General features: G+C 48.9%; 1 protein-coding gene across 4 annotated transcripts; it reads right to left on the bottom strand.

The window, feature by feature from the left end:
- Positions 1–33330: 33330 nt before the first annotated feature.
- PFKFB3 (6-phosphofructo-2-kinase/fructose-2,6-biphosphatase 3) lies at positions 33331–70554 on the bottom strand. 4 transcript variants are annotated; one of them, XM_032203621.1, is made up of 17 exons: positions 70345–70553; positions 51706–51820; positions 46626–46751; positions 46409–46505; positions 45895–45961; positions 45120–45194; positions 44777–44833; positions 43158–43282; positions 42243–42450; positions 41289–41435; positions 40814–40918; positions 39890–40019; positions 39609–39671; positions 39402–39466; positions 37825–37995; positions 36651–36673; positions 33331–33769 (listed from the first exon to the last, which is right to left on the bottom strand). In XM_032203621.1, exons 1-17 carry the CDS (start codon positions 70486–70488, stop codon positions 33763–33765), a joined length of 1725 nt encoding a protein of 574 aa, XP_032059512.1. In that variant the 5' UTR covers positions 70489–70553; the 3' UTR covers positions 33331–33762. The 4 variants fall into 4 exon arrangements, with proteins under 4 accessions (XP_032059512.1, XP_032059522.1, XP_032059533.1 ...); XM_032203631.1 differs by lacking the exon at positions 36651–36673 and having other exon boundaries at positions 70345–70554; XM_032203642.1 differs by lacking the exon at positions 37825–37995 and having other exon boundaries at positions 70345–70554.
- Between the last annotated feature and the right edge of the window lie 412 nt (positions 70555–70966).

The following is a 70966-nucleotide window of genomic DNA, read 5'->3' as shown; positions in this document are numbered from 1 at the left end:
CCCCAAGTGGGAACATCTCAAGGAACATCTTGGGGCATCTGAAACATCTGGGCATTATAAACCTAGAACCTTCATGAGAGCTTCATGGAACCTGTTCACTTCTGGAGTGGCAGCTGGAGGCTGGGGGCTGCTGTGGAGACTCAAATATGAGAGTGGGCACTTTTGTTGGGAAACTGAATCTGAACTAAATCCCAACTATCTGGTGTACCCTTCCCTGGAGGGTCTTAAAAATACCTCATGTTCTTTCGTATACTGAGTTTTGAGTTATAGTAATAACATTAATGTTAATGTTAATGTTTAATAATAATAATAATAATAATAATAATAATAATAATAATAATAATAATAACAACAACAACAATAATAATAATTTGGTTCTTCTGCTCTTGTGACTGCTTTTCAGAAGTATCCCAATTCAAAGGAAAATGAGATATTTCTCCTATGATGAAAGCGTGGCAAAGAGAGATGAGATGAGATGCCTGTGGTCATCCAGAAGGCATAGCTGGAAACTAATCCCAGTTCCCGTGACAATCAATTCAGGCTTCTAACCACAAGGTGAAGCCATACATCCCAGCCACTAATCCTCAGATCCAGGACAGTGTCTAGCAGAGTTGCCAGCCAAAATCTGCCCTACTTCCCAACACCATAGGTTGAAAGGCAGTGAAGTTTCCAACATCCAATTTAACTAAGCCCAGCTTCACTCCTGAACATATTAGAGGGCAAAGATCCATCTCATTATTTGTGCCCCTTAAAGAAGGTTCTATCATACTGATGGCTGTGTCACACTGCTTTGATGCACAAGGAAGTCCCAGTTTCATTTGTTGCAATGCTCTGAAAACTTGAAACTTCTCCCTTCCCACTCCCCCTCCTGGCTTCGTGCATTGATATTCTCCACCATCACGCTGCACTGATGTGACACTGTGAGCTGAATCTTAATTAGTGGGTAGGGGGTACGGTCCTCCAACAAAAATCCAATAGAAGCTGCCTGCCATTGAAGGGCAGTGAGCAGATAAATGTGTTTGTCTATGAGTGTGAAAACAAATGGAATGGGCTGTGGTTTTACTGGAAGCAAGGTGCCGATAGTGGGAAAAGGTCAATAAAAAAATGACTCTTAGTTGCTCTATGGAAATGTCTGGGAAAACTGAGATAAATAGGGAAGGCAATTTAGCAACGTGGGGAAATAAAAAGGAAGGGAAAAAAAAAAAAAAAAAAAAGATAAAAAAAAGAAAGAAAACCTGTATTTTACTAAATTCCAGCTATAGCTTTCTTTCTTTTTTGAAAATCCATGAAATGCTTGAGAAAGGTCTGGATCATCAGTCTTCAAAGCTGATGTTCAAGCCTCATGCACAGCATCTGCCTTTTCACACCATGTTTCCAATCTGCTAGGCCATCCCTGGGGCTTTCAGGGCACATCTGTAATGATTTTTCTGACACAATCTCTAAGTTCAGTTGGAGCAGCCACTTGTCAAAGGTGTGCAGACTGGGTGAAGGTGAGTCAGAATATATCCATAAAGGCCTGGGGGTGGCTGAGTCTGAATGGGGGTCCCACACCTTGGTTTCTGTATGGATCCAGTCCTTAGATCTCACTCTACTGCCCTGATGGTATGGAAATCCCTTAGAGTTGGAGTATCCAGTGCCAGCTGATATGACCTATCTGGCCTCCAGCTGCCAATCCCAAAGGTAGCTTTGTTGTCTACAAGATCCTGGGTCACATCTGCCAGTTCTGAGAAGATCTTTCAGGCCTGGAGAAAGTTTCATAAAGTGAATCAAGGCCCTGAACTGGGGCAAGATGACGGCCACCTCCAACCCTAAATGTCTGAAACTAGAAGGTGCCAAAGGGAAGCAGAATGTGTTGCCAGCAAGCCCCAGAAGCTGTGCAGGCATCTTCACCTGCATGTCCTCAAAGACGTATACTATTCATTTAGTTCTGTACTCTGCACAATGGCTGCCAGAGATAAGAAAGCCCACTTCTCAGTCAGGGCAGGATGTTTTGCAAGCTGCATAACTCCCCGGGCTCATCTCTGATTCACATTTCTGTATCCTCCAACACTGAGATTTCAGCTTTTCTGCCCAGCAGGTCCTGCTTCACAGCTTTCAAACTATAGCATTTACGTAACGTATCTGTCTCTATCACTTTTATCACTTACACTTTAGTGCAACCCTTCAGAATTTTACAGAACCATTACATACCAAGGATGATGACTCTTTGGTAAGTAAGGAAGGTGTCAAACATGGGCAGTGTTCTTTGTGCTATGTTCTCTTTTGGTTTTTTATTAGACTGGCAAGAAGGAAGTTTGTAATTGCAATGCCCAAACCACCCATTTTTCTGCGTGGTCTACAACAACAGTGTTTGAAACAGAAAACAAGCCAAGTGAGAAAGGAAACACAGGACAAGTGTAGAGACTTCCTTGTTTTTCTGCCAGACCACTTCCTTCCTGCCCTTCCCTTCTGCTCTCACTAATAACCACAGCTGCTTTAAGTCTCTCTTCCTTGACTCATCCAGAAACCAGCTCTTCCAAGCAGACATCAAAATCCCACTTCTGGTTCTCTCTGCCTGGTGGAGCTGGCTGGGGACAAATTCAGGAGCTTGATTTGGTTGCTTATTTTAGTAACATAAAGACATTTATTGCCATTTGAGACACCCTTGAATGCCTGAAACATCTGGAAAGGACTTCCAGATGTTGCACAGCACCTCTGGAAGACCAAGTACTTGGAGAAGCACCTGGAACCCACACAGGATATCACTCAAGTGGTCCTAGATACTTCTGTGTGGAATTAGCTTTCTAGATCCCAATATCTAGATATGAAGTAGGGGCAGGATACAGGTGCTTAAACATCTGGAAACATTTGCAGTGCCCAAAGGTATCCAAGACACTTGCTCAAGACTGACAGGTATTTTACAGGAACGCAGGGGACATCTGCTCTTCTAGCACAGTGGCTGAAGACCAGGCAGGATAGATCATAGTGACTAAGGTGACAGCAGACATTGGCATCCAGGCAACTGAAAGCAACCCTGGATGTCCAATGAGTACTTAGGAACTCAGACACCAGGCCCACACAAGGACACCAACACTATAAGTATCCAAAGGAGGAGAAGACAGCTTCCAACAATTTTAGGAGTGCTGATTTTAGCCTAAAAATCACATGGCGAGAGAGATGCATGTCCTCTGGGCTAAATAAAAACCCTGCAAAGCCCCTTGAGGGTGAGTGATCCTTTTAGATGGACAGGTGACCATCTGTGTTCGGTCAAGTCCTGGTTTAACCTTTCCACCGTGTCGTAATACTCAGTGTGCCATGTGGTTCGTCTCTCTCCTAGAGAGAGCAATCAGAAATGTTGGTATTATCTCTCATGGCTTTTTTTTTTTTTTTTTTTCTTTCCAGTTGGGCTACGGGAATGAAAGATATGGTTGGAATTTCAGGGCCACCAAGATACTGGAGCAATCTGAAATCATGCGGCACTAATGAACCAGAGAACTCAATGCTAAAGTTGTCATTTAATCATTAACCATCTCGTGAACAGCATTAATTTGGACCTCAGAGTTATTACCTTGCAGAAGCCTTTGATCTCAGTTTAGGGTGATTTCAAAATCACTTTCAACATATCAGATATGATGAAGCATCCCAGACAACTGGTGCTTCCCCTTGTTTTCACTGTGCTCCAAAATGGGCCAGAGATTTCTTTAGAGTCAGCCAAAAAAAAGGAAATTGCAAACACCTGGATTCTTTTTTTAAACAAAGTTTATATTTCCACTTGTGTTTACAAGACATTATGACAACCTTTCCTGACTTATCCAGCATCAGCCTTGAGAGAAACAGCCTGTCAGAACCCACCAGAAGTTGGCATGAGGCAGAGATAAGCCTCATAAGAGGTCAGAGAGGGTTCAAAAGAGCAAAATGAGGACAAAAAGGAAGAAGGACCTGAAACAACAATGCAAAATCATGGGACTGAACAGGGAGACATGTGAGATGCAGCTGGATCCACTCACTTCAGACCTTGTGGGAAGATTATGTTGTCGAGGCCATGCAGATGTGGGAGTCAGTGGGAGAAGGAGCCACATGTGGTAGGGGGACGGGCAGCAGAAGGGATAGCATGGTCTGATAGCAGTAACTGCAGTTCCTGGCTGCCAAAACCATTTACATCTGGGCTTCTTGGGTCCCTCTACATCTCTGGGCACAGTTTCTCCTCTTTCCCTTGGGACTGTGCATGCTTGGGGATGAAGGTTTGCTCTTAATCTGTCCATAGAAATGTCAAACAGCAAAGAGATCCCCATGCCACAGGGCCCCAAGTCCCGTGGCTACCACAGGACACAGAAAACATCATAATTTGAGTAGACCAAAAGCACTGTATCTATATTCCCCCTTTCTTCCCATTAATTCATTGCCAAACTTTCCCTGCCTTCAGCCCAGGTGTGGTGCAATGTAGACAGAACCACGTGAAGTGGAGATGAGTCAGCTCCTGGCCATGGTTCTCTTTTCACAAACACATTAGGGACAAAAGACATCCTCAGAAGCAAAAAAGCTAGTTATTTCAGACCAAATTATGAGGAAAGAGAGAAGGAAGAAAGGAAGGAAGGAAGGAAGGAAGGAAGGAAGGAAGGAAGGAAGGAAGGAAGGAAGGAAGGAAGGAAGGAAGGAAGGGAGGGAGGGAGGGAGGGAGGGCGGGGGGGGGGGAGGGAGGGGGGGAGGGGGGGAGGAGGGAAAGAAAGAGAGAAAGAGAGAGAGAAAGAGAGAAAGAGAGAAAGAGAGAAAGAGAGAAAGAGAGAGAGAAAGAGAGGAAGAGAGAAAGAGAAAGAGAGAAAGAGAGAAAGAGAGAAAGAGAGAGAGAGAGAGAGAGAAAGAAAGAAAGAAAGAAAGAAAGAAAGAAAGAAAGAAAGAAAGAAAGAAAGAAAGAAAGAAAGAAAGAGAAAGAAAGAAAGAAAGAAAGAAAGAAAGAAAGAAAGAAAGAAAGAAAGAAAGAAAGAAAGAAAGAAAGAAAGAAAGAAAGAGAAAGAAAGAAAGAAAGAAAGAAAGAAAGAAAGAAAGAAAGAAAGAAAGAAAGAAAGAAAGAAAGAAAGAAAGAAAGAAAGAAAAGCAGTCATGTGTCAATGATAAACACAAAGTGAGTCACGCTGCAAGAGGCTGCACCTGAAAGGAAATCTAAAACAGCAACTTCCTCCTCTCTGCGGGCCGCAGTGTGCTGCTGTATACGAGGAGTGGAGATAAAAAAGTGAAAACGTCTGCTTTCTGCTTCACGGTCAGACACAACCAGTGTTATAACCAGAGCCGTGCAAAGGCTCCATCCTTCATTTCCCCAGCCAGGGCTGCAGTTGTAGAATAAAAAAAAATAATAAATTTCTCCATGCTTCAGCACAAGCGAGTAAAAGCTTTGCATCAAAACTATGTGATGTAGCTAGTGACGGCAAGCTCGACCACAGGCAAAGTTCCCACAGTGAAGTGAAACTCGAGTGTCTTCAGCAGCTCTGGCAAAAACATGCCAGCTCTGCCTGAAGCCCTCAGAGACATTTCCCCTCCACTGGTGCAGGAGAGAGGTCTAATTCTCTGCTAACCTGTTTCTCTGCTTGTTTATACAAAGTTGTGCATTGAAATAATTAAGATCTTGTGGGAAACCTCACTATTAAAATAGGAGAATATATATATATATTAAAAAAAAAAAAAACTGTTTATTTTTTCAAAAGTCATGTGCAGTCCTGGCATCTTTTTGTTTCAGACATCCCATCCCAGCACCTGGAGCTCAGCCTGCAGGTACAGGGACAGCCGATGCTGAGCAGCAGGACCTCCTGGGTTCTTGATTCTTCTTTGCATCTCCTCCCAAATGTTCCCTTTCTGTTACTTGCCTAGAGATAAATACCTCCCATCCCAAGAAAAGAATGGAAGAAAACTGCATGAACTTTAGGAGGCAGGGACCACCAGAAGATGCCTGAATCCTACCTTTAAATATTTATATATATGTTTATAGATATATATAATATATATTTTTTTTTCATCTGCAATCTGCACTTTTTTTCTTTTCATCTGCAATCGTTAGCTGAACTTGGGCAGAATTTGCAGTGATTTTTGCCCATCCGAAGCTGTGCTTCACACCAAAAGCCCCCTCTCAGCCCAATCCCGAGCTGAAACCAGCTACCTTCAGAGCCACTGGGAGCCCAAAGCCACTGGCATCACCCAGCCTTAGTCCATAAATCACAAGATTGGACCCGCTATGAGATCTAACAGAGACCGAAACAGGTCCCGCTCCCCCCGCAGAGGCACTGGCTGCTTTTGCAATTAGCAGAAGGACTCCAGTTTACATTCCAGGGCTGTGGGTCACATTTGAGTGCTCCTCTTTTACATCGTGAGGCAAGATGTGCCTTCGTTTGCCAACCAAGCTCCACGCTGACATTTAACCCAAGACTATGGTCTGCTCCTAGCCCCAGCCAGCCCGGGCTGGCTCTCAGTGCTTGCGGCTTCTTCCAGGAAGCTGCCACCAGCTTCCAATTTCTCTTGCCTTAATATTTACTTCTTTATTTGCTTCTTTATCTTTCACTGACATTTCCTGGCTCTGCCTCTCCATGTGACTCAGAGATTTTCCCGGACCCTGACTCGGCGGTGTTGTCAGCTCCAGGGGATGAGATTAATAAATACCACTCGCTCGCCTGCTCATGATGTCAAACTGTAATTAGGAGGGAAGCGGGGGGGTGGTTGTTTTGGTTATTTTGGTATTTTTTTACTGCCAGCACACTGAGTTTCCTCCTAACCCTTATTTGGACCTGAGCTGCAGCATGCATGTTATAAAGCATCTATACTATTTTAATGACCAACGGAGAGAAAATGAAACAGCCTACTTTATTTTTTTTTTTTGGTTCCTGGTGTCTCAAGAGACAAGTATGCATAAAGCAAACTGTGTCATGAAACACCTGGTATAGACATGAGGCAAAAGTCCAGGGCTGCTTTGAGGTGATTCGCGTGTCCCCATGTCACCTCTGCGACTGACTTCATTTCCATAAGACTCAGTGCCTTAAAAAAAAAAAAAAAATACAGTAAAGGTATTTGAGACATGCCTAGCTTCTGCTGGCTCATGCGGACATTAGTAACCATACAAATACATCTGCTTTCCCTGCTCGATGTTGGACCTCAGTGCTTTATGAAGCAGCCTTTATTGCATCCCGCCGCAGCAAGCTGAAGCCAGCACCGGCACAGCGTGCTGATATCAAGGCTGTTTGCAGTGGGTCCCAACACAGCAAACTTTGCACAAGTACCCCCAAATCCTCCATCCTTTTGCAGAGAGCAGTTCCCACTGAGGTTGACTTGAAGAGAAATCACAGCTTATCTACTGTTTTTTAATATTTTTTTTTCTAACCCCACTCCCTTACTATTTTCAGGTTATTGCACTGAAATATCAGCTTGGGGCTGCAGGCAGCTGCTTCACTTTTCTTTTCTGAGCAAGGTTAGCACCTGCCTATTGCTGGACACGGGGCCCTGACCTTCCCCTTTCCTCTCAACATCCTTCCCCACATGCTTACACCCATACCAAGGATGAATTATGAGCTGTGAAGACACAAACATGTAAAAATAAAATAAAATAAAATAATAAAATAAAAATAAGCAAGGCAATGCCTCTCCTTTCATTAGAGGAACCAATATGTTTGCAACCTGCAGGACTACACAAGGCTACAGTAAGAGACTTTTAATCTGGTTTATCAACAGGTCATATGAATCTCAGGCAAGTGCTCCAGTCTACCTCATCCTCTCTTTTTTTTTTTTTTTCTTTAAATAAATAAATCAGACTTCATAACATAAGCAAGATGTTATGAGAAACGCCCCTGAGTTCTGGTAAGGATATTTGTTTTTTCAGCTTGTTTTTTTTTTTTTTTTTTTTTTTTTTTTTATTTCTTTCTTCTTTTTATTTCTTTTTTCCCTTTGGGGGTGTGTTTTTTAATCTTTTAATAACTCTGTCCGGAGTTGTTCCTGCATGAAAATTGCCACTCTGCTCTCATAAAAAGTAGAAATAATAATCTGACACCAATGCAAAGGGCACCTTTTTGTTATTTTAATTTACTTTTAATAAAAGGGAATTGGGGATTGAAACAGGTGAGTCAAGGAGGGAAGTTTTGCCCAGAAGCACCTTTTTAGTGTATACAGCTGTAAACCTGCCCTCTGCCCTGAGCTTTCTGGGCTCTCCTGGTTTATCCTCCCCAGTGCCTAGCAAGGATTCAGCCCCCTCGACACCAATCCCTCATCATTCCACAAGTCTCCACAAATTTCTGCATTGCTTCCTTGCAGATATCTAACTGAGATGTTTTATGCTGAACAGCTGGGACCCAGTGTACAAGAAACAGGTTTCAAAACATCCGACAGCTACATCCAGAGCCGTCCAACCCTATTTTCCAAGCAGCTCAGACCAAGTGGAAGACACAGAGCAGAAATAACCCACTTTCCCAGCAACCTTCCTATGTGTGTTTGTGTGCTTGTCTTGGTCTCACAGCCTGGATCTTCACTGCAAGGAGGACAGGAGGCTGCAGCTGGGGTTGGTGCATCTGGATGCAAGTGGCATGGCTGCTGCAACAGACCTCAGAGTTAGCAAACCCCAGGAGCCAGGACGGGTTTGTCTTTGGAAATGCTTGTCCATGACTCCCAAGCACTAGAAGAGCACCAAGGGAGAAGGTTTCCATATCCCAGACATCGCTTCTGGCCACAGTGTAGGCAGACCATTGGGCTGATCCCATATGGCTGCTCTCACGCTCGTCGTGTTCTTGCAACATTTGCCTCCCCTCATTTCAGGGCTGACTCCCATCCCACTCATGTGCTCGTCTCAGGCACTTCGGGCTGGAACCAAGCAAACACAAGAGTTGTATTTATTTGTACGAAACAACAGAAAAATGACCGCACTATGGCCTTCTAGCCCGGTATTATGGTTGACAGAAGTGACCTAAGGGAAAATATGACAAGATAAACATACAGTGACTTTTTCCTGAACGCTCTCCCAGTGAATTTGTCCAAATAATTTTCAGATCCCTGAAAGCAGCAGGGCTGTGTCCATGGCATATTTGGTGATGGAAAGTATGTCCCTGGCAATAGAGACCGTCTGTGGACACGTACAGCCCAGCTTTTCATCCCTCTTTATTTTAAGAGGCTGAGACAAAGAGGCTGAGTGTGGAGCAGCCCCAGGGGCAGTACCCTCCAGGGGTAGGCATGAAAGTCCTGGGGAAGCAGGACAGCATCCTGCAAGGTTAAAACTATCATTTTTGTGGTTAGATTTGAGTTATTTGGGAATAATGGTACCTGTCAAATTAAATAAAATTTTGCCTGAACCGTGTTATCTGGAGCAACTCTATTAAAGCTAGTCCTGCTGCACTAAAGCATGAGCAGTGTGAGTTGAATCCAGCTGTCTGATGTGCTGGATAAGGATCTCTTTGTGTCCCCCAAAACAGCCACGTCTGTGTTAGATTTCTTCATGGGCAGGTGTTAGATTTTGCTGGTAGGTGTACCAGCTATTTCAGAGTTTGGCTGCAAATATCCCAGGCTACAAAATGCCTGTGTCCCCTGAAAAGCCCAAGCCTTTAAAGACAAGCAAATCATTTTGGAATTTAGAGGAGGTGAAAAATCATGAGGAAGTGTGAAAAAGGAATGTGCATAATATGACACGATCAAGTCACCTTTCTTTAAGCATTAGAAACTGCAGGGGGGGGAATGACTTAAAAGAACTGAAACTGTCTAGGCTCTGCCTTAACAGCAGTACCAAGGTTTGTTTCAGAACCAGTTGCAAGAGAATGGTTGTAAGAAATATCTCATTCTCAGCCAAGCTGCTACTCAGACATATTCTGCCACAACAAAATAGGCCCCCTCACCAGAATAATCCTGCAGATGAACAGTTTTTGCCTGCCTTGTAGCAGAGCATCCATGGATATCAGAAAAGAGTCACGTGGAGGCACGCAGGTGCCTTGATGTGCATCCTCCACTGGAGTGAACCAGAAGCAATTGCAACCCATTTCTGCTCCCTGTTCCTTTGTATCCAGCCGCCTGGAAAGGTAGGACTGATGAAAGCACATCTCAGCTGATCTGACATTAGCATATAATAGGATGCCTTCAACAAGTCCGACCCATTAACCCTAATCTCATAAATACTCTGTGATTGATCAGGAAGTGTGTACTAATTAGCAGGGCATTAACAGAAACACACCAAACCCATGAATCATGAGCTGAATTATCAGCTCCTCTCTTGTCTTCATTAGGGTTGGAACTACAGCTGGCAATATTATAATCACCCTCTTTTTGGATGGAAATGGCATGCAATTACATGAGAAAATGAGCCTCATCTTTTGTCTCACACCATGTGGCTTTTGTCAGCATCTCAGTGGCAACACAGTCCCAGAAGAATTCACATCACACAATGGTCTAAATGTCAGCCAAGTCTAGCCTTGCTCTTTGGATGACACTAACTGAAAATGAAAGGCTCACAGATGATTCACATTTATGCTGCCTCCTGTTCTTACTCAAAATGACCTGGGAAAACCAGAGGCTGCCAGGTAGAAACAACTTGGGACCACCGGGCTGCAGGACCCACACTGGATGTGCAACTCACTTGCGTTTTCCAGTCTTTCCCTCTATCTGGGTTGGAAGTCCTGGTGACCAATGTAGGCAGTTGGTCCTTGCAGAGGTCTCCTCCTGGAACTGCTCAAGTTTGCTCCTCCTGGGGAGGAACACAGACTTCATCTCAGAACATGCCCACCTGGTGGGGCTCCTACAGTGGTGTCAGGTATGGTGGAGCTGAATGGTTTTGCAAGGCTGGAACCTGCTGGGATTTATTGAGAGACTGGGATTTTAAGGGAGATATTGTGCAGGGAAAGCCTCCTTCCCAAGCTCTGCAGGGCCCAAGGGGAGGGCAGGCCCATGGGAAGGGCATCCTGCTATCGATATACAGTCACACCAGGGTTCCCATAAGGTTTCTCGTCGTAGATACAAGGTGCACAAGGTTCAGGGAAAGGTGTCACATTTAGATGCGTTGGCTATCTCCACGGGACAAGTTGCACCTCTGCCTGCCATCTCGAACTTTAGCCCCAGGTTTCACAAAGGGCAGGGAGCTGGGCCAGCTCCAGAGCACCCGCTGGGGACAATGCGGAAGAGGAAAGAGCTTCGGGCTTTGCAGCTTCTCACTTTTCAGCTCAGGCTGACAGCACTTTTGCCAAAAAAGGAGCTGGGACTGAACAACGTGATTTCTACCTGCAGGGTCTTGTGCAATGCTCAAGAGGAAAAGCCAGGGGCAAAGGGCTGTTTGGTTTCACATCACCATTCCCGCTGAAGATTAGGCATTTCTGGTCTTATGAGTCCTGTGACTGAGGGTTCAAGGAGAACCAACTGCACACAGGGGCTGCCTTTCTCCTTCCCTTTCTGCTTCTGTCTCCTGGGGGCATTGCACTCACCATTTTACCATGAAGCACAGCATTTTGCAATCACCTCTTATACTGCTATCAGCTTCCCCACAAAACACCCAGCCCTCCCAGTGCTCTCCACAGTGCCCAGTGTGCAGAACTGGGACAGCAGCTGGCACATGGGTGCCCCTGGTCTCACACAAATAAATGCATTTTGCAGAAATGCTGCACTGGTGAATTTTGTGATGCTTCTGCACCTGATGGGAAGGACGTTGTGGTGCTCCTCATCAGAAAATTTTAGCTTTTTTTTTCTTTTTTATTAATTAAAGTTGATATTATTGATATATTGCAGTGTGATATCAGTGCATTTAATGACTAAGAACATCCCTGGATTAGCACTCTGATAGTCCCCAAGCAAAGAGCTCCCTCCCACACAGCCCGGGTTGAACCTGTGCTCCATGACTGTGAGTCAGGACTGAGTACATTCAGCTCCTCACTTGTCACATTAAAAGCCAGTTTTAATTTCCATCTTATTTCTTATTTCCAGTGTAGAAGGAATAAAATAATAATAAAAAAAAAATAAAGAAAAATAAAAAGGCCATTGTTTTCCTACTAATGTCTGAAAGGTGAGAATACAATTTTCAAATATTCCCTAAATATTTAGGTCCCTAAATACTGGCCAGCTCCCATACCAAGAGATTAATCTTCTAAGAGTGTTATTCTGCTTCATGTCTTTGAGAACTTCTGCAATTAAACCTCAGGCTTTTCGTCCCAGACTGATAAATTACCTGCTAGCTTCAAAACTCCGTTTTCAATTCTTGTGAGCAACTTGTGACTGGAAACATTGACAGAGGCGGTACAAAGTCCCCCCTCTAATTAGCAGCCCGCCCTGCAGCAAGGATCAAATTCCACCGCTGCATGTGGTGCGTTTTGCCCTGACCTTGGGATCTTTCTGCTTCACGTGCCTGGAAGGCAGAGTCTATACTAATAATAATGATATTCCTGCCTTTACAGTCTGTCTTTCATCCAAGGACCTTAATGTGCTTTAGAAATACGGAAAAGCTCCGGCCAAGTTAAACATCACAACTCTCCCTGAATTGTTTTTATTCACTATTGTTTCAAGCACCACGTTTGCATTCCCTAAACATCGCTGATTGCTTAGAAAACTGGAAATGTTCCACACTGGTTGACTTTGCATCCTGCGTGTGACTCATCGTGCTTCCCCATGATTTTGGTGTGATTCCTTGCAGAGCTGCAGGAGGGCACAGGTTGGATGCTCGTGTAGGCAGGACTGAAAAGACAATTTTTCCCCGACTCAGCTTTCAACTTGGGGTGAAGGACTCTTGGAAATGTGAGTCGAAGTCACATCCTTCAGAATCTCTTCTTACTCTTATGGTTCTTCCACACATCAACTCAGAAGTGATGGGGACCTGGGGAAAATAAATAAATAGATAGATAAATAAATAAGAGAGAATGAGAAAAAGAGGGGAAAAAATGGAAATTGCTAAAGCACAAATAACAGCACAGAATGAAAAACAGGTGTAAGAGGTGAACCTGTGGTGGATGAGAATGGATTGCATGTGCCCCTTTGCCCCTTTTCTCCCACAAAGGGTATTTTATCTATTTTTAAATCATTGTTTGAAAATACTTATCTCCATGGGTCTGATCATAGCCACATCTCCGAGAAGGCAGTCAGATGCTGCAGTCTGACTAATTAAAAGTCTGAGAGTAAAAGAGAAGCAACTTCGATGTGGAGAAACATCCTCAGGAAAGCACCCATGGGTAGAAACCACATGACAGGCACTCAGCTCAGACCTGCAGACCACATCAGCTGAACTTGATTTTTTGACTTTTCATGTAGAAAAACTCAGTTGTCAGTCAACTTTGAGTCTATGTGTAACTTTAAAAATCTCTTTTATTATGTGTTTAGAATAGGGCAGATTTGCCCCAGCATTTTCTACCAGAGGTGTGGATTCCTTTTGCTCATGTTGGTTGTTGCAAACCAAACAAAAACTTGCTGCCACAGGCCCCTCCAGAGCTCTGTGTGGATGCCAAGACCACAAACTGAAGCCACGGGGAGGAAAATGATAAGCACTTTTGCATTCCCTGGCACTCAGGGCTTATCTAGTGAGGAATTCATCCTCTCTCCAGGCAGCTCAGTAATGTTTGCACTGTTTTACATGTGGGTAATGTGAGCCACTGAGATGCTCAAGTGTCCTGGCCAAGGTCTTGGAGATGTCATGGTCATGGATTCAAGAGCAGAGCTCGGGTGTCTCGTCTCTAAATCCTGCTGACTGAGCCCTATAAAAGTTTCTTGTCCCATCACCTCAGGTAGATTCCTTTGTGTTAAATCACTGGTAGTAAAAAGGCTACAACAATTAGAATAATTAACTCCCACATAACCAAGTCATGGTGCAGTTTGCAGAGATCTCCAAGAATTCCTTAGCATTGTTTTCATTGTTTTTTAATCTGGGTCCGCTGAAGCACTAGAAAGTGAAATCAGTCAACCCCAGACCTGTCCTTTTGAGGCACAGGTGTGTCTGAGGTCAGAGGACCCCCATTATGAACTCCCAAATCCCAGCTGTCTGCATCCTAGGGTGCAGGGCTGCCAAAAAGAGTTGCAATGTTTGGCAATCCCAGGAGACCAAAAAGGGGTGAGAAGATGTGTTAACCTTACTACATGCCTGCAAGCCATGCCAGGAGGGTTGGCTGCAACACATCTTCCCTCGAGTATGCAGCAGATTATCAAGGTCCTATTCTGCATGTTAAATTTTCCAGCTGGAGACCTGGGCGATCCCACTAGGAATTTGGGTGCGTTTGCATGAATGTACTTTTCTCTTTGCATTCAGCAGAGACAACACAATAATAATAGCTAGAGAGGATGCTGAATGTGGCAAAATTCATGTGTGTTTCTTTTATTGTTGTTGTTTGTTTGTTTGTTTTTGTTTTTCAGGAGGCTTTCTTCGGGTGGAAGAAGTCCCCATTACTCATTACCCCTTTGCAGGAGTGGTCATTGGGACTGTTATTCAGCAGAGAAGGCCAGTGTTTCAACTGGAGTTTTGTTTCTGCAGAAACCACTCTGCATTTTTTTGTTGTTTATTTTTTTTGGAAGGGGAAAGCCTTCAGGTTGCTATACAGAGGACTCCAGATTAATCCAATCATGTGCAGCAAAAATCTGGTGACTAATCAGCACCAGTTAGAGCCTAGCAGAAGCATTTAGGTTGCAATTATGCTAGGCTATGTTCTGAACCTTCGTTAATAGAAACCTCTTAATTCTTTCTAAAATCTGCTGCTTTCCTTACAGTGCTGAATCATGCTGACCATATCCTCACCAGAAGACCATGCAAGAAGTCCTGAGGTGGTATTTAACTCATAGCCTAGATGTGGTCCTAGAAGCCTGATGGTAGCACAATGCAAACTTTTTAATGAGCTCAGTCTCCAGTTTTCAATTTCTCTTCCAAAATCTCATTGCTTTGGGGTTACAAATTCCTCAAAAACTCATTTATTTTCCAGGTCATAGAGTGTCTGACAAAGTATCAGACCTTGGGGGAGGTAAAGTGGTATGGGAATGTGCTGAGATCTCTTCCCAAATCTCTCAATCAAGAAGTCCAGGCCACCTGTAGGATTCCCTGAACTGTTCAAGGATCACAGGAGAGGTAATTAAAGTTGAATGTACAAAATATATGAAAATTGTGACTTGGAGCCATCCCACAGCCCTCTCATTAGCTCAAAATGATCTCAGTTCCTAACAATGATTTCACTAACCAGTAAAATTAAATGCAAACAAATGTATCTTAGCTTCTTGGCCATCAGCTAACACGAGCAAAAAATGTGCTCCCTAAACAGAAGCATATTCTTCTAAAAGAAGGTTGAGGACAGGGATTTTTCTGGAGCCCCAGACACCTCCACTTGCATCAGTAGACCAGGAGATATCCAAGTCCTGCTCATTATGTTGAAAACCTTTCATTGCCCTGTGATAGATTTACAGATGGTGCAAAATGCTTCCACATCATGGTGCTCATTCCCCCTTGCCTACGGCATGGAGTACTGAGACTAGAAAATGCTGAAGCTTCTGCATGGCCCTTTGGGTTCATCTACAGAAGATGCAAAGCTGAACGGACTTGGTATTGGGTCTGTACTTTGGAAAGTTATTTACCAGGTTCTTGCAGGGAGAAAAGAGGAGCAAGTGCATCTCCTACCATTACTACCACTGGAGAATGAAGGGGAGGAGCTTGGCTCACAAAATGCTTTAACATGACACCAGCTCCCAAATGGCTAAAGAGATGGTTTCTGCACCTGGTCATCAAAGCTGTTATCATATCGATGAAATCCTGAGGCACATTACAGATGATTTACTATCCTGATCCACAGATTAGATCTTTCATAGTCCTGGCAGAGCTGTTGAACTTCTATGTTCTTCTCCCCAGAAAGAACGCGCTGAACCAAGTTCTGAGCTAATTACAAGTGCTGTAAATTCAACGTGACTTCACAGATTCCAGACAACTTGCTTCAAGGTGATTGAGATTAGAACATGACGTAGAGACGTATATTGCTTCAGCCACACCTATCCCATCACGTGTTCGTCTAACGCTACTTCACTGCTTAATGCAAGGAATGTTTCAGACCTGATGTCAGACGAGCCAATAAACCCAAAGCGATAACCACTCTGCTTCCCTCTGACCTCCACCGAAAGGTCTACTCAACCTTCACTTTATAAGCTTATGCTGACAGCAGAGAACACGATAGTGCAGAACATCCTAGAGCCAGAAACAGACCAGAGGGAACAGCACCGTAGCAGTTATTATCTTTTCCCAGCTTTTGCTCAATGCCAGACGAAACTCCTCAAGTATTTGCTTTTTCTTGCCTTTTATATGAACCACGTTTTGTTTCCGTACATGAATATATTTTAAAACTTGCACTCAGCCCATAGGATCTGCAGGGCAATGATCGTTACTATCCCATCTTGTGCGTCTAAAAGTCTCCCCTAAACCCGTTCCTGCAGGGATGACAAGGGAGCCAAGGCTTAGCGTGGCAGTAGATGGCGCTGAAGACCTTGGAGCAAACCAAGGACCCTCAGACAACCCACAGCCACCTTGCAGGGATTCCCGAGAAGCTTTCTCCCCCTCCGTTCATTTCCAACAGAGAAAGCACCACAGATTGACACGGGAAAATCCAGCCACTGCAACTTGGGTCACTTTGGGATCGTGCAGAGCAGGAGCTGGCTTATGCTGAGCTCAGAGAAACTCTTCTCAGAAGGGGGGTTGCACACTGCAGGTGACAGTTACTGGGTCTAGCATGGAGTGTAAAAACGGCAGCAAGCCACAGACCACAGAAGGACCCCATTTCTGGACATCAGCCATGTGCAATGCCTTCTCCATCACTTTGCCACCAGTCTATTCGGAGGGTTCTGCACAGTGGCGGAGCAGTGGATGTCTTTCTTTTCCCTGATGTCAGTAATCTCCTGAGATGCAATTAGGTTTATAGCTTCACAGGTGTGTCTCCAATTACCAAAGTGCTGCAAGTCAGCTCCAAGCCACTGTCTGCCACTGTTACCACGAGGCTGCTGGGAACTTGTGACAGCCTGTACCGTGAGATTTCAGGTCAGGAACCATCATACCTTCTCTTATCTGATAGAACATGTTGTATCTTCTATGGAACTCAATGTATCTGATTGAAATGAATAAAATAAAATAAAATAAAATTGACCTTGACCTCCCAGACTTCTCTGCCTGTTCTTCCTGGTTTCAGGGCAAAAGGAGAAGAAAGTACTCGCTTGGTGTGTTACACAGCAGGGGATGTACATGTGTTATGGCACAGTGCCATACCCTGTGTTGCCTTGGCTTTGGGATTACATGGGTTTCCTAGGTGGAAAGTGCAAATTTGTGTCATTCCAGTGCCAGCTAGGTGCATCTGTGGCAGAAAAGCACACTTAGAGGCGCCCACGGCTATGAGCGGTGGAGGGATGACTGCAGGTGCATCATGTGTCATAGTGAACCACTTTCTGGCATGACTAACACAGGTCTTGCCTTCTATCCATCCTAAAAACACAGAGGGCAGAGCAGATCTGATGCTCTCCAGAGCTGCCTGAGCTCCCCATCCAGTCAGTGGTATCGATGGTACAAGGACTTTTTTATTGCCTGTGCCTAAAGAGAGCATCACACCCACTGCTTGCACGGTGAGCCAGGCATCGCCCACTTTTGTCTCGAACTTAAACTGCAATGTGGGTGCTGAAACATGTTGCAGGTGCTGCAGCGGGGCATCTCCATGCAGGTTTGTGTCCTTTTAGAAAATTGCTGCCATAAAGACTATAAAAGCAGATTGTCACTGATAAGGATAAAACACCTCCTTAATTACCTGTGGGTTTAAGGGGCAGACAGAGCTGGGTCAGAACAAAATCTCCAAGCTGTCCTTAACACGTCTCTGAGTTCAAATTCACTCCCTGAGACTCACCAGGGCAACAGAGAATCACCCTAAGGATCACTTCTGAAAAAAAAAAAAAAAATCCTGGCTCAATAAAACACTCAGGTTGGATGAGGGCTCCCCTCCCTTTAATATCCTCGAAGACATTCCAAAAAAACCTTTCCCTGGGGCCCATTCCCTGACCTCTTGCAGCCCATCAGCTATTCATCACATCGCAGGTCATCATGACCATTTTAGGCAGGAAATTAAGCTTCTCGCTAAACACCCTTATCTTATCACCACAGTCAACATTTCGAACTCACTTGCCCCACAGACATTTCCCTTAATATCCATAAAGCTGGGACAGATCAAAGGGTAGTTATCACATGTCATGTGTGCTCACCATTAAGGAAAGCTTTTCTCCCAGGTGCCACACCTTCACATTTTCCCCGTGGCTTAATTCAACCTACCAGTGGATGAAGTGCATTAGTGGCCATGGGAGTCAATCAGGAACTTTTCCTCTTGAGTCATACAAGGACATTTAATTCTTTTCTTGGTAGCTACATCAGAACGATCAGATCATTGAGGCACACTTAGATTCATATTGATTCAACCAAATAAAATTGGTATACAGTTTTAACTAAATGGTTCTACTGTTGTTTGCTCTGGTGGAGATATCAAGGATTTTATGTTTATTCAACCCCATTCTCATAAAAGAGCATACTGGTGTTAAGTGCATCTCTATATTGACATGTTTGTAACGAAGCAGACTGAGAAAAGATGTGCATGCAAAAATAAAAATGGCATCATGTGCCACGTATTCATTTCTGCAGACATCAGATGTATGCAATATTAATGCCAATGCATCCAGACTATCACTTCCAGCACTGGATTCATACCTGGGTGAATGTGGGTGGATATATTTATATATGTATATATGTATATATGTAAATGCATATGCACACATACACACAAATATATGTAAAAATTCGTGCATGCATGAGGATAAATGGATGGATGGATGAGTGATCCAGAAGAGCATTTGAGTGGCGGTCCAGCTATCCAAAAAAAAACATTCTTGTGCATGTGGACATCAAATTGCTAGATATTCTAGCATATTTATAAAAACCTTGCAGGCAGGATATCCTTCCTGCCCTGCCTCTGCAGACAGAAGTGAGCCCAGGTTCTTTGGGAAGGAAGGTGTCTGGCATGCAGCGTCGATGTGAGTATGTCCATGAGACAAAGAGAAACAAATATTTGTATGCTGAGTGGTGATGAACAAATACTTGCCAGTGTTTATCCCACACCCCAGGGTGGGGCTGGCACTCAGGCTGATCAAGTGAGCCTTTTTTGTATTTGTTCTGGCACTCTCTGGGGTTTTTCCCCAGACCTTTCCCAGCCCTCTGGAGGGGTTTGGTTTGGGAGGTAGGGGCGTGCTGGACAAAGCTGCTCTGTAACTATCAAGGGTGCAGGGATGGGATGGGGACTGGCTGACTGGGGAAGATTAATGAGCAGTGTGGGGAAAGGGGAGGCATCTCTCTAAATACAGAATGAGTCAAACTCACCTCTGGGGAAGGGAGAAGACAACCTGAAGCAGAGAAGAGGCGTTGACGAGGTACCATATGTGCACTCAGTCACATCCACTGCTGTTTACTCAAGCTGGAGGGATGTGAGCAGAAGCAGAACCTGATTTAGGTCACATAAGCCTTTCTCTTTGCTCAGTGCTGGAGTCAAAACATCCCTTGAGCAAGAGAAGGAGGAGACAACGAGCTGGTGCATTGTGTGGGTGATCAGATAGGACGTGATGCACAGTCCTGGATGATGCCATTTCTCCCAGCTGAGTGCTCCAAGCAGAAGGCGGTTTTGCAGATCTCTAAATCCCTTTTTTTTTTTTTTTTTTTTTTTTGGTGTGGACCTTATAACAGGCTATTTTGGTTTTATCTGACACTTTATTTTCATAACCATGCGGCTTTGCATAAGTAATGAACACTGCTCTCAACACGTTCTGTAAAGCAAACACTAGCTGGCAAGGAGCTCGCCGTATTTATGCACCTAAAGGATGGGCATGGTTTGGTTCCCCATCTCCCTTCCCTCCCACGCTGCCTTCTCAGTGCACAGCCTCTGGGCTCTGCATGAAACCTTCTGGATTGTTAATTCTGGGCTCTGTACAAAACCTTCTGGATTGTTAATTCAGCACAGCGAGGACCTATGTACAGCTCCATGTCCATGCACGGCTCCGTGCCACAACAGTTGCATCTTGGTCAGCCTCTAGGCACTGCCCTCAGGACTTAATTGGACTCACCTGCAATTTTCTGACTTGAGGACCTGAGTTTCCAAAGTCCTTAGAGGTTTTGGTGAAGTCATGGTGTTCAGCATCTCTGAAACAAAGACAGAAGGTGCCATGCCAGGAGCACCATGGCAGCTAACCCAAAGCACCTGGACCACTTCTCTCAATTTTTTTTCAAGTGTAACAGTGGTAGAGCTAAACGTAGGTCCAGGGGCAAGACATCAATTCTGCCAGGCTGGCAATTCAAGGGAATTAACTGGCAGAAACCCTTTCACCAGGAGATTACATGTAGAGAAGCATCATAAAATCAGCGTTGATGGATGGTTGTCTCTGCCAGGGCAACAACAACAACAAAAAGGAAAAAAAAAAAAAAAAAAAAAAAAAAAAAGAGACTTTAAGACCTGTGACCAAGCAATAGGAGAGCTACCCAAAATCTGCCTAGCCATAAATTAGACATGGGTTTTGCCTAAGCCATGCAGAGCACACCAATTACTGGAAATGAGTCTCTGCAACACATGGTCACGTCCTTCCCCTCCTCCCCTTCCTCCCCCCTGCTCGCGGCCGCAGCTCTGCCCTTTCGTTTTGAGCAGCTGTGCTGCTTCCACCAACCAGGCGAAGATGCAAATCTCAGTCACTTCTTCCACTCACCGCATGTGAGAGGACTGCATTTACTGGTGGAGAGCCATCACTACCCACGGCTTTAAGTGCTGCTGTATGCAAAGCCTCCAGACTTTCTTATTCAAGGGAGACGTCAACCCCACATGTTTTCTACAGGCTTCATTATAAATGGATAGGCAAATCCCATTTGAAGTCAACCAGCCTTGTTGCTTAGCAGGGCTGCTGCAAACTTTTCTCCATCCGGGTGGAGAATTAGGCAGTGCAATAATTAAACAATGGTTGCCAGCTGCAAGAGAAGCTGCAAATTTTTGCCAGGGGCAGCATGTGCCAGGCAAGGCACAGGTTGTAAATCAAAGCATCAGCACTACTAAACACAACGTCAAGAAGTTAAGGATGGAGTAAACATCCAATTTCCCTTGTGTTTTGTGGCTCCACTAGCCCACCATCTGCTAGATCTGTGACTCTTGCTAGAGGCTACACCAGGAATTTATATGCAAAGAAAGACCGATCCCTCCAGGGATCAGTGAAGCCTGCCTGGGAATCCTGGCAATAAGTAAGGTGACGATCTACCACTCCTTCTCCCAGATGTTTCCTGGACAAAAAGAAACCACAAAAAGGCTTTGGGCTCCTGGAGAGCTATTACTGAATCCACTGTGCCACCTGCATCTCTCTCTGACCTCCTGAGGTCGTGAGCATGTGACACTCCCAGGCATAGTAATAGTGATAGTAGTAGTGATAGTAATAGTGATAGTGGTAGTAAGTCATAGTAATAGTAATAGCAATAGCAATATTAATAGTAGTAACACAATAATAGCAACTATAATAATAACTACAATAGTATTAGTAATAATAGCAATAGTAAAAATAATCATAATTATACAACTTTTCCATCGATCAGGAGACCAACCCATTTTGGGATGATTTGCACACATAGAGCCCAGCACAATGGGGGACCTTCAGCAGCCCAACACCTCCTGCCATGCCTTGCAGCTGCAAGGAGGTGGTCACAGAGGTAGGGACAGAAGAGATGTTTATCTGCACCCCACTGCACCATTTTGGACCTCAAGCAAGAGCAAGCTGCTGCTCAAGATGTGCTTTCTGGGGCACAAGGAGCAGCAGCTGCACATCTCACCTGGCTGTCCCCATAGAGGAGGAAGGAGGGTACTGTGGGTGAGGAGCAGGGTGGAACCCAGGTGGTGACCACATTGAGCATCTCACTGAAATCCCTCCCAGGGCATGTCCCCGTCACTGCTTTGGGAGGAAACCTGAGCAGGATGCGACCATCTCCTTCCATATCTGCTCCATAGGGCGATGCCCTCCATCAGAGGGGTGCACCATGGAGATGTCCCAAAAGGCAAGTGAGGATCAGTGCCACTCACCTGTCCTCCTGGCAAACCAGAGACAATGTGCTCCAAAACCATCTTCTGCCCCTCAAAAGCCCACTCCTCCTGCCTTCCACATGCAAACATTTGGGACGCATTGGGACTGAGTTTTGCTCTGAGCTCTGGGATTTGCCCACTTGTGGCATGACCACAGTGTGCATCACGCCCTGGTCTGCTCCTTGCCCAGCAGTGCCCAGGCTTCTCCAGTGCAGCTGTCACAGAGTTTGAGCAGCCCTTGCCCTGACCCTGATTGTTTTGCCAATACAAACACGGCCTGGCATGTTCCTGCAGAAAGCTTCAATTTTTGACTAACCAGCCTTTTCTGATGGAAAGAAGCTCGCCCAGAAGAATCCTGTCTGGCTTTGCCTGCACTCCCAGCCCTGTTTAAAAGGAGCTGACTTCTCCCACAGCCTCTGCTCTGCTCCATTCCTGCTCGGGCGAGCTCCTGCAGACAGCGCAGCTATAAATAATCCTAGCCAGCATAAGAAACAGGCTCCTTGACAGTTTTATTTTCTGCAGGCATGACCAATCTCAATGATTTCATTTGCTCTTTGTGCATATTTGCTTTGGTTCCTTGCTTAATTACTTGAAAGCAGATGCTACTGGATTTCCACCCTGGAATATATCTGTTTTGCAACGAAAGCCTCAGTGCTGTGTATTGTCTCATCTGCCACAAGCAGAGGTGATGATAACCAAGAGCAGCTGGGGAGCAGTTAATGAGATGCAAAATGTATCCAATTCAATGGAGGAGACAAATCCTGATTCTGCAATATCTCTTAGGCCTATTTCTTTCGGCACATTTATTCCTAAGCCCTCGCAGCAAATGTTTATTCACACAGAGGTGTCTTGACCTCTGGCATTTGTGCACTATTTGCTTGAGACTTCCCACGCGGCCTGGCTTTGAGCACCCTCCCACAAAACTGGACTCAGAGCACTTGCAACAATGGGTCCCGCAGGTGTTTATCTCGAATCACCCATTCAAAACAATGGAGGGATGTAACAGCTGCTCGGTATTTCATCTGACGTTTGCACCAGGGGCAAACACAACCCCTTTTGAAGTAGGTGGCCAATTTGCTTGTGCTCATTAGCACTTTAAATATCGACTTCCAGGGCAGAATGTCATTATTAGATATTGCTTGTGCTTCTTTTTACACTGATGTTGATCCATAACCTGCAAGGGATACACAGACAAGAGAGCTCCTATTATCACGCAGTCAAGGAACGGCCTGGGCATTACAGCTGTGTGGGGTCCTGCCTGCTCCTAGCAAACATCACGCTTTGCAAAAACCCCTGCAGTGCCACGGAGGACAAGCCAGGAAGCCCAATCCTCCTTCCCAGAACAGCAGATAAACCCACTGGCACAACCAGATAGGGAAACATTGTGCAACGCACTGCTTGCACTGCCACTGGGAAATACCGGAGAGTTGTATTCCCTTGTTGCATCTATGCAGAAAACAAAAATAAAGCCTCCCAAAGAAGCTGAAAAACTCACTTTGTGGGCTCAAACACATGCCAGTGGCAGCCCACCAGCTAAATCCCAGCGGCCGAGCACGCGTGTGCTCTCGCCCCGTGGCAGGCGTGCGATCACCTGCCTTCTCCTAACCCTCAAGTCGCTGCTGAGTCAGCCTCCTCGTGGACAAATCAGCTTCGCAAAGAGCCTTCCCAGGCTGCCTGACATCCTCACAGCCCTTAATCACCCTGCCTTGTCCTTGCTGGTCCTCGGAGCAGTCATGCAGGCAGCGGCGGCTTTGCAAGGAGAAAGCGGCCGGCCACAGACATGCTCAGATCAGCTTAGCAGATAGGAATGTAATTAATACCTGCACTAAGCCCACCGCAGACACACGGGTGGGCTTTCTGTTTGAGCTCACTCCTCCCAACCCTTTCAGCCTGTCTGGTGGCCATCCGTCTCACGTGGTTTCCAAGAGCATTTCAAGGGGAGATAGCGAGACGCTGGAGACGCGGGGCTGAATCCTATCTGCATTCCTCAGCCTGGAGCTGCTTTCTGCTGGCTCTCCCAGGAGGGGCCTGCAGGTGACCTGTTGTGTGGGTAAGGCGTGTGACCAGCCCCACCTGAGATAAGAGCAATGAAACCCTCGTTTCCTCTTCCAGGAGCAACAAAGAGTGGTCCCCCACTCTATCACTATTGCTTCTTTATCCCCCAGCATTACCATAAATTTATTCAGCACAGTATTTCCCAACAAAGCAATGTTTTGACAAAAACAGGCCAATGGTTTGTTCCAAATATCTTCAGCTCAATGGATGGAGGACCACAAGAAGAGTTTTGCCCATTTTCCAGATCATCTCTGCAGAGCGAGGGTTGTTGGAGGCTGCTCCAATGCACAGGGATCCACTTGGGACCTCTCCCCTTGCCATTGCTGTCAGGGGACAAGGATATCTTTTTTTTCAGTAAGTGGAAAGGAGCTTTGGAAATGTTAAAACTATTGGTTTCCATCCCATTTGGACAGGCAGATGTTTTTATTTTTATTTACATTTTTAAGACAAAATCTCTGTTGAACTGAAAGCCTTGTTTTTCACCCAAATTTAACCAGGAGTCCTGCAGACCTTTTATTGCAATCCTCCTGATTTCATTCACCTTGTTTCCAGTCCCATCTCTCTCCAGTGCTTTCTGATTCTTACAAATGACTTTATGATGTATGCAGACCTACATTTCTCACCTTTGTGCAAGTCAGGGGAAAACATGCCAGAAGAAGAGGCTCAAAATTAGCTCCTGTACCATGTCTGAGCTCAGGAATACTCACTACAGGCCTGTGCTCTGGTTTAGCAAGGATGGAAAGGCATCCTAGTCATTCTTAAAAATTAATTATGGTGAATATTAGTGCATTATTACTTTATTATCCCTTATTTATACAGCAGCTTGTCCCTGCTGGGTAATTTATAGACAAATAAGAAAACAACTTCTATCCTCCAAGTAGCTTGTAAATGGAGGGATAGAGTCCGACCAGCTCATTCACGTGGATGGGGGCTGTGACAGTGCAAAAATTTCAATGAGAATGCACCCAAAGAGATGGTTCCCTCCCAGGAAAAGCTGTGAGAAAATATTAAAAACATAAATCCAGGTGCTGGCTGGAAATGGGTTGGGATTTTGTGGCAATGATTCTGATGGGTACATCAGCTGGGTGCATCTCAGATGGAAAAGGCAACCTCCTGCTCCTGGAACCTTCCCTGGGGACAGCCCCAAGGTTCCTTTTCTCTCCTTTTCTCCAGGAGGTTAAAGCCACCAGTGCAGCCACAAAAACCTGATGTCTCACCCTGGTACCCGCACAGCAGAAGCTGGGCAGGGGGAGCTGCTGCTGGTTGAGCAATTATGGGATGTGTTAATTAAAGAGATACCTGTAGTCTGTCAAAGGATAAAAGGGATGCTGTTCAAGGAAGACAAGCTCGGGGGATGCCTACGCTGCACCAAAAATACAGAGTGAGAAGGGGCAAATGCCTGGCACATGGAGGGAGCAGGGCAGTCAGAAGGAGCAAGGTGGATGCATGGCAGGAGAGCACGTCTGCCACTTGTCACAGATGAATCAAGGCTGGGCAGAAGGATGAGCGGGTGAGTCAGGGTGCCTGTGAGGGTGGCGGCACCCGTTGGAGTGAGTGACATTAATCCTGGCTGGAAGGTGAAGAAGCAGCCCTGGAACAGCCAGAGTAAGTCACAGTCCCTGCAGCATCACCAGTGGGAGAGACAGGAAGGAAATAAGCTATTAACACTTGTACCACCACCCCAAAAACTAGGTCAATGGTGTGATTTGCCTGTAGGGTCCCTCCAAGGATGGTGTGCTTGCAGTGCAGAGTGAACGGGGTGACCAGAGAGCTGTTTGAAACATTTTTCCCCTCCCTTCTTCCCCTCCTAAACTGATGCCTGGGGTAACGGGTGGCTAGAGATGGACCAAGATCCAGAGAAATGCACAGTGACACTTGCTTCTCCATGCTGCCATATCATGGGACTCCTGCTTTCCTGGGAGGACATCAGTATTTTTAGGTACCCTTTGCTTTCCCTAAACCAACACATCCTCTGCTATCCAAAAAGCCTTCTCCTGCCTTCAAGAAAAGGCAGCTCTGCGCACAGGTTGGCATCCAGCTTTGGTGAAAGCATCCAATGCAGTGCAATGCTCTCCAGTCTGGTTTGGATGACATTTATCAAAATGCTGGGTTTTCTTTTTGTTGATGCTGAGTCAGTTGTTTTGGTGGATAAAGGCAGCAGAAGGCAAGAGCCAGCTCTGGAAATACCTCCTCATAATGACCAAAATCACGGCTTAATTGTGGGGTTTGAGCTGCAGCTAGAAATATCTGGATTTGGGGCTGTGCTCCTTCTCGAGCCGCCCTCCGCAATGGTAATTAGTTGTTAGGTCTTAATTACTACTTCTCTTCATAGCTCCCATTCAGCCGTGCTTTTTGGTCACAGCCTCAGCTGCCATCCACTTCCACATCAGGCCACCCACCCGTTGGTACAAATCTTTGCCAGCGAGGATGTGAGTGCAAAGAGCACCGAGATACCTGTCGTGGCAATAAAAGCCGAGTAACGTCTGCCGTGTCTGACATGAGGTGTGGGTGCAATCCAAGAGCCTGCACCTTGTACTGGAGAGAAGCATTTCACAAAACCTGGGTGGTTTCAGACCTTGTCTCATCATTGTCCCTTCAGATCATGCTCACTCCGTAGCTGAGGAACATGTCCAAGTCTTCTTAGACCAGCAGGGAACGATTGTCCCTCTTTGCCAACTTGTTGGGTGACCAGATGCATCAGCTGGGTTTTTGTCAGCCTTGCCATGAGGCTCACCGGACTCAATCACCCTCTTGTCACGTTCTTATCATGCTGCTGATTAGTTTTTCCTTAGGATCATGGAAGATAACACTGGAGGAGACCTCTTGAGGCATTTAGCGCATCGTTGGTTGGTTTGGAGCTGCTGGCTCCTCAAGGGATTGTGTTGGATCATGAGGGGAGAGCCTGCCAGGAGATCTGAGGCTTGGCAGCCCTCAGTATGACAGAAACTGTTTTTCTTTTGTGTTATGAGTGTAGACACCACTGGTTCTGGGTAGGAATAGGTTCCCCGTGCACCACTTGGGACCACCTAGCACAGAAAAGCCCTAAGTCCAACCTCCAGTGTTGAGGAGCAACCAGATATCAGCAGAAGTTTGTGTTGTGTTGACTCTTTCTAACAGGGAGTTCATCCACATTTGTAGTTAGTGAAATTCAGATGTAGCCAAAAAATGCCTCCTTTAATCCATCAGATGGGGTTTTAGGTCCACACAGGGCACCGGTGTAGCCCCAAGACAAACCTATCCCCTTTTTGAATACAAAACACTCAAAACATTATTCCCTTTTTGGTGGGGGCAGTTTTGGTTCCTGTTTCTCAGGAAAAAATAAAATGGAGAGCTGGTTCTGACCCCATCACAGGGACATTTAATCAAAGGAGGTGCTCCTATGTCAGGAGAAGCCTGAGGTGCTGTTCTGCAGAGGGAGATGGGCCAAGCCCCAAAAAGTTTCTTCCATTAAGAGAGGATGCTCAGGGTAGCTGCTCTGTAACTACTCACCCATGAAAAAAAAAAAAAAAAAAAAGGTCAGTTTGGACAGAGACTCAGCAGGGCACTTAATGGGGGGACACGAAACAGAAGCCAAATTTGTTAACACAGGCACTGAGCAAGAATTTCAGGGCAATGCCAACCATTTCAGCATTGCTCTCACTGCTGTTTTGCTGTTTCCCCATCTACGCGATGCGATTTCTTCTAGCATTGCTGACAACTAGATTCGGTTTCAATTCTCTTTTTCTCCCCATCTCCTTCCCAGAAATACTCCCAGCAGCACCCAAGGGACCAAACCTTTAAGGTGTCCCCCGGGTCCTGCTGTGGCTGTGGAGAATGGAGGCTGGGTCATCCATGGCCAACAGGTCGGACCCCAAGAGGAAGAGTTTAGAAAGGAAAAGCACATGGCTAGGGAAATGACACAATCTGGTTTCTCCTTTTGACCCCATCACCTGAAACAAACAAACAAACAAACAAACAAACAACAACAACAACAACAACAAACTATGTATTTGTTCAGGAAGCTGCAAGGGGTTGTCACAAAGCATCTGTCACTGGAAGGCCAGAAAGGTTTCCGAGCACCTCTGATGGCTGCTCCCATGGGGTGAGACACGGGCCAGGAGGGCACCGTGCAATAGGAGGTTTTTTCTCTTCCGCTTTCATCCTTTTTTACTTGACCTTTAAATACAGAGATGTTTTCAAAAAACACTCGATGTCTGTAGGATTTGTGGATAGAGCAGGTAGGTTCTCCAATTTATTACCAGTAGGACAGTGGCTGGTGCAAAGCCAAGGCAAGGATAGTCTGGAGACCCCCTGATGGGCATGGGTGAGCATCACTACAAATAAACCCTTCTTCACTGCTGTGCCTCCATCCACCTGGCCTTCTCCTGCCCCAGCTGGGTTTACCACCAGACACTGCCAATCCCATTCCTGCAGATACAGGAGGGGTTGGTTTTCTTCCAGGTTTTTGGGCTTCCAATTTATTTTCATGTCTTGGAAGGGAGGAGGAGGTGGGAGGAAAAGAGCTTGGGGTCACCAGTGGGAGCCATGAGCAAAGGGTTTTATTGGGGTGCCAGGAATGAGCTCGCACTCCCTGGACCCACACTGAGCCCAGTTGCACATGGGATGGGCTGCATCACACCCAAAGATTGGGGAGATTGAGAAGACAAGCCCAGAGCTGCCCCCATCCCATTCCACCCCATTGTATCCCATTGTATCCCATCCCATCCCATCACAGAAAACATGCACACCTGCAGTTAGCTCCCTGGAACTGTTGCAAAGCTAAACAATCCCTATTAAAACCCTCAATCAGCAAACAGCTTCCTTGCAAAGCAAGGAAAAAAATCCTTTTTATTTTTTTTTCTCACAGTGGAAAATAAAAACGACCCCCCCCAGATCCCATGACGCGGCGGCAGGCACTCCCCAGCCGCAGGCAGGTGAGCGGGGTGCCGGCTGCGTTGCATACAGCATGCTGCATTGTGTAGGTTTGCCCACAGTTTATTTAATCCCTCGCACGTATCAGACGCATTCCTGAGCCATCAATCAGAGCTGAGTCAGCCAGCGTGACTGCTCTTCTTCTTCTTCTTTTTTTTTTTTTTTTTAATGGCAATCACAAGTTCTCCAGGCTTGCTTGCTGGCAGCGAGCTTGGGGTTTATTTATTTAATTTAATGAAAACAGAACCCGGCGAAATGACAAGGACGCGGCTGCGAGCAGGGCAATGTTCCCGCTGTCAGGAGTGACCTTTAAATCCGCCCTGCCTCAAGGAATGTCTGCCATGGTGCAAAATGTGTCGTGCAAAAAAATAAATAAATAAAACAAAAGGATGCTGCAGGGATGGCTCTGAACGGTGCCCCCTTGCCCCGGCACAGATGGTGTGACACAATCCCCATCCTGCCCCTGCATGTTGAATAAGGAGCAAAGGTTTTTTGTGGGGCGCGTTTTCTTGCAGGAGAGCCTTAGAAATGCTGCCCAGGAGGCAAAAGCTTTCTCTCCCTGCAAGGACAAGGTTATTGTGGCTTCCAAAAACCCCTGCCTGCCCAGGGATGTGGGGAGCAGCGCTGCTGTTGTGTCTACATGCAACCTCAGCCTGCTGCAGCCTTCCGTCTGTGCATATGGAGGGTGCAAGGCCACGCTCCCTGCCCTGAAATAATGCATGAACATTTTGTCCTTGCTTGGTTGGGGAGGCCAGCAGGTTGCTGGAGATGCAAAATAAAAAGGGCTGTGTGGTTTCTGGCTTTCCTGGCGAGCACGGGTACGCCCCGCCACTGGGCTGTTTGCAAGGATGAGCATCAGTACTTCCCCTATCTGCACATATACCTAGGAAAAAGTTTTGCAGCTGTGTTAATCAAGCTTAAAATCCTACAGAACAATGGGGACAAGGGCAGAAGGCAGACAGTCCCTGCATGTCACAGCAAGGCTTGGTCCAAAAAGGCTCCTCCTACTCCAAAACCCCAGGGAAGATGAGATCAGGGGTTGCAGTTGGTTACCTATCACTAGCCAGCTACCCCGTAGCCTGCACATACAGGTGGTTTTTCTGCTCTTTCATCCCCAGACAGGCCATCAGAAGCACAGCTGCTTGAGGGCATCGAGCTTTTGACCACACAGGAAAGATCAACCCAAATGCGCTCCAGAGCATCAGATCCAAATTACACCACTCCCTGAGACTCCTGTGCCACTTCTGCTTTGAAGCCAGGAAAAAAAATAAATAAAACATACACGCACACACAAAAATTCTCTTTACATGGAATTTGACAGGTTCACTGCCAGGTGACATCTAATGCTTTCCTGCCTTGGGGACAAAGGCAGCCATGACCTCACAGGGCAGCTCCAAATCATTTTGAGCAGGTATTTGGTTTCAAGAATCGCACCAGGTTTGAATAAATGGCTAAGCTAAGGCAAAGACTCAGGCAGAGTATAGCTCTGCACATAACCTTGGACTCCCTCTTATAGAAATGAGGGATGCAGTGGATAGGGCTTGAGGCACATGCACTTGCCCTAAATAGTGTTGGCACTTGGCTGGATGAAACATTATTACAGGTGGAATTTAGGGTCTCTTCATTAACCATAACAGGAGACATAAAATTGCAGGGATGGGGCTAGAATAAAAGGGATCCAAATGCCCTGGGATCCAAATGGTTTCTCTCCATTGACCCTTATAAAACCCACTGAGGGGCTGAGAGGTTTATAGGACACAGGGCCAAAGCAGTCCCCATATGTGCAAGGCAGGATGGCAATGCATGTGGTCACCCTCAGGGCCCCCACGCTGCAGGGGAGGTGCCCGAGGGCATAATTCCAAAGCAAGGGAAGAGTCAGTCATCCATTTTTCAACAAGATAGTTTATTGGTCCAGCAACTGCAAAATATACAAATTTCTGAAAGGCATACCCTGTTTTTAAGCTGGCACAGCTTTGTATCAGGCAATTATTCCAGATGTATATACAGAACAGTTAACATAGTACACACACAAAAAAAAATCCCAAGTAACTACCCTTCTCTCCAAGCTCTGCAGTATACATTAAATAAATAAAATGCGTTTCGCTATCAAAAAAATAATAAAAAAATAAATTCAAGTATCACAAAGGAAAACAAAACCAAAAAAAAAAAAAAAAAAAGGGGCGGGGGGAAAACTATTGGTGTGGTTCGACAAGTCCCCTCTGGCCACCCTCCTTGGCTGCAGTATCTCTGCCTGGCCCTGGCTCTGTTAGCCAAAACTCAATGGGACAGGGGTGACACTGTCCTGCCACCTACCCCCAAGCAAGAGAGGACCACTCTGCTGCTCCCTCTTGATGGGGGTTAAAAAAAAAAAACAAAAACAAAACAAAAAAAAAAAAAAAAAACATAAAAAAAAAAAAAAGACCAGGTTTTATCTTTTTGTGGGACTAAGACTTTTAGTATTTCCAGAAGAAGAAATAGTTTAAGGGTGTTCTTTTTCTCCAGATTTTATATATAAATTTATATATGTACACGCACACACATACATGCCAGAACATCTGCAGAATTACACGCTTACAGGATTGATCAGGGGCAGCCAGACGTCATGTTTGCGTTTGCCAGCTTATCTTTTGGTAGCAGGAGGAGAAAGATAACTCCCCAGGAAACAGGCTACAAGGGCCAGTGAGACACCCTCCTCAGGCACTCGTCTCTCAAAGTCAGGGAAACCAAAAGGGCAGGTGTCAACCCAACGTGCGTACAGGACTCTGCTTTAATGCAGTTTAAAAAAAAAAAGGGGGGGAAGTGTTTTTGTTTCATCTGTACAGGAATATACATGTATGGACACACGCACGCAGGCAGGGCACCGCCAGGACGGGCTCCTGGGGTCAGATAGGGACTGAGCACGGTCCCAGCCCCATCCCGCTGTTGAGCCCATGCAACACGGTTTTTGCTGCATGAGACTGAAGTGCTAGGCACAGCGGTTTGCCTTTTCCCAAAGGGCAAACAGACCACCCCCCACCTCAAAAAATATATATATATTATCAAAAAGTAAAAAAGAAAATCACTTTCCCCTACACCTCTCAGCTCCCGTCTGCAGGGATGTTTTTTCCTACCCAGGGGAGAGGAGGAAGCCAAAGGAGGGGTAAAACCAAAGGGCTGCCCATCTCCAGTCCCCCCCAAAAAAGGGGATGAAGGACAACTTGACCACCTTCACCTCCTGCCTCCAGCTCACTCGTGCAGGGGAAAAAGCACAAGACAGGGATGAAGAAAATGCAATACGTAGGACGGGGCAGGGAACCACAGATATTTGCACAAAGCAGTAGTGGTTAAATCGTCCTTTCTAACTGCTGGCTCGCAGCCTAGGCTGGGCTGCCAAGAAGGGTTCTTGTATCTCAAACCACCAGGAAGGTGGTTTGAAGGGCTGAAGGAACCCAAGCCAGGACTTTGCCCCATTTTCCCCTGCACACATGCACACACGCACACCTCAGAAGCCATAACTACTGCTTTTATGTAGTCCCAGCTTCCCAGCACGCAAAAGGAAGAAAAAAAAAAAAGTTGCCTGTATTCAGGCTTCCCCCATTTAGAGGCACAGCTTAAAAAAAAATAATAAAAGAAATAAAATAGTTAGCTCCTGCCACAAATAAAGTGCAAAAACCAAGCGGTTTCTATATATACACATATACCCACACACACACGTGTGCATGTATATAGATTAAATTAAAAAAAAAAAAAAAAGTCTCTTCTTGTGGCTTTTTGCAGACACACAGGGACTCCTGGGAGCTGGCCAGACCTCCAACCACCTCCATCCAAGAGACCTGCAGGCCTGCAAAACACGTCCAGCTCAGCCCAGCCACCTACCTCCTGCAGCACTGCAGGGATTATCACCCCCTATGTCTCCTTCCTTCGAGCCAGAGGAAAGAGGAGGCCAATTACCAGCACATCACCTCAACTGGCACTCAGTCCCCTTGCCAAAAAAATCAAAACACACCAGAACTCGGAGCAGCCCTAAGGGCTGGGGTCTGCCCAAGCCAGCATCAGTGTGGTTCCCCCTCTATGCTACAAGCAGCTCACGGCCAGTTTCAGCAGCAGATTTATATTCTCTGCAAACCCCTTCAAGGTATATCAGTTGACATGTGGGGTTTTCTATATAATTTTTTTTGTTATTATTATTTTTTTGGTTAAAACCAGCAGCTCTTGTGCACCTCAATGAGGCATGTGGCGGGCTGTAGCTAGTGCGGGTCAAGGACCGCAGCACAGCGCGTTAGGGGCTTCCTTGCCAAATAATTAGTAATAATAATAATAAAAACAAAATCCCCCCACCCCTCTTCCCCCCGTTTCTCTGCTAACCCCGCACCATTCACATATATACACTCCACCCCAAGATGGATGGGTACCAATCAGCTATACAAAAGGAGATCAAAACTGCTTACAAAGGAAAATTAAACTCTAGCCTGCGCGCTAGAAGCACTTTACAGCTTGCTATGCTCTAGCAGGACGCCGGAGAGGAGAGCAATGCTGCAAGCCTGGAGACCTGGTGAACCCGGGAGCTCGTCTCCCTCCTCTCCTTCGCTCTCCCGCCTCTCTCCCCCCTTCGGCAGAGCAGTTTGCAGATGAACGGGCGTGGATAGAAACAGCCGAGGGTCGACCTCACCGCAAACGGAGGAGACCGGTTTAATAAGCAAGCTTCAAGAAATGACGATGGGATGGGAGCTGGCGTCGCTGGTGGCCTTGCGACAGCGCTGACGGAGTCACGAGGGCTTCTGCGAGTTGTTCATGTTCTGCAACGAGAGGGGAAGGAGCACGGTTGGGGTGACGCTGGGACCAGACCTCACCCCGGCCAGCATCTTCTGTGTGCACATCGAGAAGGGGACAGAGGCAGTAACAAAGCCACAACACAGGGCACTACAAGAGCATCCACCACAGAGGGAAAGGACACTGTCCACCCAAGGAGAATGGTGGGGAGGAGATGCACCAACTCACTACCTGCATCCCTCCTTTGAGCATCACCCAGCTTTATTATCTGCAGGGTGAGAAGCCGGCAAAGATACCCCTAAAAACCAAGCTACACCTGGAGCCACTCTTTGGTCCATGCAAGACACGGAGACAGGACACAACAACCCTTCCAGGAGCCCTCTTAGGCATCTCTCCAGCTTCCCTTGGGGCTGGGCAGCATCCCCCCAACCTGCTGGGCGGAGGCCACTGTTTGCTCATCCTCAGCACTGCTCCAAAAAGGCAGCTCAGGACAGAGCAGCAACAGTGCCAAGGAGTTGGCGTGGCCACCAGCCACCACCAGTGGTGGAACAGCTGGACCAACGCTCATCCATGACATCCTGCAGGCACCAGAGCTGCTTCGAGCACAGCCCTGCTGCCACCACTGTGTCAGGAACATACACCACAAACCCAGAGACACCCAGCAAAACATCAGCCCCCAGAGGAGAGCATCCACCAGGAGACACCCAAAGAGATGACCACCACCACAAAGACATTTCCCAATTCACAAAACTACACAAAAAGGTCAGAGGGAAAGGGACTAGAAAACAGCTAGAAAGGTTTCTCAGCATTTTTAATCTTTTACTACCTAAGCTGCCTCTTACAAGCACCAACAACTGTGGCCAGGCTACGAGAGGTAGAGTGGGACAAGGTGGTCTGCATTATCTAAGGAGACAGGGTGAGGGTTAGGAAAAGCCACATGCACCCAACAGCCATTTACCTTGGAAATATTAGTAAAGAGAAAACTTTGAGAAAGTGACAAACGGGTCGTCTTTAAGCATGAAAAGTGAAGGGAAGAAGAAGGGAGGGGATAGGAGAGACTTTTAATCGGGTTGTCGTTACAAAGTGCACTTTGGATCACAAACCAAGCAAAAGGAGAAGAAATCATCACAGCAGTTAGTCCTGCAAACCCAAACCAGCTCAACCCCACAGTCAGGAGGCATGCAGCTGTATTCCTGGTCTCTCCAGTTGTCCCCTTGTTCTTCTGGATGGGGACAAGCCCCCACTGGTGATGGTCAATGCAACAAAGCACCCACTGCCAAGTGCCTCCAAGCAGCACAAACTGGGAAAGGAGGTAACCTCCACCTCCCCTGACCCCATACAGGCTGTAGGGGGACATGGTGGGGGACAGGATACCCATATGAGGTGACAGAAGTGAGGGTGCCACCAAACCTTTGGTCTATGGAGTCTTCCAGGCTCCCTCAAACCCAATCCCTGAGCCCCACACGTAGGTGAAGGAAGGCTCCCAGCAGCTGGAGTTGTTCACCTTGCTGCTCCCAACCCACCTAGGATGAGTAAACCATCACCTGCTCCAGCTGAGCTCAGGTCCTAGCACAACCCCATACAGCTGTCCCCAAACTCATGCTTTTCATGTCCCAGCTGGCACCAAGGCACGCAGTGCTTTTACTATTGCAACATGGATGGGGAAAGAGAAGTGGATGGAGGGATGTACAAAAACAAAACCACTTTGCAAGCAACCCAAGAGGACCAGGCACTTCATCCAGGGCTTCTGTGCCTAAGAGCAGCAAGGAGCGTGGGCATGCAGGCCATGCTGAGCAACCCAACCTCTACATTCACCCAGGAGCATCAGCATGCTCTTCCCCAATAAACCCATCAGCAAAGCCAAGTCTGACTTTTCTAACATCATTTTTTTGGGGAATAGGGAAGAAACATGAGGTTCACCAGTTACACACAAGCAGCACCAGTTCATAGCAAATTCCTTCACCTTCAGCCCACAAAATTAACCAGGATAAGGATGCACATAGGCTGATCTAAACCACAGATGACAAAGAGACCCCTGGGCACTACGCCAGCCTCAGCATCTCCCTGGTCTTTAGGAAGACATTTGAGCACATTTTCTAGTGGCTGATTCTTTCTTAACTCAGTGATGTATCATGAAATCAGTCCAAAAGCTTCTGGATATGTCCAAAGAAATCTTGTCCCTAGCACACAGGGATCTAACAGCACTGAGTTTAAGTGTCAAAGCCTCAATTAATCCTAATCCTAATTAGAGCATTACATGTCGAAGGCATCTTGCCTTCTTAATAGAGCTAGATGAGGAGCACATCCTTGTGTCTACTCTGCCCAAGTTGTCTGGGCTGCTGAGCTGGCTGCTCCCAAAAAACAGGTTGGCAGAACTACAGATGCCAGGACCCAGGATCAGCCCAACTCTCCAAAAACACATTCCTGCTCCCACACAGGTGATAAAAGCCTGCTGGGAGCTGAGGTCAGAGCCTTCCCCAGGAATCTCTCTGGTGCCATCGCTCACAGACACAACTCAGCCCCCAGGAAGGACAGACCACCGGGGTCTATCACCTACGTTACAAAGCGCTGCCACAGAGAACTCCAGGAAAACCCAACGGCATCTCCCATCCAGTGACTACTCAGGGAGGAGGCAGGAATTTAGGCAGCATCTGCAAGTGATAATTCACTGTGTTTCCCCAACGAAATTGGGGCATTTAATCAAGGTAGGATACTCATGGTTTGGACAAAACATCACCCACAGTCCCCTCTTTATCAGTCCCAAGACACACCCAAATCCCACACTTAGAAATATCAACTCCAAGAAAACCATGCTCCAGCTGGGTTTCACAGCAACTACAAAATAACCAATGGCAAGAAAACACGGGAAGAGGGTAGGAGGGGAATAAGACGCAAGAAGATACTTACAGGCATGCCTTTCCTAGTAAAGGCTGTAGAGAGACAGAGAGAACGGAAAGAGAGGTGTCAGTAACGCCGCAGGAGACAGGACACAGGACAGTGGGCGGCAGCAAGGGGCACCCGAGCGCTTCTAAACCCCAAAGCAAAGAAGGGCTTTTGGCAAGACTTGGCCAGCCCAAGCAGAGCTCCAAGAGATGAAGGAGCCAGCTGGGGTGGCAAGGTTTGTGCAAAGCAGAGCAGTGGTTGGCACACGGCACCCTTCCTAATCCCACTTGGGGCGAGCAGACACCAGGTAACACGAAAAGCAGGCAGCAAGAGCCAACAAGCAGCCAGGGGGGACAGGCAGCACAGCAAAGGGGTTCATGAGCGTCTCTGGTAGCCCCCCAACTCCATAACCAAAGGCTTTTGCTCCTGGAGAAGCATGTGCCAAGGAAAGTCTTTTTCTTCATGCTTTCCCAGTGGGTGAGAGGGGACACATAAGCAAGAGGGCAGCAAAAAAAAAAATTTCACCCAGGGATGCACAAGGCAACTGGTTCACCGTGCCTCATGCATCAAAGAGGCTTCTACTTGGTTTTGGTCTGTTTTGCCTATTGCTCTGGGAAGGAAGAGAGACCTGCAGGCAAAGAAGGGTCCTCATAGCATCTTCAAGGAAGCCCAAGAACCCTGGCCTTATCGCAATGACCAGGTCTACAGTGGAGGAGAGCACATCCCGGAGGAAGGCACGAGCCATTCAGTCTAGAGAAGTGGCTCCCATCTGGACATGGGCCTGGGCAACCCGCTGTATTTTGTCCAGCCTGAGCAGGACCTGGACCAGATGACCCCCAGAGGTCCTCCTCCAGCCTCAACCATTATCCTGTGACACGGCGATGTCAAATGGGGGACACAGAGGCAATTCCTAAATTAATGCAGTTGCTCAATTCAGCCCAGAGCTTTGGGGTTTTCTGAGGCTCTCAAAAACCACGAGAGGGCCGACAGCCACCCTTCGCTGGGTGCTCCTGAAACCAACGCGATGCAGGAGGACAGCAGCCACGGGAGAAGCGGGGAGAGAGCATCTCAGAGACAGCAGCACAGGATGCGGCAAGTGCAAGCCGTTCCCCAGCTTCAGGAGCGACAGGAGGAGGACAACAAACAATAAACAACGAGAACAACAACAAAACAAAACAAAAAAAAGAGTTCAACTAACTTGTCCCGGCAGCTGCGTGGGCACTTCCTGAGGAACACAGCCTGGCAGGGCGGAAGAAACAGCCACATGCTCCTCAAAGCTGTTGATGCGAGGTTTTTTGGTGGGCTCTGGGCTTGCTAGAGGGGTAACGCTATTACGTCTCATGAGCGGGTTAGGTCCCTTCTTTGCTTCCTAAATTAGAGTGAGAAAAAGAAAAAAAAAAGTAAATAAAAATAAAATAAAAAAAGGGAAGAAGGCGACAGTTATAAAGAAAAAAAGAAGCAGATTGATTGTTTTTTTTTTTTTTTTTTTCCTTAAAGCAGCCTCTGCTTTTCCCCAACAATTGCTGTCGACGTGCAAAGGATTAGTTGGATGCATTGAAAGGTTCTGGACACCGAAAAAAAAGGAAACTGATGCAAAACGTTCAAGAGCACTGTGTGATTTCCCAAGGATGGGAGGAAATGGGAGGCCCTGCACTCAGAAATGAGACAGAATTTCTCCTCATTTGAGCCTTTGATCACAAAAAAAGGTAAATAGGTATTACAAAGCGCAGTAGTAATCAACAGCCACGATTTCACACGCCAGAGACGTGCCCATTGGTCTATTCCTCAGAGGTAGCCCCTCTGCCCCAGGGCATGAAAGCAAGAAGAAGAAAGAAGAGCGAGCCCAGGCTGATAAGAAAGACTGGGGAAGTTGCACAGAGCAGCCAGCGAGGGTCAGCACCAAGCTCCAACTCAAGCCAGGTGGGATGGAGGGGCAGCTCCTGCACAGCCGAGCAGAGGAACCCAAGCACTTTGCACGTGCCTCACTCCGTGCCCACCGCGCCACGCAGCCCCCTGGCCACCCCCAGCCATGGCAGTGGACGAGGGCATCAATGGCCCTGACACACCACGAGGAAGGATTGGATTCACCCCTGAAGATGTGGCCCAAAAGGGGATGGATCTGACCATCCAACAAGCGGCTGGGACCCATCACCACTACATGCAAGTTGGGAAGTTGGACACGGGGTCCCCTTCCTCTTCAGCCCCAACACCAGGCTGGCATCCCCTTGATCTGGCCTCTGAGCTCCTCGTGGAGCACCCAGACCAGACCTTACGGGGTTTTTCCTCTGTGCAAGGGGTCTTTTCCCCCCAGCACCCTACAGAACAGGGCTCTGGTAGCCACATAGAGCCGTGGGCATGCCAGGAAAAAACAGAGAGGATGGAGATGTTGGATGAGCCACTGAGCTTGGGCTCTGCCAACCAGCTAGGACACCTGGGAGAAGCCACCTTCTCCATCCAGTAGTCCATTCCCTCTTTGGGCAAGCAGATGATTGCAAAGGCGAAAGTCAGAGCCCAGGAAAGACCCGTCCCTGGGTGAACTTTCATCTGAGCAAGCACACTGGGAAGCAGGCACATGCAAGAGTAATTTTCCCTTGGAAAACCCTTGATTGGCCACATCTCTGCAGAGCAAGAACCCCTGTGATGCTCCAGGGGCACTTCCAAGCAATTGACTGTGCAATAATCTCCCCATGCCCACCCTGGGCATCCTCACTGCCTGGTGACCGTAGGGGAAAGAAAGGGGACACCAGGGAATGGCTGAGGAAGAGCAGCACTCACCTCTGGCCTCTCCCTGTGGGTGTTAACGGCTTCGATGTTCAGAGAGATGGATTCCACCCGGCAGCCTGCAGAAGGGAACACAGGGAGATGGAGAGGCTGTCAGAAAAGCCAAGAGGTGCAGGATGCTCGACCCCAGAGCCCTGCCCATCTCCCAGAGGAGGCACAAGTCTAACACCCAGGCACATCAAGGTGAAATGCCACACTTACCATAGGCCACTGGGGTCAGCTTCAACACTGTGTGAAGAGGACACTTCAGGTAGGGCATTTCATCTGCAGAGAAAGCAAAGCAGGAAGGTTAGGTTACCCCATCCCCTCTCCAAAAGCAGGTTCGGACATCTTCCTCAACACCTAAAGCTATCCCATACCAAAGGAATACATTTTCCAGTCCCTGCATGAACAGGAACCCCTATTTCATCTCTTCAGAGCTCCATCTGTCATCCCTTCTCCAGCAGGATCAACCCCCCCACACCCAGGGTTGTGGAGCTCACCTGCACTTTTGTCCAAGAAGTAAGCAAGGAGACAGCGCATGACCGCCTGGTGACAGATCACAAGGACGTTCTCTTGTCTCTCCAGCTCCATGATGACCGGCTCCAGGCGCTGCACCAGATCTTGGTAGGACTGGGACAGAAGAAGGGCAGGGAGATAAGCACAGAGTCAGGAAAACAAGGACCTTATGAAGAACAATAGGCATTGTCTTGGTCCATCTATTATTTTCATGCTTCTGACTAAACTAAACCAACAAAAAGGGATTTGAAGGGTTTCAAAAAGCACCACAACAGGCACCCAGAAGGAACCCCATACATTTAGAGTCGGTGCTGGCCATTCCCTGACATTCTTTTGTTAGGCGTGCTGGCATTGGTATGTCTCCAAACATTTACATTTCCCAAATGTCAATGTGCAGGACTTTTAATTTGGTGCTAAAAAGCCCAGTTCACTACCTAAAGCATCACCCAAGACTGACGTCAGTTCCCACCTCAGCGTGTCACACCTTGAAATCAGGTCGTGTTCCCCATGCCAGAAGCAAACAGAGATATCAACATCAGCCCACAGCAAATGACGCAGAGAGCAGGGGCTGAAATTACTAATTTGGAAGTGGAAGAAAGGGAAAAACCTCAGCACCACAAGACCGAGTGTGGACCTAATGACGGAGGCTAGACTAGGAGGCCTTTGGACTTTCCCAGATAATTGACTATGAAGTCATTTGGCCTGTTTGCTAAGTGTGCTTTTTAATGTGATCTTCATACACCATATTACAAGAGCTAAAAGCAAAAGTTAACAGGAACCCTGACCCTTTCTTAGTTCTTGCTTCTTGGAGCATCTGCTTTCTCCTCTACTCTCCTGTCCTCTATGCCCAAGTAGCATGAAAACAAATCGGTCATGTTCAAATAACAGCCACGTCTCTGGAGGCCTACCTCTCCAGAAGGATAGCGGTAGTAATATTTATCCTGATCACGTAAAACAAATTCCTCTGGATGCTGTTCCCTGATTTCTTCATAGGTCATTTCTTCACACACACCCTGCAAGAACAGGACATCCAAGAGGTTATGGGCCTAGCTGAAATCAAAAGTAATCAGCACCCCTAATATGCAAACCCTTCTCCAAGGCATTTGTCTTTAATCCTTAGAGAGATCAGATACAGGGCAGGTCCAAGCAAATGTCATCTTATCCTACTTATTCCAGCCAACATCCTGGAGGTTCTGCATAAGGTACATTTCCAATGCCAAGTTGTGATTACTAGAGCAGGAAAAGTACTATTCCCCCTCAGAAGGAAAGTTTCCCCATAAAAGATGAGATCTAGGCACGAGTAAGGGGCCAGAGCTATCACCCCCTCTGCCAACCCATGACCACCACAATCCAGCCTTCCCTACTGCAACCAACGGTACTTACAGCATCGATTTCATTGAGAGCCTTCCACTGCTCATAGGGCAGCTGGAGTGCTTCTGCTGTTTGGATTGTTCTCTTCAGTTGGCTGGTCCAGACTTTGAGGTCTTTTAGGTTCTGCTCCTCGACAAATTTGTTCAGTGCCAGCGCAAACTGTAGGACACAAAGAAGAGGTTGACTTCTGATCCACAGCCTCCCAATGGGCCTTCCTCCCTGTGTCCTAGCAAGTCTTCCCCAGGACCTCTTTTGCCTTTTGTAGGCAGATGTATTGGCCTTCTGCTCTAAGGTGAAGAGCAGCCTCACACACCATTTTTTCCCCAAAAGCTACAAGGGACATGCAGACAGAAAGAATAGCAAGAACTGCAGCCTAATATGATTGAGTAGTATCCGAGAAGCCCCATCACAATCTGGCCTCCCCTATGATGATGTGAAAGATCCTAGACCATCCTTAATCACAGCTACCACAGCTTTTTTTTTTTTTTGTCAAAGAGCTAACTGGATGTATTCTGTAGTTCTTGATTATAGTAACACCTTAGTTGATTTGATTTGGACTTCAGAATGGTGATAAAAAGCCAAAATAGATATTAACCCTTCCTGGAGCAACTCTCTTGACTACGTCCATGAAGCAAAGTGAAGGCACCCTTGGAGATGACTAGCTCACCCAAAGGGTGGCAGCAGTCCTCCCACATCCCACTCTACCTGTGTTAGGGCTGAACCCACCCAAACAATGAAAATATTTTCTCCTAAAGAGGTCTGCAGACCAGCCTCTATCAACTCCTAACTGCACAGCAGTGGCTGCAGTCTTGTTTTGAGGCCATGCTCAACCCCAAATTTAACCAGCCCCATGGACAGATCCTCTAAGTACCCAAGGTGACATCAAATATACACTTAGGTCAACATACAGCACCTCCTACAGCCACATCACTTACAGAGCCACAGGGGAATATTCCTTCCCCTTACCTTCTTGCCCCTGTTGGAGAGGCCCGAGTCACCGCCAATCTTCCCCTTAAGATTGAACTCACTCTCGCCGTGCCGACACAGGTAAATGGTGCGGGGCTGGACATGGATGTTCATCAGGTAGTAAACAATCCTGCTCTGGATGTGATCCTGGACCCTGTTGACCAGGAACCGCCGGCCAACATCGATGACTTTGATGAGAGAAAGCTCCCTAGGGAAAGCACCACAAGGATGAGGGGGATGCCAGTGGGGAAAGCAGAAAACCACACACGACCCCCACAAAACAGCCTGGTGAGGTATCTCAGTCAATATAATCACCCAGCTAAAAGGATTTCCTGCAGGCTATTTTCAACAAGAAGCCGATAGGCAACGGCAATTCACAGAGAGCTAAGTAACACCAGTGTAATCGCCCTTCCTCCCTGCAGCAGTAAGAGGATTAAACCTAGCAGGGAGCACATTCCACCCCAGGACAGCGCTCAGCTGGCCCAGGATTATCTGCGCAGGACACACAGATGCATTTGTGAGCAGTGGAGAGGCTGGGAGGCAACACGTTGCAGCCTACATGGTCATGCAGGACAGCAAAGTTGGAAACCACAGGGTCTGCTCAGCCTTGAGTCTATCTAAGCATTCCCTTTAATTGGGACCGTGACAAAAAACACCCCAGAAACCAACACAAGTGGATCCACAAGAGCTTGTGAAGGTTTTAGTGCCTGGCTTCCTGTCAGAGGGTTGGAGAAAACGGTACTGAATATTCAAGGAAGAGGCCCGAATTTACAGCAAGGCTTGGCCATATGTTACTCCAGCACGGTCACGTACTTGAACACAAAGTGAAATACAACCCCATACTTCATTACCCCTCTCCAGGCAAACAAAAGGCATTCAAGGCCAGCCCAATCCGAGATCAGGAAAGTTTCTTACCGGTCATAGTCATCAGGGTCAAGTGGCTGGTAGCTGGCCTGGTAACAATTGATTCTCTTCATAAAGTCCTCCATGGCATCGGTCGAATTACAGTCCCGATAATCAGGGCTGGACAGTTTTACTTCCTGCAGCAGGGGAGAAAACACACCAAAAGGAGTGGTTAGGAAGCTTTCCAGGCAGGTAGGGAAGGCTGCTGCCCCATCTGAGGCTATGGGCACAGCAGGGATTCAACAGTCAGACCATGCTAATCTCAAAGCCCTGCCAAGATCCAGCTGTTGGCTGAGCCATTTTACAGCCTTCGCTTATTATAAGAAAGAAAAGAAGAGAACAAGACCCAAAGTGGGCCATAGAAATATCCAGAACTCATACAGAGTTCTGCCTGAACTACTCTAACAGGTGGTCCTGAAGATTTGGTTTTGAGCAGCAGCATTACACATCAGTAACCTCCCGAACAGCACTGAAACCATTAGGATAACCAACAGGATAACAGCCAAGCAATGTAAGCAGCAGCACCCCAGGTTCACAGCTATTTTCTGCACTGATCCCAGCACGAAAAACATTATTCATCCACAAGCACCCCATGGAGCAAAAATCTACACTGTTCATTTTTTTTTCTGCCCTTCAAGAACTACTTTCCATCAAAGAGAGGGATTAAATCCTGCAAAAAATCCAGCTTCAGGGTGTTGCAAAGGAATCATAAAAATAATTAAAAAAAGAACTAAACTGAGCATTTTAGTAGGGTCAAGGAAAAGGCAGCATGCAACCACCCTACCAGCCACAGGGCAGCAGCTCCCAGCAGGAGCAGATGCCTTGTGCTGACCCCTACCCTGGTGCCCATTGTGGAGACAGTCCTAGGGGCAGAACAAAACCCAAGGAAAAGCCTCTCGCAGACTTTGGATATTCCGTGACACATTCCCAGATGCTTTAAAACTGACAAAGTGCAGACCTACAGCTGGAGATACAGCTGGAGCACAGCCCAAGGGAGGAAAGGACATTTCCATCATACCTAGGTAAGCCAAGTAGCATCCATGTGTCCTAGCCAAGCCCAAATGGCAGAGAAGCATTTCTGCTGGTGGGAAACCAGAGATCCAGAAGCTCCCAAAGGAGCCAGTAAGCAATGTTTTATGCTGCTCCCCCAGCCAAAATCTCAACTAGCGGCAAGAAGCCTCCAAGCTGAGCTTCTATTCTTCTCAAATCAGACCTCAATAGGCTCTGTAAAGCTGCATGTGGCTGAAGACACCAAGTCTGACTGCTCTCTGATGGGATTTAAACACTTAACCACACCCATCACTTCCAAAAACAAGGGACATTGGGTCACTGAAGCAGCCTAAATACACATCCCTCCTTGATATCAACTTAAACATTAACAGCCATGCAGACAGAGTGGAAGGGAGCTGGGGACAGGCCACCACAACTTTTATTTTCACTACCTCCAGTCAGCCCTGGAAAAGCTCCTTTATCATCCCAGGACAAATATGTCATAAAAAAAGATTAAAAAGAAACTCCTAACCCTCAACTGAGTCTGGCAAGACATCAGTTGTCTTCTGATAAGAAACCAATTGGGCACAGGTGGAAAATCCTACACGAGGGAAAACAAAACAAGCTGCTTCCATGCTTACCATAACATTGGTGGCAACTACCGTGGGATCATTGCAGACAGACTCAATGAAGAACACCTGCAAGGCAAAGCAAAGCTCAGCTGAAGACCAGCAATAATGTTTAGGACATCCAACCAGCTCTTGTTCAACCCAGCCTCCTTCCCAGCTTCACTCCCTCCACCCTGCTGCCGCCCTTTCTCCAGGGCTCAGGATCAGGAATGGTTCACGTACTGCTGATTAATCCAGCACTGAAATCCCCCTTACACTGGAGCTTCTTCAGGACAACACCATAATGTATTCTTGATCTTTATTTTTTGCACTATTGTGGACTATGAAACATGGGCAGCAGCCTGATGGTACCAACCTTGAACCCATTTTCTTTGGCAAAGTTTAGGATCATCCCTCTTCTCTCCCGTGTGGTATTGGTGGCATCAAAAACCTTTAAAGAAAAATGTTTGTTATCAACACAGCTGTCTGGTTTCTCACCAAGCCCTTCCTCAACTTAAAACTAGGGGAAGTAGTGGAGATTTCAGAAAAGCTCACACAAGCCACACGCTTTTTTCTCTCACGGAGGGCATTTTGTAACATCCTTCCTCACCTCCCAGCTGCCTAATTTCAGGAAACTTTACAAAAATAAAGGGAGAAGCAATCAACTCACTAAAATAGCCTGAGAGATTGAGGGAAGACCCCAGAGCATTTACTGATGAAGTGCTGGGGTTTGGGACCACAAAATAGGATGTATGAGAAATTTTTTTTTTTTTTTTTTTTTAAACTGCTTTCTCAGCTTACGTAAGAGTCACAGCTTCCTCATCACATTTTAAATGCAAAATACACCAGCTGCCAGTGGGGAGGATGCAGATTGCCCAGAGGATCTCAAAAGTGGGATTAGCAAGCAGAGGAAGCACAACCACAGAGCAGGACAGGATTGTTCATCCCCAGCTCTGATTTTGCAAAGTCAGAATTTCCCCATTTCTGTGCAAGATCAGGGCCAATGATGCAGCATGGGGACATCAGCACCAGACAAACACTGGGGTGAGCAAGTGGCCCCTTTTCCCACATGTGATTTGCCCTGAGCTGCACTGGAGAAAGCACCTTTAGGACCAGGACTAGTGCCAGCCACCACAGAGGGCATCTCTTACCGCGATCTGGCCAGCCTCCTCCGTCAGGTACTGCTTGACGTCCCTCAGGGCAGCCAGGGCACACTGCCTGCAAGAGAGATGAGAGCCCTGTGGTCCTGATGTCCTCACAATAAGTGGCACACAGACCCCCACAAAGGTGGTGAGTGACCCCCAAACCTGGCCACATTGCTCCCTTCCAGGGACATCTGACACTGATACTACAGAAAAACCAAGTGCCATGCTGCTCTGCAGGGCAGATAAAGAAGTAAAGGCCAAACATCACTGCAGACCTCATGGTGAGCCTGAGCATGGGGTACCCGTGATGGAGGATGCCTTGTGGACCCTGAACCACCAAACCCCAACTGCTCCAAGTTTTCAGCTCTTGGCACCTCTAAATCACCTAAAGACGATCCTTGCACGTGCAAGGAGATCTCCAGCTCCAGCCCAGCCCTTCTGGCACCCCACAACAAGCAGGGTAACCCTGATGCTAACCACGAGCTCCACCACCCCTTTGGGATACAGGTCCCACACTTACCTCCGGACTTTCATGGCCTCCTCGTTGTCGGGGCGGAAGAAGTCGTAGGAGCTGTAATGCTTCACCGCCTCGCGGCGATACTCGCCCACGTTGAAAACTGCATGGGAAAGGCAAAGACCATCAAAATCAGGAGCGTGCACCAGCACAGCTTAACTGTGCAGCACCCAAAGATGACATTTTCTACAAACGAAGGAGAAAAATCCTTAGGGATGCTCACCTTTTGTTGGGACGCCGATCCAGTTGAGGTAGCGAGTCAACTTCTTGGAGATGTAGGTCTTCCCTCGGGCTGGGAGGCCAACCATCACTATCACAGTGGGGGAATTGGCGAGCTGCGGCCCACAGGCTACAAGGGGGAAGAGGAGAAAGCAAAACATCAGCAGCTGTTAATGCACCAGCTCATCTCGTATCAACCCTGCACAGCGCTTGCTTTTGAGCCAGCCTCTTCCAGGTCCTTCGGAAGCTGGAGAAAACCCAAACCCTCTGCTCCCCATGCACCATCATCTCATCATCTCTGCAGCATCTCCTCTGCATTTCCCTCTCCTGAGGGTGGACAACCGAGACCCCGAGCAGGAGAACCCAACAACTTATTTTCATGATAAGATCTGCTGAGTACGTGCCAGAGCAGGGACAGATGGCTCCGTGAGTCAGCAAGACAAGTGCCCCAGCTCAGCCACCCTGACCCAAATTCAGCCCTGACAGCCAGAGGACAGCATCCTGATGGCTGCAAAGCAAGGAACCTCTTGCTGTCCCAGGCTCCTCCGTGCCTCAGTTTCCCCATTTGCAAGAATCAATGCAAACACAAGCCCTCATCCCTGTGGCTTGGTTGATTCTATGGAAACCTAAATGATGGCCACAAGCAGCCTGGGCACGTGCCAGGGTATGGGAGACGGCACCACCCGAGGGAAGAAATGCAGCCTTCGGTCAGCTTTTCCACCACCAGCTCAGCAACTCCTGCCCATCTGTCTGCACTCACAGTGTCTCAGACAGTACGCACCAGTTCCAAATAAAAAAAAAAAAGAAATCAAAGACTGCTTTCAGAGGCGGCCGCTGCACTGAAACACCAGGTCTGCACTCAGGTCTCCACCCACCAGGAGCAACTTTTCAAAAAAAAAACTTTGGTGAGCTTTTAAGCTGATACATATGCAAATGCAAACTTTTTTTTTTTTTTTTTTATCCCTGAAGGCAAGCAGGACCCTAACATTAGCCAGCTGCAGAACCATCAGCATTTAAAAGAAGATATACAGGAGTGACTTATCCCTTTCTCCCAGGAACCTAAGGCTGGTTACATTTTGTCCTCAAGAGGGTCCTGTGCCAAACAGCTGGAATTAAATCCAGAGCGATGACTTGGCCAGCTAAAGGAAACTCCTCTGATTCAACGGAATTGCACAAAATGCAGACAGATCAGCTGCCCAGGTGAGTCGCTTTTCCCCAGAAAATCCTTTAGAAAGTAAACTCCAGGGCGCTGGTTCAACTGGGAGGAAATTGCGCACCGGCAGCATCCTCCTGCCCTGCCTCCCCACATCACCTCCACGCTGACATTCACGTGGCGCTACACATCCCAAAGGCCAAGGCACCGAGCCAAGTGCTTTACACGCAGGAAAGGAAGATCTTAAGGATGCCTAATGGAATTTGGATTAACCACCCACCTCTCATCCCGCCTGGCCTCACGTGCGGGGAGCCTTCCTGGCAAAGGCAGCCAGGAGCAAGCCCCTCCGGGGGATTTCTCATCTCCCCTTCAAGCCGCCGGAGCCTGGAGACCTCATGGGAAAGGAATGCAGGGAGTGAATGGCTGATGGCAGCGCCGTAAAAATGTGGTTTAATTATGGGCTGTCCCACAGCGCGCCCGCCCCAGCTCCCCTGCCTGCCTGCCGTGGGGCAGGCGGGACCAGCGGTGGCAGCAGGATTCAGGGACACGAGAGGCTGCTGGGGGGATTTTTTCTCAGGGGCAGGCAGACAGACCGAGAGGTATGAAGAGAGCACGTGAAGCACGTGGGATCAAGAAAAAAAAAAAAAAAAAAACTCCATCAGCTAAAGAAACCAAATTAAGGCCATGAGTTACAGTGCCAGAACAGCAAAGAGCCTCTCGTCATCTGCCTGAGTGTCTTGCCAAAGCAGACAAGAGATGAGAAAACTCTCCAAAAGGGATTTCTTTCTTCTTAAATATTCTGCATTCCTGAGGCCGGAGCTGCCCTTGCACTCGCTGCTCCCTTTGTGTGACCTGGCTCCCCGGTGCCGCGTTTCAAAAGCCCAGGGCAGCTCCCACCGGCTTCAGTGGCAGGCACTGATTTTGCACGCTGGGGTGCCCGGGGGGGCTTTGAGGTGTACCAGAGGAAAACATTTTTCCCCTCTGACCGTTTAGAATGGACAGCAACAGCCCCATGTGCCCAACAAACTCCAGGGCTTTTTTCCACACACAAAAAAATAAATTAAAAATGGAAAGAAAAAAAAAAAAAAAAAAAAAGGAATTGTACCTGAATAGACAACTCCTCCTTTCTCTATCTGCCAGCAGACAATGGATCTCAAAGATCAGAGCCAAGACGATTTGGGGCCATTAAAATAATAGTACTTGACATAGGGACAATGCTGGGTACTGTTTCGCGCCCCTTTACCTCCAGGCAGATAAAAATCGAGCTTCCAGAGCTCACGCTGTGCGCACACAGGCAGCAAAAAACACCTGTATTTGAGGGTATTTGAGGAATTTCTCCCAATTCAGTTTGCTATCAAAGGAACGATGCAGGTTCCCCTCACAACATGAAAAATTACGCATAATACGGACCCAGGGAGCACTCCCCAAAATGCCAGGTCAGCGCTGGGCACGGCGTGTGCGCCTTCTCACCAGGAGCCCGAGCCCAAGCCCAGCCAAATCACAAAAGCCCGCCCCGAGCTCCAGGAAACTTTGCAGCAGGGATGAAACCGAGCCCCGTGTTTTGCTCCGGGCGCTTCACAAAGACCTAATTCATCATTTCTTTTCACCACCCTGGAAAGCTATCAGGGATTTCAATGCATATTCATCACTCATTATCGACATCTACCCAGGTAAGTCAAGGTCAGGGATGACTTGTGAAAGGCTGGAGCTGTATATTTAGAAGCGGCTCATCTCGTGCCTCACAGCAGCTGAGAGCCAGCGTGGGTGCGCTCCCGTGCTTCGCTGGAGGGGGCGGAAGGAGGGGGGAAAAAAGAAAAATAAAAATGGAAATTTGCATCTATAAAAGGTTAAATAAAATAGCTGCCTCCCTACTCCGGGCATTTTTACTGTCTCCACGTAGGCAGCATTCCCACACGCCTCCCGCGTGAGCCCTGGGCTCCTCTTTTCCACCTTTTTCCCCATTGCATTTTGCAGACAGCTGCATCTCCTGTCCATACATTGCATGCAGGCTGCGGGGAGCCTACGTAACCCCTGGGATGTGCAGCCCAGGTTTCGCATGCCCACGGCCGCTGCCTCCTCTCTCCTCCAGCATCCCCCAGCCCGGCCCCCTCCCTGCACCGCCTCGACTTCCCAGCCCCTACGTGAGAGACGTGCAGCTCGGCAGAAATTGAATGGATCGCCGTCAAAGGGCCAGATGAAGGCATCACTTGGAGCTGCCACGACCAGGAGGAGGACAATCGGGCTAATTATTTCCCGCACCGAGCAGCCCGATGATGATGCTGCTGCCCTGGGGACCGTGCCGGTCTCGAGGGAGGCCGGGGCTCGCCATTGTACCTCCCGGCCCCACGCCTTTGTGCCCGTGCTCTTTGTTGCTGCCGAGGAATTAGTATCGCCTATGGGAAGCCACGGGTTTCAAAAACCGAAAAATGCCCAGCCGGGCTCTTCCCATAGATCGCAGCGAATGATGCCGAGCGCGGCTCGTTCCCACCCCGAGAAAAAATAATAATCATATTATTGTGATTATATTCGTATATTAAAAGACGTTAGCTTTCTCCTCTGCAAGAGGTAGCTCTCCCGTCAGAAACCACGTGAATAAATTAGTGAATTAAAAAAAAAAAAAAAAAAAAAGAACAGTGAGGCACCACGTGCTCGGGAGATTTCTTTCAAAAGTGTCAGTCCTTGAGAAAAAATAAAGAAACCCAAAGCACTCAGACCCAGCTGCAACGCATTACACCCATCCCACCCCAGCCCAGCCATTTCTGCCCCACGGCCAGCCAGATGTTCAGCCTGTTGCTGCTGAAAGCCATTTCCTCGGTGCCTTCCCCTGCACATGTGCCCAGACACAAGGCTCAGCATCCCTCGTGGCACGCCGGGACCCACAGCTATGGGGCAGCAGCCGTGATTCATCGGCGAAATTAACGGCATCATTCATTTCATCCCGAATATATATATTTTTTTTCCTTAAAAGTGGGTAAACTGGCCAAGAGAAACACGAACTTAAAAATAAATAAATAAATAAATAAAAGCAGCAGCTGCCTGCTCGAGAAAAGCAGCGGGAGGACTGATTCACCTCCGAGCCACTTCCATCCCTCTCCGGGCTGCAAAACGCTGCCTCCAACCTCGCTCTCCGCAGCCTCTGCGGGTTCCTGCGATGTTTATTTGGCAGCTCTGGTGGTTTGGGAGCTCCGCGGGGTGGCACAGCTGCCGGGTGAGTTAAAAGAGCCGGCTCCCAAATCAGCCGTGATTCACGCCGCGTTTGATAGTAGCGCCGGGGCGACCCAAGCGTTGGCTGGTATTTATTTTTTTAAGCGTGGGGTTTGGTTTTGAGCACCCCCACGCTTTCTTTTCCTGCAGGACGCTGAGCAGGCAATTTGTTTGCCCTCTCCCCTCCACCTGCCTCCTTTCTCCCCCAGGCGCAGGGGCTGGTGGCAAGGTGCAGACAGCTGGTGGTTATTTGGGTTTATGAAATCCACAATCTTACCCACCCCCCCCAGTAAAAGAAAATCAAGCCAAACATCAAGGCAAGGTGCTGAGTGCCCTGAAAAATCCCAGCTGAGCTAGCCTAAGAGCAACCTGCCCTATCCGCTGTTAATCCTATAAGTATTATGGGGTGGAAAGCGAAGGGGAGGGAATGTCAGGACATGCGTGGGGCCGGATGCAGGCGGGCTGCACCTTCCTGGGCTGGAAGCATGCACAGGGATGCTACGGGGAGGGGGGCACACTCAGGCTGCAGGGATAATATGGAAAAATAGAGTATGGGGGGGGGTCCACCTTGGGGGGGTCTACCCTCGGAGAGGGCATCACAAGGGGGTGCACGGGAGGAGGAAAAGGGGGGGGGGGGTGCATCCCACCCCCGCCGCCCTCCTGCCGGGGGGATGCTGAACCTCCCCCCAGGTTTCCCCCCCGCATTTTTCCCATCTTTCGTACTCACAGCGGCGGGGCAGCGCCGGCCGGTTGTCATTGGGGAGCCAAATCTTCTGGATGCGGCTTTGCGTCAGCTCCATGGGCATTTTTAAAGCCAAGGTCTTTTGGCGCTCCGCGTCCACCTTGGGGCGTTCGCAAAACGGGGGTGGAAGGAGGAAAAAAAAAAAAAAAAAAAAAAAGGGAAAAAGGGAGGGGGGCAAAAAATATAAAAGACGATAAAATAAGGCTTGCCGCTCGGTGAGGGTTTAGAGGGGGAAGGAGGGACGGGGCACAAAGCGGGGAGGTGGGTGAGTCCCGCTGCTAGTTTTAATTAAAAAAAAAAAAAATGCAAAAAAAAAAAAATGTTTCGCTTTGTTTTTTTTTTTTCTCCTCTTTCTTCCTTTTTAAAGATAAAAAGAAGGCTGAAGGCGAGGGCTGGCAAAAAGAAGCGGCCGCGCTGCTGCTGCCGCCGTTCCCACGCTGCGCTCGCACTGGAGGAGACAGCGGCTGCGGCTCCTATTTGGAGCCGGGAGGCCGAGGGGGGGGGCCCGAGGGTCCCCGCCCTCCGGGGCGGGGTCCGGGGGGGGCCCCGGGGGGGGCGGGAGCCGAGGAGGAGGGCGGAGGAGCCGGGGGGGGGCGCGGCGCGGCGCTGCCGCCTGCTGCCGGCCCCCCCGCACTGCAGCGGGACAAAGGCTTTGTTTGGAGGATGGGGGGGATTCGTGGGGGGGGTTAAATGGAAAGGTTGGGGGGGTGGAAGGGGAGAAAGAAGGGAGTGGGGGTTTGGGGGGTGATGGGGAGAGAGGGTGGGATGGGGAAAGGGGGTACCGGAGATGGGGTGTTGGAGATGGAATGGAAAATATGGAGATGAAAGGAAGGGAGGAGAAAAGAACAAAGGAGAAGAGAAGAAAAAAGGAGAAAAAGAAAAAAGGGAAAGGAGAAAAGAGGAGAAGAAAAAAAAAGAAAAAAGAAAGAAAGAAAGAAAAGAGAAAAGAAAAAAGAGAAAGAATGGAGAAAAGAGAAAAAGAAAAGAGAAAGGAGAAGGGAGAAGAGAAAGGAGAAAAAAAATGAAAGGAAAAAAGAGAAAAGAAAAAATAAAGAAAAGAGAAGAGAGAAGGGAGAAAGGAAGAGAAAAGAAAGAAAGGAGAGAAAAGAAAATAAAGGAGAAAATAGAAGAGAGACAATAAAAAAAAAAGAATAGAAGAAAGGAGAAAAGAAGAAAGAGAAAAAAAAAAAAAAGAAAACGAGTAAAGAGAGAAAAGAAGAAAAAAGAAGAAGAAAAAAATAGCAAATAAAATAAAAATAATTCTAAAACCAAAGCAATTCTGCAACCAAACTCATTCTAAAACCACAATTATATTTTTTTAAAAAAAGAAATCCTTTCTAAACCCAAGGGCTCCCCCGAGCAGCCTCCTCCTCCCCCCCCCTTCTTTCCGCACCCCCTTCCCCTCCCCGGCCCGCGGCGGGTGGGAGGCGGAGGCCGGGGGCTGCGGGGGCTGCGGAGGCTCCGCACGTCGCTCACGTCGCACAGGCAGGGCTGGGGCCCGGCCTCCTTCACCCCCCCACCTCCGCCGGGGGGTGCCCGGGCTCTGCTCCGCCTCCGCCTCGCTCCGCAGCCGCGCAAAAAGGCTGGGGCGGAGGCTCCGGGGGAGGCTCGCAGCCTCCCCCCACCTCCCGGCCTCCGCCCCGGGTCGGGGATGGAGGAGAGGAGGCTGCGGAGCCTCCCCTGCGCTGCCTCCGCTAGGCGCAATTAATGAATATAGGTGTATTTTATTAGGGTGCGTATTGGGTGTTTTTATCCCAAACGTAGCCACGCTTGGGGATTTTTAACCCATTAGTTAGATTCCCGCAGGTGGCCTCGCCACCTTCAACTCAGCGGTGAAAAGCACTAATTCCAACCCAAACGTGGCAAGGGCAATAAATAAAGGTGTGGGGAAATCCAGCTTTCCCCTCCAAAATAATAATAAAATTAAAATTAACATCACGATTTGGGGATGCTCACATCCCAAGCGACGCGGTGCGCCCAGGCAGCAGTGGGATGCTGGGTGGTCGGTGGGGAAAGTTCAATATTTCATGGCTGGGAAGTGCTCTACTGGGTTTATTCTAGTTTGATTTGCTAAATAAAGCAAATTTTGCACGGAAATAAAGATGCTGGCAAGTTAGCATCTCAGCTACATACTGAATAGCCTCCGGTATTATTTTAGGGCATCTTCCTCTAGGAAAAACAGGCATGTGTTTTTATGACAAAGAATATCTTTTTGGCTGTCTCCTTACATGGAGTCGAGATGGATGGAGTAAAAAAAAAAAAAAAAAAAAAAAAAAAAAGTGCACAATCCCTCAGTGTGCTACGCAGGAAAAATATATTCATAGACAAAAAAAAATGGTACTGTGTGGGAGCTGCAAAGGATGCAGAGATTTGGGATGTGGGAAGGAAGAGGGTGAGAGCATCAGCTGGAGAGGTGGGGGTGAATCAGCGAGACAGAGATGTGCTCCCCCAAGACAATGCACAAAATACATCCTCGGGGAGGGCAGAAGACTATTTTGATAGATTTTGGCTATTTTATTTTCCCCCTTTCTCCAAAAATCCATTTCAGCAATGGGTTTTATGCCACCCTGGGTGGAGGCAGGTTGATCGGATGCTGTTGCTGCTGCTGCTAAATTAATCTTTCCCCACAGAGGGCAGGAAAAATTCGGTAACCAGCTAAAATGCAACTCAGAAGAGGGAAGAAAATTCACATGCTGATGCAGGACAAGGATTTGGGGCATTCCCCTTCCTTCTGCAGCTCCGTGCTCCTCTCCATGTCTTTCCCAGAAGCTTCATCCGCTTCCAAAATCACCACCGCAAGAGCATCGAAAAGAGCAGGAAAGCGAACCTCCGCCTGAATTAAAATCACAGTCGCTTCAAATTAGATCCACCTAGTAACTCTTGGCTAAAAATGCCTAAATAACTGGAGCGGAAAGCTAGACCATACTTAAACTCCTAAATAAGTGGCCTGGTTTCCAAAGGCACGAACACGCAGCTGCTCCAAGCGAGGTCAGCTGGAAGGAGCATCATTACTATTTATAAGGCACTCTTGGTTGTGAGGGTGGCGGCAGCACAAGGTGCATTGGGAGGTATAAAAATGTAAAGCCAGGGATTGAAATCTGCAGATGAAATCACTTTGAGTGGGAATCCAGTGGGAACGGGGGAAAAATCCCAAATCTGTGAGAGCAATCTCTTATGGGGATTGTAGCCTGGTGACTTCTCTGAAATACCAAAATCCAAATACCTACTTTCCCTTATTTTGTGTCCCTGCTGTTAAAACACTGAAATGACCTAGCAGCCCATCCCAAACGGTGGGAAAAGGCTCTGTATAGGGCCCAAAATCCAAACCCTGGGCTCAAGTCCCCATCCCCTGGGGAAGAACCTACCTGGGTACCAATCCAGGGGATGGCAGCCAGCCCTGGCACCGTTCCTATGCCATCAAAATGCAGGGAACGGCAGCCCCAACTCTGACTAAGCTGTGATTCATCACCTTTTTTTCTTTCTTTTTCCTTTTTTTCCTTTAAAGGAAGATTGTAAGGAAAGCACGAGTCCCATTCATGCCTACGTTCAGTGCAGCATTGGGGCCATCGTGGCGTCAAAGATGAGAGGGTGCAATTTACGGGGAACCCGAGCGCCTCTTCGCATGGATAAATTTGGAGATGGTGCCTCAGGGCTTGTATCACCATGAAGATACAGCTATAGGTGAGCTCAGCTAACAGCAGGGCAGCAATTTCCAGAACAGCCTCAGTTTACCAGGCTGCGACATGGGCACAATCCTCCCTTCAGAGGCAGGTTGCAAAATTTAAGCCAGCAGCTGCCCAACTTCTTGCTAGCGCGCTGAAGGCACCATTTTGCAACAGAGCAAATTACTCATCCGGGAGAGAGCAGGGGTATTTATAAACAAATTTGAAAAAAAAAAAAAAAATTTTTTTGCTTCCGAAAAAAGAATCAGGGGGGCCATGGGGAAGCCAGGAAAGCTGCCTGCAGCACACCAGGGGAGGCAGGGGCTTTCGGAAGGGTCAAGGAGGAACCAAGTGGTTGCGTCCTCCTCTTGACTGCTGGACAGGGAACTGCTGTCGCTGCTGGGGTGGCTTTTTGGGGGAGTCCTGGAGAAGTTTGCAAAACTTCTGGGCCTGTTGCTCATGGCCCTTTGTGCCTGCACGTTTAAATTGCTCTGCTTGTGGTGGTGACAGATTCGCTCTCCTGAATGTGGCAGGGAGAGCCCAATTCGGTCTCTGATCCCCCCTTCAACTCTGCAACGGGGAGAGCAGGATCAGGGCAGAGCAGAGAACATCTTGTGCCCTAAGCCCTCCTCCATTTACCCAAACACCCAAGAAATCAACCCGTTCCCCCAGCTGGGGACAGGCTGTCCCCTTTGTACACTATTGCACTCTGCAATTGGACCTGACGTGTTAACGAAACGGCTTCCTTCCCCAGCTGTAAGCAACTCGGCTTGGGGTGAGCAGCCGAGCACCAAAATACCCCACAGAGCAGGCACTCAGGGCCACCCAGCATCTGCCAGTCGGCACAGGCAGCACCTTGCTTAAAATAGCTGCAAGTGGAGAAGGGGAAAAATTCAAATGGGTTTGAGGAACGAGGGCTGATAGCGAAAGGGGGAAATCCCCAGGGAGGAACGAGGCGTTGCTCAACCCCACTCCATCGGCCCCAGTCAAATGCCCTGCCGGGAGCTGAGCTCGCCTTTTCTTGGCAGCCAAGAGGCAGGAAAAGCCACGAGGGATCTGCACAAATGCATGTGGAGGCTTTCAGCAACGCTTGAGCAACAAGTGCCAAAATCAGCTCGCGTGCACGTGAGCCGGCTTGCAGCAACGGTGCTAGCCAGGAAGGAAAAAAAAAAAAATCCAACCAAAAAAGCTCACATCACCGTCTACCAGCAAAATGAGGCCCCCTTAAGGTTTCTCTAAATGCCTTCTTGGCCATATCCACCCCTCAGACCTGGTCGCTCTTGCTCGGTCCCTCTGCTCTGAGCACCCCCGCGTGCTGTCGCTGTCATGCTCGGTGCTACACAGAAAGTATTTGGGGGGCAGTAAATTCTGCCTGAAGTCAACCCTCTTTCCTGCTATGCCGTCAGCCTTGCTAAAAGCATTTTTTTCTCCTCTTTCTTTTCATTCAGGAGCCCCTCAAGCAGAAGGATGAGGGTTCAAGCCTAGTTAGCACCTGATTTACTGCAAGGAGCTTTGCAAAGGGAGGATGGCAGTGCTGTGGTTTAGGAATTTGCACTGATGCTGATACAAGGCAAGAGACACCCAAAAAGTGAGTGATTTCTGTGCTGTTAGGAAAAGGAAACACAGTCCGGGAGGACAAAAAGTGCAGGTGATGAGAAGCGTCAATTGGCAGCACGGGAGAAAGTGATTGTGGCTCAAAAGAGGTGCCAAAAGTAACAGGAAATATTTCAAGCTGTCGGATTTGTGCCCAAACTAGAGACTTTTGGTTATAACTGGGTGAGTTAAAGGCAAACAGCAAAGGAAATGGGAGAGGTGCAAATGAATTGCCTGCCCATGATGAATATGTGGAAGAAGGAAGGATGAGAGCCTGGATTTCAAGTGCATTCCCCAAGCTAGGAGTAGAATCCCCAGGGATCCTTCTGTCATTGTGCTGAGATCTCGGAGAGGGCTGGCAGGTCCCTGGAAAGTCCCAGTAAGACTCAAGGGCTTAGGCAGGTATCCAGGAGCCAGGACTGATGAGCCCAAAGGAGCCTTTTAGATTGATGTTCCTATTTAAAATCCCATGGAAGGGGTTTTATCTCTGATTCATGGACCAGTTTTGCCTAAACCAGAAAATATGATGCAGATGCATCTCTTCTTCCAAATTACCCCAATACACTGTCCCACAGAAAGCACCAGGATGAGGTCCCTGTGGCCTGTCCATGAGAGGCCTCTCAGGGGACACTAGCCGAGGAGATAAAATTTATGGTCTGAAAATCTCCTGTAATTTTCAAGAAACAAAAATAAGTTGGAAATAACATTCTGAACCTGCAACGTCCATTGGAGCGGGAACATTTCTCAATGCCGGCTGAAAGCCTGCTCAGAAACGTGTCCAAGCAGCTTGAGCAACGTCCTGTGCAAGTTCCCGACCTCGGAAGGCAAGTGCAAAACAAATCTCCCCCCGCAAGCAGCTAAATCAGACAGACAACCGGCTCCCTAGGCTGCGGAGACAAACACGGAGCTTTAAAATTGTTAGAGGGTAATTACACAGCCAGGAGCCGGGGATATTCCGGTCTCAGGAATCTGATACTGTTTTCCCTTGAAATGAAATCCGGCTGAAAGATTCCAGGCTTGGTCCCAACAGAGAGGGTCAAAGGCTGCAGAGCTGTCAGGGAGCCAAAAAATCCAGATTTTGACGCTGCCGGTGACTCCACGACACCAATATTCACCTTATCGTGCCTCCTCCTGATGGGTACTTTCAGTTATATCAAACAAACAATTCACACTTTGTCCTGGGCTTTTATATCAGGTGTGAAATCCCCCACTGGAGCCCTGGGATTGAATCAGGGTGTAGTGCCACAAGATGCTAAACTCAACCGGAGGTTACCCAGCTCCGGGGTAAGACACCACAACCACAAGGCACCGACCCAGCCCCAAATCCTGCTGGGTGGAAAGAAAAGGGCAATTGTAGGGCTTCTGTGTCCCAGATGAGGCTGTGTCAGCTCAGATTGCCCCTGTCCTGCTGCCAGCACATCCCATAAAGTGCCAAGGTGCTTTGCCCAGATACATCAGCAGAAATAGGGCCACATGCTCATGCCTGATCCAGACCCAATTCGTGGTGCAAAGCCATGCAGCAGGTCCAAGATTTGCCCTGCTCTGAGCACAGATTGCTACAGGGGTCATTTAAATGGCCTATTTTTGGGGTGGTCTTGTAGGAGGTTGGGTTAATTAGGAGCTTAATTCCCCAGCCCCGTGGTGCATGTGGGATGCAGCCCTCCACCGCCATCGGAAACACCCTAGGGACCAGCCTATTTAAGGTGGAGGCTGGTCACCCTCCGGAAATCACAGCCTCTCATTATCATTATCATTAGAGGACTCTGCTGTTGAATTATTGCCCAACGCTTTATTTGCACCTGCCTTTCATTAAGGGCCGGGATCGTTATCTCATCATCATCGCAGCTTATTAAATCAAACAATGGCAAAGGCTGTGGCCTCTCATTTGGGGACTGACTCACCTTGTGATGTAACAGGGACAACCTCAGCGGTGCCATGGTGACCGGCAGGCTCCTCAGGAGCACTGATGTCACCGAACCAGCTGCTGGGGATGCAGGGGAATCTCCTGGAAGAAGCCAAGGAGCACCAACACAACGCTCTTGGCTCACTGTGAAAGTTTCGCGTTAGCCTGAGGGCGGCCGGGGTTAGGGAGGAAGCAAACCTTGTGGTTTGTGCTCGTAGGCAGCAAAATGTGGCAGATTAATCACAGCCTGGGAAAAAGGATGTTTTATTTATCTCTGCCATCACCCCCTGCTAATATCAGTGCAGGTCCTGGTATGTTTTTTTTTTTTTTTCTATCAGGGGTGATAAAACACCACCTTACAGGGCAGCATCCTGGGAGGATCTGCTGTTGGGAGCATCCACAAGAAGGCTGTGGGTAGTATTTGGGAAGGATTTGTGTCAGTTTGGGTGTCTGCAAGGAGCTGGTTGCTTCTGACCATCTGCAGAGAGAAATGGGCACTCCCGAAGTGATTCACCTGCCCTGCCACGGACACTGAAACCAGGCTAAGTTGTGTTCTGGAGGTGTCCATGGCCTGTGAGCATTGGTCTACAGCTAAAGCCATCTGATGCAAATCCTGGTGGGCTTCAGGATGAGGTGATCCAAAATGCAATTCCTTGTTCCTCAAGACTCAAGCCTTGCTCCTCGAGACACAAACCCACGCTGGGAGCTAGGATGAAGCTTTGATGAGGAGCTGCATTTCGAAACTGCGTACGTGCTGAGGATCTCTCCACACCCTTGTGAGCACGTCTGCTGTATCGACAAGCCGCTCGTCCCTGCTTCCTTGCAGGGCTGGGACCATGCAGGCAGTGGCAGGTGATGGTTGCCCAACAGCATCCCACACCTTGATCCCAGCTGAGAAGAACCATGATTGGGACCAGCACCACTCCTTGGTTCCCTGTTCCCTCCCCAAGGGCTCACCTCTCCATCCAGCTGATGGAAACCACAAGCCACCAAGAAGTGAGGTTTAAGTGTCCCAGGCTGTTGTCATATGCTCTTAAACCTGAGACCTGCAAGGATTTTAGGATGTCTGTGGAAAAATAACCAAGCATGTATGGTCAATATGTTGAAATTCAGAATGGGAAGGTCCATGACTACGCTGAAAGATGTCCAAGGACCAGCCAACTGAAAGGCCATCATGAGATGGCAAGGATTTCTGAGTTCTCTGAACCAGGAATGAAAATGATCAAGAGATGAAAGACATCTTGATGAAAGATGAGGATCTGCTCTTGAGGGACATCTCAAGGAGGTCTGTCTTCAGCTGTGGGAGCCAGGCTGAGTCTCCATATCTCTTGCTGGAGCTCTCCACAGCCCCAGGTAACCTTTCAGATCTCCTAATGACTTAGCCAATTCCTGGAGCTGAATAGCTAGAAGCAGTGCACACAGGTTGCTGGAATGCAGAGGTTAAATAACCAGACTTTCTTATCAGGCTTTTCTCAAATTTTGTTCTGCATGGAAGGCAAATATTTCAATTTATCTAATTCCTACCAGAAGTTTTCAATTTGTGTATTTTGTTTAATCATTTCCATACCATGAAGACCTAGCCAGAAAAAAAGAAAAGTCAAAACCGGTCCAAAAATATCTACAGAATTTCGTTTCTTCTTTCACTGATATTTTCCAATCAGACATGAAAAATATTAACGGGAAATTTCTCTGAGATATTGGGTCAAACTGAAATATGGGGAGCTTGTTGCCAACATATTTTCTCAAATGTATTTGCATTTTCCAAGCCACAATGACAAGCAGTTAACAGCTTCTTGGAGAGAGGGTAGGGGGGAAAGAAAGGAAAAGGAAAGAAAACTTGGCTGAATGTTTAGATTTCTGCCCTGGACTTGGTAGTTTGGTAGGGAACAGGAGGGCCGCCACCATGCTTTGTAACACTGGGAATGACCCAGTTTTGTCCCCAACCAGCTGCTGTCACTTGAGCTGAGAAGCAGAGCCAAGAGATCTGGGACACACACGTTCCTATCCCGTTGACCATGAGCTGTCCCCACTGAGTGTGATGGAGAAGGGGGAAAACAACTCTTACTGCACCTGCTTTGGTATTTCTGGCACCACCGCTCACTGGGGAATCAGAGCACAAACTCCTTGCCCTAAGGGGGCTGCAATTTCCCCTTCCTACTCCTCAAACCCCAAACAAACAGCTGTGGGGGGATGTGGGCTCATCCCACGTGTTCCTCTGCACTGTGTCCTCGTGCTCAGCGCCGTGCCGGGGGCTCGGCACGTCCCTGCTTGCAGCGTCCAGGCGGTGACGGCGAGGTCGGGGTGAGGGTTTCGCATTTCCCTGCCCGGCTGTTTACCCTGGGCTCAGGCTACATCCAAACAACTGCTACAGTACGTCCTGAGTCACCACAGGCTCTGGCAGACGGGTGGTTTCGCCTGACAGCTTCCCAGTACAGAAAGCAAGCTGGGCTCAGGATGAAGGCACAACCTGCCTTTGCTTTGTGCCATGCGTTTATCACCAGGGCTTGGGTGGTTTGGGGCACCTGAGGGATGGGCGCATCGTTCCTGTTGCTGGGCAAAGCATCATGATGATGTGGTTGGAGAGGTTCTGGGGTCACCCATCCCACACGTTGAGCCAGCAGGAGCCCCAGTCTGCACCCCTATGGGTGCTCGCACACATGGAGGTGTGCATGGAGCCCAGAGCATCTCCCAGACCTTCCAGCTCTGTAAGAGCAAGGTCTTCCTGCAGCCCCAGCCCGCAGGCATCCCACCAGCGTGGGCTTGGGGTGAAGGCAAGGGTCATGGTAGCTGCACTCCCCCTCATTTTCAGCACGTGCTGTGAGCACAGATGTGCTGTGGGTCCCCTCCCCATCTCACCTTAAACAGATGCTTGTTCCAGAGGTGGCCAGCCCCAAAAACCCACCCCACACAGCCCACTGAGCCTGGTCAAGCACAGCAACTTTGGGCCATGGGACACGTGCAGGATCACACGCGATCACCTCCGTCCCTGCTGCTGTCTGAAGCTACTTAAAAATCTGGTCATTTTGCATTCAGACAGAGGCAAGTCATCGATGAAACGAGGTGACTAAGCCCTGGTGCTGGCACACATCAGCCACATCCCTCGCTGCTTTGTCTCGTCTCATTCGTAGCCGGGCCGTTAGCCACCGCGGCCACATTAGCCAACTCAACCCCATGGCTGCAAGCACGTCCCGGTAGCAAAACCAGACCCAAAAACAGAAAAGGTATCCATAGATTCTCCAAAATTTGGCTCTCAGGCTGTAAATCCATCTCTAGAAAAGCCCTCTTTCCACCCGCGTGTCCTTCACCAAGTTACTCAAATCACTGCCGTTGCAACAACAATTTGTTGGGCATTCTTTGATGGTTTGTTAAATCGCTCTCAGATTCATGGTGTTTGGCTTGGGTTAGTTTCTGAGCAGCTCAGCTGCATGCAAAAATTAAAAAAAAAATAAATAAAAAAGAGGGGAAGAGAGATTGAGGAAGAGGAAACCCAGCAGCAACCAGAGGCAATTTCACATTTAAGAAGACCAAAGGGTTTGCAGACCGTGCTCCCCCACACATGTGTTGTTCCCAGCTGCTGAGGTGGAAACCCACTGCCTGCCTTTGGCAAAGAAACCTCGGAGAAACAAGCAAACGTATCACTGCTGACAGGTGCCTCTTCTGCCTCGACTCATCCCGCTCAGGGCACGGTTCAAAACACAGTGATTTTGCTAGCAAACCTGCTACAGAGTCCCTCATCCCACCCTGGAGCCCTGTCCTCAGCTGTCAGCTGGACCTGGTTCTCTCTTTTTTTTATTTTTTTTTTATTATTTTTGCAAAGGTAGCATTGTTTCGCAGCATGGGTCCATCCTCAGGGCAGTGGTGTTGGCACAAAGCTGGGCAGCATCCCACAGTGCTGGAATGAAGGAGCTTCCTCTGGCTGCCAAAGCCCAAATCCCAGCCCCGGCCACATCCTGCTGCTCCTGTTAGAAACCCCTCATTAATCAGAAGGGTTTCTAAGAAAATCATTGAGCAGGATTAAAACCAGGTCAAAAGCTCCAATCTCTGCCCTGGGCTCGTTACAGTCTCCTATTGGCATCAAGGCTGGATGCTTGCCCAGGTCACACCCTGGGGTGAAGGGACCAGTTTCCTCCAAAATTATATCCCTGTCTACAACGCATTTATTCTGCACTCATGCAGGATAAACTGTCAGTGCCCATCTGTATTTTTAGGGGCAGAATAACTCAGTTTCCCTGAAATCAGCACTGTGGCTCTGCGGAGGGCATTTAGTCCCTGCCTTGAAGCCCACGAGCAAGGCACCAGAAGTGCAGAAGCAGCCAGAGCACCCCAGGGACTGAAATTTGTGCACAGGCAGGGGGGGCTCCATCCCCCTTGGGGGCTTGAAAATAGACGTGAGTGCAGGAAGCAGGATGCTCGATTTCACCCTGGAGCCACTTGCAATAAATCCCGGCGAGTTTAACAAATCCTGCTGTTTACCAAGCCGAGCTGTTCCCGAGCTTTCCTAGAAATCTTGGTGGAGGAGACCCAGGCACCAGCTCCCGCTGCTCGCGTCCCTGCTGGTGGCTGGGGAAGTGGAGGCAGTGAGGACGTCCTCCCCGTGCACGCGTGAGCGGGGCGTGCACAGCCCGTGCACGCTCTGCAAGCTTGCATGTGCTCGGAAGCCCCACGGCCCCACCATCCGCCGCGTGCCGGCCAGAAAAGGAGCCGTAAACAAGTTTACCCTGCAAAAGGGCTCTCCCCGGGTCAGCTCGGGCAAGCCAGCTGCCAAGAGGAGTGCTCGGGGAGGGAAATAAATCATCTTGTCTGGAAGGGGTTTTGGGTTGCAGCTGGTTTAACTCCAGCCCTGCCGCGTCCTGGCCCAAAAACCTGCTGCTGGTTCTACCAGGCAAGCCGAAACCGGGGCTGAGGCTGCTCAGGGATGCAGCAGCCCCTCCTTTTTTTAATAGCAAACTTAATGTTTCCCATTCCCCAGCCCCAAAACAGCATCATTTCTACCCAGGTTGTTTCACGGGGAGATATTTGTACACCCCAGCCTGAGCTCTGTTCCCAGAACAAGTACAACTTTCCTCAGTTTCCAACCCAAAACTCTCTGGATGGGGTTTTAACACCCTGTTCCTCTACACGGGCTGATGTTCAAGCCGTGTGTCACACTACCCTGAGGTGCAGAGCAGCGATGCACACCGGGATGTCCCTGCCCTGGGATAGGGGACACAGCACCACATGTTTCAGCAGGGACAGGTTTGATGCAGAGTGTTGGAGCTGCAGATAAGGAGTTTGGATCCCTGCCACGCTGCTGCCGGAAAGGAACCAGCAGCAGGACTGCAAGCACCCTGCAGAATTTTGTGTGTGGCTCCAAATCACTGGGGATGCACCGGGCTCCAGCAGGGATTTAATTTTTGCATGTGGCAGGGAGGAGATGGCACCCGGAGGGATGCTCTGCCCGGGATGGGATGCAGCCAGACCCATGGATTGCAGCGTGACCCACAAGTCCCAGGGCAGAGCCACCAGCAGGTGCCCAGAGATTGCCTCACCAAATCCCCCGTGAAGTCCCAGGGCACGGGGAGGTTGGGGACAGCCCGTTTGGGTACAGTAGCAGTGTCATGGCCACACGCAGCCAGGTACAGTGCGTCGGACTCGGTGTCCCATCGTATCAAATCACCGCCTTTGCTAGAAATAGCATGGGCTTGTTGCAGCCCTGTGCCTCTCTGCTTGTGTCCCAAAAGTCTCCAAAACGCCACAGCCACTGGCACAGCGCTGCGCCCTCCCCTGCCTCAGTTTCCCCTGCCATGAGTGATAAATCTGGTAACCCTCAGACTGGGATTAAAGGACTGGGGAGAGGGGCTAAGAAACTCAGCAGCCAAACACGAACCAACAGCATGATGCCCTTGGGGTAAAAAAACAAATAGATAAAAATCCCTGATCCCTGTTTATTCAGCCTTTCTGCTGTGAAAATGTGTCTGCATTTCAAAAACTCCTGGGTGCCCTGCAGAGACCGAAGGCAGCACCCGAGTGCGTGTGTGCACGCATGCAGCAGGTGAAGGGCGATCACGCCTTGCCGGCTGCTGGTTTTGAAATCCTCCCACGTCCCTCGGCGAAGAGCCCGCGGTCATCTGATTTTAGGCGAACACCTCCAGAGCTCGCCTTCGCCAGGCAGGATGGCTCCTGCCGCACGCAAGGATGCAGGGATGAAGCTGCTGTCATCGCAGCAGAGAAGGCGAGGTGAAGGGAGGCAGGGTTGTGTTACGGTGAGATGAATTTCTCCGTAGTTGAGGGTGTGTTAGGAAGGGGTGAGGCATGCCCAGGTGTTTTTTTTTTAACATGAGGTGGTCACTGAGCAGGGTGTTCAGCTGGTGGCATGCGTGAAATGCAGTTGGGTTGTGCCAATGCTTGTTCATCATGTAAATATGGCATAGGAGAGCCCTCCATCCATGCAGGAGGGAGGCTGGAGACCAAGGGGAGGGTTTTTTGAGGGTTCCTCCAGCAGCCCGAGCTGCCTGCTTCGTGTCTGGCCCTGGGAAGGCAGGTTGGAGGCACGTCTGCCTGCTCCCGGCTTAGGAAATGCTATCAGGAATTGCATCTTTATGTGGTTTCAACTCCCAGATTCAGGAAGTCTGAGAGGCTCTGATGACCCGCTTAATGCACCGTCTGGTTTCTGGGTCCCCAAAATCCCCACTGGACATCACAGCTCCCCCGAAACAACTCTAAGCCTCCTGCCCCCATTTAAAGCTGGGCAGTGGGTCCAGCTACAGCACAACCCCTGGACATGGTAACTTCTTATACCCATTAAAAGCTCTTAATTAATGTTATAAAAGCTAAAGAAAGTGTAATGTCACAAAGACGGTGGAGAGGTCATACTCATCGAGTGCTTTATTGCAGCTGAGGAGAGCAGGGACGTCCTCGAATGGATGGGATGTGGGCACAGACACCTGTGAGTTTGGGTCATTTGCTCATGTTTTTGCTCCAGAAGCCAGCCAGGTGAAAGGAGCTCAGATTAAACCAGGAGCCACAAGGAAATCACCCCAGCAAGAAGCACAGTCCGGGGGGAAAGCGGGACACGAGGGAGGTTCAAGGCTTCCAGGAAAAGGTGATGGCTGAAAACAAGGCAATGGTTTAAGGAAAGCACGAGCCGGTGAGTCAGGGAAACCAGAGACAGCTCCACGGCACATTTCCTGCCTGCCCTTTGAGCAGACGGCTGCGAGCAGACGCCCACACGGGCACAGACACCAGGACGGACACCACAAGAGGGTTGGGACACTCAGACCACCCCCAGCAGCTCCCTCCTGCTTCGCTTGAGCCGCGTCACCCGGAGGAGCAATTCACTGATGCTCGGAAATCCCTCTTTGAGCCGAAACGCCGAGGAGTGCCAGGAAAGCAGAGAAGAGAGGAGCGAGAGCTGACGTGAGCAGCAAACCCAGCAGTGTGCGGAGCTGTGAGGCATTCCCAGCAAGACAGAAAGCAGCAGAAAGCGGGGAGAAAACACTTGCTTAAGGACCAGGAACCTGCATAAAAGCACATCTCCGCCCTGAGCTGGAATCGCCCTGGAAATGCCTGCAGCAGGGTGTGTTACCACCTGAACACACACACACACGGGTTGTGATTTAAGGGAAGAGTGCAATAAAGGGATGCAGAGCAAAAATAGCAGCAGGATGTGGCACTGGACTGACCGTTCCCTTCGTACTCGTGTGCCAAAAGCTCCTCTGCTCCCTCCGACCACTCAAAGAGCTTCCGTGACCTCAATGAGCAGAAATAGGGCCAGAAGACATCCGTGTCCCCCCAGAGGGGACACTGCAAACCAGGGCTCCAGCACCTGTTTGGAGGTGCTGTGGGACACCCAGCACACCTGTAGCGGGGTCAGTAGGTGCAGCACACCGTGGGGCTCTTTGCAGAGCAGGTCTCTGCCCTACACTTGGCCCCAGGGCTGAATTTGGGGGTTTTGTCACAGTCCCCAAGATCTCCAGACAGCTCGGGTGATGGGGAATGGATCGGTCCAGGAGGTTGGTGCGATGTAGGGAGGAAGGAGCCAGGTCAGGGCTCTGGTTGGATCCATCTCAGCCATGTGCTGCCAGCGTGAAGCCAAGCACCTGGCTGTCCTTGTGGCCACTGGAGATGGACAGGTCCCCTTAGGGATGTCGACCCCATCCACCATCACCACCCCTCCTCTGGTCTTGTTGCCTCCAGGGGGGACCTGGATGCCTGGCCCATGATGAAGACCTTACTCCAGGGGGTTAAGCAAGGTGAGACCTATCTGGCCCCATGTGATATGTGCAAGGACGCTCTCCAGACCACTCTCAGCCCAGGGAAGTGATGTTTAACCCAACTCATGTGTGCAGCAATCACAGGGCACTGCTTCCCTTCCTGCTGCCAGCCCTGCTGATAAGGGACAGCGCTCAGGTTTCGGCCACAGACCCCACAGGAGCCCCCAGACCCACCCATTTGTGCATTTTCCAGCATCTCTCCTTCCTCTCCTCCTCCCTCCTCCCCTTCTCCCTTCTTCCCTCCTTCCTCTCCTGCCCCAGACGCCGTGTGGTAACAAACCACTCCGTGCGTGCCACAGGGCACGCTCCCCAGGGGATTTCCCCAAAACACACCCAGCAGCCCTGTCTGGAGACAGGGTGTCCTCCAACCCTGGTCAGCAGGTCCATCACACCCATGGCTCTGCTAATCTCCACCTTGCTATCAGCTCTTCCTGCACAGACAACATGCTCAGCACCACCAGCTCTCTCCCCGTGGCCCCTAATCCAGCACTAATGTGCCCTGAGGACCAGCAATCCCAGCAGGTCTCCCTGTCCAACTCATTTGTCCTTTGACAGATGACAAACGCCCTGTTCTCTGCCAAGATCCTGTCTGCTCATCACCTGCACTCTCCCACTCTTCCCCACATCAGTAATTAAATTGTGTTTTTCGGGCCAGGGGCAAGGCTTTTTAGCTGGGAGCTCCCTTGGCTGGGGTTTGCCAGCACCCAAGAAGGGGACTTTCTCCAGCACGTTGTAGCTGGATGCTGTAAGAAATCAGCTCCTGCCCCGAGCCCGTCCCTTCTAATTGTCCTCGAGCATCCCTGCCAGAAATGCTTTCCCCCGCCAGAAACACTTTCCCCATTACCTGAAGCTGCCAAAAGAGCCTTGAGGTTGGCTGAACGGCGGCTGCTGCGGGCAGGAACCGCAAACCCTGGGGCGATGCCACTGCCTGCAGTGCCTGCAGTGCAAGGAGGCAGAGCAGAGCCAGGACACCCAGGAATTCAGCACAGATTTGTCAGGGAGACCCAGCAAAGCGATGCCAAAACCACAAGAAGCAAAAAGGCAACAGAGCTAGGGGGGAGTTTGCATTTTAGGCCCACAGGATGCTCTGTTTCTGCATGCAGAGGGGTGCAAGGATGGCTCAGAGCCTCCCCAGGGAAAGCCCCAAAGGCTCCGTGTGCCTCAGGCTACCTGGGATTTGCAGAGCAGCAGCCTCCAGGCACAGCCTCCTCTTTGCAGATGCTCGGAGAGAGCCCTGGGGTGAGGTGCTGCCCCAAAAAGGCTCCCAAAGGAATCGCTCAGCCTCCTGGCCAAGCTGGCTGGAGTCCCCATTTCCCCCTGCTCTCATCCAAACTCCCACAGGTCAAAACGGTCTCAGCGAGCCGTGCAGCCTCCATCTGCAAGAAGAAGAGGTCCTTGGGAGGCTCTTCAGCACGAGCTCATCATCTTGGCTCAAGGAGCTGGACCAACCCCATCCACACCAGCCTCTGAGCTGTGCTGGACCTGCCCGAGGTCCTCCTGGAGGAGCTGCAAGCTGCTGGCAGCTGCTCTGGCGTTTCAAGGTTGACCTCTAGAGGAGGTTTGTAGAGGAGCTGTGGCTGGGACAGAGACCACGAGGTAGGTACAGGACCGAACTGCTCGCAGCAGGGTGACGAGGACTTGCAGTGCCCCCAGGACCTAGCGGTGACAGCGAGCGCGGCGTGGTGCCGTGCCACAATAAATTGGTCCTCCCCAATTCAGGCGTGCAGGGAAGGACCACGAGGAAATAAAGCCTCATTCCTGCAGCCCCACCACGTGTCCCCAAGGGCTGGAGATCTGTGTGGGGTTTCTGTTATTGGGAACAAGGCTGAGAACACGGCAGGACACAGCTGCCCTTCAACACGGGAGGCTCCCCTTCGCTCTCCATGCTTTTAAAGCCTGACGTGCTTGGCTTTCCTCCTACTGCCCACAGCCCACTCTCTCCCTCCTCTCTAAAGGAAACCATTTATCACCTAAAATTAAATCAGGACCTGAAACCTGCTGTGCTGTCAGGATGCGAGGGTGTGAACCACATCGTTTTTCACTGAGCCTTACATCTGACATAAATCTCCGCGCCGGGGACCAGGCGCGCAGCGAACACGGCTGCGGGCAAACCACCACACGCCCAAACCATCCTCCCCACAAGAGGGAGAAGGGAGAAAAACCCAGCCCAGCTGCCTCTTCCAAAGCCCCATTTCCTCCCGTGATTCCCTTGCATGCCCCACTAACCTCAGGGTTTAGGATCCCCGTGGTGGTACCCTCTGCCCCAGCACAGCACCAGCTGCACCCCAGTTTGGAGACATCTACTCCAGCAAAGTGTCTGGGTGAGAGGCTGAGGAGCATCTTCTCCCCACGTCCTTGCATGTTTCGACCTCCCCCTGCCCTTGTGCCTGCTGGGGAAGACTTCTCTCCCCTGAGTTTCTCCTCCCCGTAGAGCTCCTGGAACAAGGAGCCACCCTGAGCATCCCCACCTTGATCCCCCGATGGGACATGCCGTGATGAGGAGGAGGAGGTGACGTGAAGGCCTCCGCTTTGCAGCAGCCCTGGGGAGGATGGGAAGCTCATCCACCCATCCTTGGGGCAGCAAACGTGGCCACCGGGGCTTTGGGGACCCAAGGCTGGGTCCTCCTTGCCCCACGCTGCCAAGCTGGGGAAGGGCAAGACTGCTCTGCTTGCTGGGATGGGGTTTCATGGAAAAAAAAAAAAAAAGAAAAAAAAAAAAAGAGGTGATGTGGGCATTGGGGAGCAGCACGGTGTGACAGGGGGATGCCCAGGTGGGATGACCCTCCTGAAAGCCTTTCTTCTCCCAGTTGCCCACCAGCACGGCTCCTCGGGCTGAGCATCTCCCCCAAGGACCCACACAATGCGGTCAAGTTGCCGCTCTCAGCCTGCATCCCCTGAAACACAGCACGGAAACCTTCCTCCTCCCCTCTCCTCCCTTCCACCACCCAGAGCTGACTTATTCCTCTATAGCAATGAGAAAGAAAAACCCCACAACCAAGAGGACACAGCCTGCCTTTCTCCCACCCCATCACAGCATCCCTGCGCCCCATCACAACACGAAAACAGGAGACGCAGCAAAACCCGGCGCCCCCTTTTCTCACCACTGCAAGGAGGCCCCGGGGACACCCCAGTGCCCTCCCTGCTCCCCTCCCCGGGCCGGGGGGGAGCACCCTAGGGTGCTGCCACCCCCTGCCCCCCATCACCCAGCCCCTACCTTTGCGGAACGGCATGGGCGGGAGGAGGCAGGGCTGCGCTGGGGCGCGATGTCCGGCTCCGTTTCTCGTTTTATTGCCCTTCTTCCTCTGCTTTCTCCTTCTTCAGAAGGAAACGGACATATTTGGGCAGAAAGCGGCGTCATTTGGGGGCAGGCGCTGCGGAAAGGAGGAAGTTCGTGGGGTTTGGCAGCTTTAACCCTTGGCACCCCGGAGACTGCAGGGCTGGGAGGGAAGATCTTTTCTCTTCTCTTCTCTTCTCTTCTCTTCTCTTCTCTTCTCTTCTCTTCTCTTCTCTTCTCTTCTCTTCTCTTCTCTTCTCTTCTCTTCTCTTCTCTTCTCTTCTCTTCTCTTCTCTTCTCTTCTCTTCTCTTCTCTTCTCTTCTCTTCTCTTCTCTTCTCTTCTCTTCTCTTCTCTTCTCTTCTCTTCTCTTCCTTTCCCTTCTCTTCCTTTCCCTTCTCTTTCCCTTCTCTTTCCCTTCTCTTTCCCTTCTCTTTCCCTTCTCTTTCCCTTCTCTTTCCCTTCTCTTCCTTTTCTTTTTCAATTTTATTTCCTTTCTATTCCCTTCTCTTCCCTTCTCTTCCTTTTCTTTATCAATTTTCTTTCCCTTTCCCTCTCTCTTT

The sequence above is a fragment of the Aythya fuligula genome, chromosome 1 (genome assembly GCF_009819795.1).
Source record: "Aythya fuligula isolate bAytFul2 chromosome 1, bAytFul2.pri, whole genome shotgun sequence".
NCBI lineage: Eukaryota > Metazoa > Chordata > Aves > Anseriformes > Anatidae > Aythya > Aythya fuligula.
Note: the sequence above shows the minus strand (reverse complement) of the source record. Positions and strands in the feature narration are given on the sequence as shown.

Bases quoted from the DNA above. Each gene is read 5' to 3' on its own strand.
- PFKFB3 (XM_032203631.1), bottom strand. From the start codon at position 70,488: ATGACGCCGCTTTCTGCCCAAATATGTCCGTTTCCTTCTGAAGAAGGA. The intron at 41,436-42,242 runs GTAAGGGGAAGG...TGTGTCCTACAG, and splicing joins TCTCCAACAGGGGCAAGAAG to TTTGCGCTGGCACTGAACAA. The intron at 40,919-41,288 runs GTAAGTACCGTT...CTGTTCTTGCAG, and splicing joins CTCTCAATGAAATCGATGCT to GGTGTGTGTGAAGAAATGAC.